This window comes from Cydia amplana, chromosome 1 (genome assembly GCF_948474715.1).
Source record: "Cydia amplana chromosome 1, ilCydAmpl1.1, whole genome shotgun sequence".
NCBI lineage: Eukaryota > Metazoa > Arthropoda > Insecta > Lepidoptera > Tortricidae > Cydia > Cydia amplana.
The window spans coordinates 22,679,382-22,751,470 of NC_086069.1; the positions used below are offsets into that span (position 1 = coordinate 22,679,382).

A 72,089-nucleotide genomic window follows, 5' to 3' on the forward strand; every position below is an offset into this window, starting at 1 on the left:
AATAAATGACGTTTGCTTTATCGTGTCTTTATCACGTCACCTTATAACCACGATAACTTTTTGCTGTCGTATATCGACCATGGAAATAGAAAAGTTGTATCTCTTGAAAGGAGTTGGTGCCACATCTTTACATATAGCTGTTAAGATTTCCTTTGACGGCTGTCGATAATCTGCTGGGAACTGAACAATGGAAAATAAATTATATTAAGGTATTGTGTTTTAGCCATTAAAATAGCTGTAGAAAAGTTACCGTAATAAGATACTAATCATTTTCTGTCTGTGGCACAACAAAGAACCTTTTGTTGAATACAAATACATTTAAGTTGCGTTGTTTGAATTTAAAACTATGTAAGAATAATAAAGTGTTAAATAAAACACCGCTAAATTGTCATGGTATCGTGAAATGTACCTACCACTAAGTAACTACATCAACTTTCTTTGACAAAACGCATTTTTCCAACAGCAAAATCTGACTCGCCTCCATTGTCACAAAAGCGTGCTGGCTATTTCACTAGCTGTAATTTAAAAAAGCGGCCAAGTGCGAGTCGGACTCGCCCATGAAGGGTTCCGTATTTAGGCGATTTATGACGTATTAAAAAAAAACTACTTGCTAGATCTCGTTCAAACCAATTTTCGGTGGAAGTTTACATGGTAATGTACATCATATATTTTTTTTAGTTTTATCATTCTCTTATTTTAGAAGTTAGGGGGGGGGACACACATTTTACCACTTTGGAAGTGTCTCTCGCGCAAACTATTCAGTTTAGAAAAAAATGATATTAGAAACCTCAATATCATTTTTGAAGACCTATCCATAGATACCCCACACGTATGGGTTTGATGAAAAAAAAAATTTTGAGTTTCAGTTCGAAGTATGGGGAACCCCAAAAATTTATTGTTTTTTTTCTATTTTTGTGTGAAAATCTTAATGCGGTTCACAGAATACATCTACTTACCAAGTTTCAACAGTATAGTTCTTATAGTTTCGGAGAAAAGTGGCTGTGACATACGGACGGACAGACAGACGGACAGACAGACGGACAGACAGACGGACAGACAGACATGACGAATCTATAAGGGTTCCGTTTTTTGCCATTTGGCTACGGAACCCTAAAAAGCGATAGTATAAGTCCGCTTCTATCCTAAACCGAGAAGTAGTTGTTTTGTTTTTGAATTTGAGACCCTTAGTTACCTACACGATAAAAGTTCAAAATGGATTGTGCAATATGTACAAAAAATTAATGCAGGGTCTTAGGAGGCCATATACTAAGAACGAATTTTGTTGAGCACTGCTTTTTTTAACCGGCAAAAAAACGGAGGAGGTTCTCAAGTCGACGCGTATATATTTTTTTTTATGTATGATCACGCATAACTTTTTACAGATTAGTTCGATTTTGATAATTATTTTACCCATATCTCGAAGTTGGTCCCATATAAATTTGGAAAAAAAAATCCAACCTTAAGGGTAGGAAAATAGGGGATGATTGATTTTTCACTCACCGATTGTAACGTATGACCACGCATAACTTTTTACAGAGTAGTCTGATTTTTTTTTCATTCATGTGTCGTGCTCTTAACAATGCGTTAAAACTAAAAATGGAAAAAAAACTTTTTACAAAAAAAATAAAACCGACTTCAAAAAGGATGAAATAAAATATTATCCTTTTCGAAGTCTATGCGTTACCAACTGATATGTTTGAAGTCGGTGCCAAGCCAAGTAATAACAATACCAGTCAAAATTTCATCCTTTTTGAAGTCGTTTTTTTTATTTTTATTACAACGTTTTCAGAAACAATATACAGATATCTCAGTTGAATTTAATAAATTGAGTGAACTAATACCCAGAGAATTTGAATAAGAATGTAATGAAATGAAAAGGATGAGTTTGCTGAGGGAATTTGTTTTTAAATCACAGTGACCCTGCTACGAAGCTAAAGGCTTCAAATCCCAGTGTACCTCACGTGTTATCTATAAATCTATATCATGTATATCGTCATCTAGTGAGCTTATGATGATACTAGATGTTTTGTCACGCCCAACATGACTACTTATTAATATTTTAGTATTTACGCAGATATAATCACATTAAATTCACCCTAAAAAACGACTTGCAGCAAAACTATTTGATTATTGCATGTTGTCTGCCAACCTTGACGCATAAACATAATATGTATATTGTATGTATCTTTATAGGTATGAAAAAAGCACGAAAAGGCTACCTAGGAAAACAAATTATGTTTTACCTAAATAACATTTTTTCTGACGCGGAGCGGAGCAAAGAGATTGCTCAAGCAAAACTAGCTACTGTTGAATAACACACCAGAGAGTAACTACCTACTCGGCTAGTCAGAAAAATAACAAATAGTAAACACCAGGAAATAAAAACCGGCCAAGTGCGAGTCGGACTCGCGTTTCAAGGGTTCCGTACAACATACAATTTTAAATCATTAGTTTTGGATGTCAGTTTCGTGGGTCATTTTTTGCCTAATTTAATGAATAATTTCTAAACTGTTTATCGTAAAATTATAAGAATATATATTTGTGGTTCTCACAATGAGCTCTTTTATTTGATAAATATAGTTTGCAGAACTTTGTATTTTAGTTTTCTCATTTACCCCCCTATGTTTAAAATTCATTAGTTGACGTTACATTACATGTCCGTCTTTGTGTCACAGACTTACATAAATATGTGTACCAAATTTAACTTAATTGGTCCAGTAGTTACGGAGCAAATAGGCTGTGACTGTGACAGACGGACAGACAGACGCATGAGTGATCCTATATGGGTTCCGTTTTTTTTTTCTTTTTGAGGTACATAACCCCTGAAGTATGTTAATAGCGTGCCCGTATGGTATCCAACTGTTGGATTATATATAACATTCAAGTAAACAATTTAATATTTATATCTAAAATTACAAATTAAAATTATAAATTAAAAAAAAAGACAACGCTTCAAGTCGTTCCCGGCGCAAAGGTGCCCATGATGCTCGCAGCATTGCCACGCTGGATCACCAGGGACAGCCTTTGCACGAGGAACGACTCGGAGCGGGGGCCTTCCCCTTTCTGTCTGAGTCGACGTCCTAAGTCGCGTGCGTCCTGAAGCGTTTCGCGTCGGCTCCCCAGCAACCCGCCGTTTCAACTGCGAAAGGGACGATTATGTAGGCAGGGGAGAGGGGATCATATTTACGACGCTTCACATGCGCTTGTGTTTCCGCTGCCGCTCCGGCCACGCGTGAGGTACGGCTGACATGGGAGGCGGCGAAGGTGCTGACGCACGTAGCGTCCCATACCAAACACCGCCCCCTTTCCCAAGGTACCAAAGTCAGGCCATCAGGCCGTTTACCGTCGGTACGACTAAGACCTGGTGGCTCAAGTACCGATGGCACACCAGCTGATCTAAGGGCCCGCTGTTTTCCTAATGAAGCTTTCGTAGCTCTACGGCGTATCTACTAGTAGCAAATAGTAGTGTACAGTAATGGTAAAGGTATAGTATTTAGCCGTACATATCAGAGAAAAACCTCCATAAAAAGGAGTCCATGTAACGGGGTCCCTTTGTTTCCCATAAAGTTTTAAGTGATCATGTATTGTTTATCATTCAATCATTAGTCATAAAACTGAAACCGTGAACTTATCAGGATTTTCGTAAGGTTATCCTATAGTTACGTTAGGTTACGTTTGTTTTATGGCAATCCTGAAAAGTGACGCATTTCTGAACCAAATAAATTAAGACTAACGAAAATGCGGGCAAACAATATACTATCACTTAAAACTTTTTGGGAAAAATAAGGACCCCTATGTTGCCTAAGTAGTTAGCTAGTTAGTACCTTTAAAACTCTTGCTCATTTTGTTTTTGTCAATATTTATAATAAATATAGTGAGATGTATCGCGTTTCAAATTGTACGTACAAGGTGCCTACAGGTATCTTGTGAGATAACTAAATTGTGATGTAGAAAAAGCAATAAATCTTAACCAAATTGAGTGTTGTATCATCTAGAGTGTACTTACGTTTAATGAAATCAATAGGTAACTTAGTCGAGCAGAAAAGCTACTTACGCGGCGCATACGAACAAACAAAGTGTACGTGAAGCAGGGTATTTGTGAACTCAGTCGCAAAATCTACTTAACACTTCATAACTTGCGACTAAGGGCTTGTTTAAACATTGATTAGTGTTAAGTACGAGTTCATACGTCGCACTTAACACTAATCAATGTGTAAATGAGGCCTAATAAATGTAATCTTTTCAAGCGTTTATTGTCCACCGTTGTCTATAGCATGTTAACATGTGTACGTATTTAGCAGAGTTTCTACTAATTACAGGATATTTTTTTTTTTACTTTCTTAATACAGCTTTTCCTGATCCTAAAACATTTTTTCTTATTCTTTTGTTATAAGAGGATTAGTTAGATTACTTACCTACCTATCTTTTTTTTTGTTCCTAGATAAGATATATGTATAGCCATAAGATATGCAGACGACATCACTGTAATACTAGCTAACAGTATAGAAGAACTACAACAACTATTGGACCGCTTAAATACTAAGGTAAAACACTACAACCTTAAAATAAACGTAAATAAGACCAAGCTGATTTGCTGATGGTAATAAGCAAAACAAACAAACTGCTAATAGATAGTAAACAAATAGAAAGAGTTTCAAAAATACAGGTACCGGGGCTGCTGGCTGAGTAAAAACTGGGATCCAGAACAGGAAATCAGGGTGAGAGTAGAAATAGCCCGAATGTATACGAAACGATATTGTATACGAATAAAGACATTCAGTTAAAACTATTTAAGATAGTTAAATGCTATGCACTATCTATACTTTATTATGGTGTTGAAACATGGACCTTGAAATTTTTGGACTTTGTATGGATGGCTGGCCGTCTTGGACTACCTGCCCCATACAAAAAAAATAAATATTTTTTTCGCGTCAAAAAATATTTTCTTCTACTTTTGCCTAATCAGAACATGATAATCTAAAAATGGGAAATATATCAACCAGATCCCCACTATTTTTGTTACATTCTATATGTATGCCAAATTTCATGCTTATATTTTGGGATGAGACGGTACCTATTTAGGGTCGCACCCCGTAGCTACTAAATTATTTATTATATTCGTAGTTCAAAGACTTTTAGTGTAAGTAACATTTCGCAAGAATATAAAATATTCCGAAGTCAACTCCAGACCGCTGTTTCTAAATGTCGTATTTTTAGTGGCGAATGCAGATCGTAAACTATTTTCGTAAGAGCATCCCCCAAGACATTCCGCTATCCCCTTGCAAATGCTCGCGGGCCATGTCGCATTGCGGGAGGGGGATCTCCGGTGCAATCCACAAGCTGCAACGGACCTACACCGCATGTTTACAGTCGGTACGAAATTTTTCCCGTCCCGTAGGAAATAATATCTTTTGAACCAGTCATGAGTAGGTTTCTATGCTTCAACATACATTAACTACTTAACTAAAAATACACGTTTTGCTGATTATTTTTGGACTGCATATTATATACGTATCCCTACTAAATGACTTAATTTAGTAGGGATGCACAGGCGGGTATCGGAAACTTTTGTTGGACTGTTCAGTGACTGGTAAAAAAATGGCAAACAGTACCTACATATGCACAGAGCGGTTGAAAGTTGAAACGCTTATAAATGCTTTTCTGGAGCCTTCCAAGTGTAATTTAAACCTTAAACCTTAAATATTTGACTGCCCAGCGGTTGATCTTAAAGTACACGCTAACTTTCTTAATATTATTTTAACTGCCAGCCAGACTCGCTGGCTTCCGTATATTATACCTTCTTGGTAATAGGGGAGCTCTAAGCCGACTTATAAATTGCTTTTGGTAATTTAATATATCGTAACGTCGGAACTGTAGGGGTTCACCGCGCTGTAAAACATTTTAGCAAAGATTTTCCGAGAATCTGAAAAATGGCTTAAAGTACTTCGTGGTCTTCTAGCTGTTATGATACGAATACGTGTAGCTCTGTATCTTACATCTTTTAAAAATGTGGTGTCGGAGTAAACGAAATGTACTTAGTTGAATTATAACACGGTAATATTTAAAATCTTGTCATTTCATCCAGGGAGGGAGAAAATGGGCGAAAACCAGGTTTTTACGCTGCCGCAGTATTCTATTGAGAACATACTTATTCAGAAGACAGTGAAAGGAAAGTAGATATTATTAATTTAGCGCCAAAAATAAAACTTAAATATATCCAGGTTTAAAATATCCCAGATGATAAAATTACATTACACTGAAAACACGTGAAAAACACTAGAAATTAATTAATTTATATAAATTGATTTAAGAAAAAACCACTTCTGTCAGCGTCAATTTACTCTTAATATCTGGGTGACCGAGCTTCGCTCGGAAAACATATAAAAACTCGAAAATCCGCGTTTTCCCAGAGATAAGACCTAGCTAGATCGATTTTGCGCCCCCAAAACCCCCGTATAGCAAATTTCATCGAAATCGTTAGAGCCGTTTTCGAGATCCCCGAAATATATATATATATATATATATATAAATAAATAAACAAGAATTGCTCGTTTAAAGGTATTACATCAGAAGGTATCATCGAAATCGTTAGAGCCGTTTTCGAGATCCCCGAAATATATATATATGTATATATATATATATATATATATAAATAAATAAATAAACAAGAATTGCTCGTTTAAAGGTATTAGATAGATGTAATGTTGATCACTATTTGTAAATAGAATTTTTTTGTAATTTCCAGTTTGTTTGTGACAAACTTTCTCATGGGTTAATTTCTGATTCGCGTGTTTATTCGCCGTAAAATGCTTTAATATTGTTTAAAATTCAAGTACGGTCATAAAATGCGTTTCATAATCAAACGACTCCACGTCACATTAAGTTACAGTAGGTCAGTGAAAAAGTCAAGCACTTTAAGCGCCTGGGAGCTTAGCCAAGATGGCAAACGATTGTCATCATGGCTAGATCCCATCTGGTCACACATGTGTCTATCTAAACTTTAAACTTGATAGCAAATCTATCAATTACTTTCTAAATTATGATAAGGCGCATTAAGTGCACTACAACACATTCTCAAAAGCCGGCACTGTAAGTGTCCATCAGCAATTAAATGTTTTGACTTTTAAAAGACCGCAGCATGATGTCGGGGTGTTGAATTTTCCACCGAACAGGTCTAATGGCAGGCCGAGTTGAGGCGCAGGTGGTGTTTATAGCACAACTTGCCCCAAGCGAGCGTCGAACTAAGTCCAACTAATAAATCACGGCTTTACACTGATACTATTCTTTCCCAAAGCTTACATGTTAATAAAGGCAAAGTTTCGTGGTGGACTAATCACGGCTTACTCATGATAGATTGTTCAAATTTTCTGATAAAACTGTCATACCATACCAAAATAACGCAAGTTGGCTGCAAATATTGAATTTGAACAAAAGTACTCGTAACGTGAAAATGTGGACGCTGCTGCCGAATATATGGGAACGCAATAATAATTTTGCGATCCGTAAACGAATCACAAGGGTTTCTTCATTATACTATATTCATAAAAATTCATAATATGAAATATATTTTTAAATGGAACCTGCATATAGGTGAGCATACATAATAGTTAGGTATTTATTTGTAAGTTCACATATCTGAAAAATGTTAACGATTGTTACTTATAGTAGTTAGTATTTTCTGTGGCATATGAGGTTTACTTAACTGCTTATCACTTTTTGCTAAACAGTTTCTGAACGTTGGACGTTAGGTAAAACGTCGCTCTTGAAAGTCTTTCTTCTCGAGTAGGTATGTTTTGTAAGATTGAATAATTTTACGGTTACTTGTTTCTTGTTTTTAGTCACTCGCGCGACATGATGATTTGAATTCGATGTTTTGTAAGTTGTTTATAAAATTATTGACCTGTAGGACCGATACCTCATTAAAAGTAGCATTAAAAGCGTAAGCAATATTTTTTTAACTAAATATTATCGAAATTCCCAACGTAAATACAAATTGCTATAATTCTTTAAATGACAACGACAACCGAACAAATAGTAAGTACTTACCTCAAAAAGAGCAAAAGATTTATAGATAACTAATAAAACACAGTATCCTTTTTAGTTATCTGCATCTGCATTTGGCTCAATTCAGAAACTTTCATCATTACCTGAGTAATATTTATTGTAAACTCAAGTTAACAATAGCCACTCTTTGTGGCTATTGTTAACTTGAGACAAACTTGAAATTGTCGCTAGTTTACTGTTAACAGACTTTTTTATTTACTTACCCTTATTATAAGATTTTGAAGTAGGCAATGAGTTTTATATAACCTTAAATAAGTATTTGATATTTCTGTTTTTTTCTTCGTTTTCAAAGTGAAAAGCAGAGTATATAACTCGGGCATAAATGCCCATTTTATTCTCGATATATTGCCTCTGATGAAGTGGGGTTCTTTATGCCCTTGTTTTATAATCTACTATACTTAAATGATAGGGCATTATATGGGTAATGAAATATCATTACATTTTTTTTGATTTAGAAAAAAAACAGCATAATAAATTAGGATCATACCTACGTCTAAAATATGAAATACATTAACTTATATATATTTATATTGTATTATTTAATTTGGAACATATTTCTACTTAACAACATGTACCTTAGAAACTAAACTTAACCTAGAAGAGAATAATGACAGTGCATTTCATTTGATGAAATACATAAATTCGGGTTGGCACAACTACTAATTCTTAACAACAGCGGAAATAGAGATTTTTGTCAGTCAGAACACGATTTTGGTATGATAAATTTGAATTTAGTAGAAAACTGTATTAGTTACATTGTCTACCTAGTTTCTTTGTGACGTTTATCTTAGCACTGTTGGAAGAAGTAATGTGACCAACGGGACGATCCTGGCTGCTGAGCTACTGGACATGACGGTTGGACTAGCATCTGAAAAAAAACCTTATTAAATAAGTTTGTTTCATTTTAACACGCTCTATGCACCAACGGGTCGAAGGAATCGATGCAAAGTATGCTTAATTAATTACGGATTACACTCTTGAATTATCGTAATTACAATTTAATTCCGTCAAACCTCTATCACTGTCTTTGACTTGCGTCGACTTAACTAAGTAGTGTGATTAATCTAAAGTACGAACGCTAACTAAGCACGAACAATTTCAATGACATTGACAGCCGAGCATGGGCGGGACAGCAATATAATTACGCGAGTGCGATAGAGATAGGGTCAGGCGAGTGAATGTAAAAAAATCTTCGTGCTTAGCGTTCGTACTTTAATCCATGAATAATTGAATTTTCATGAATATTAAACTAAAATATTATAGATGTCAATGTCGAGTTACTTATTTGATTTCTATTACATAGGTACCTACGCGTGTAAATCCCCTTTGGAAAGTTTAGAGTTAAGTTTTTTATCTGAACCTATTCTTAATTTAGAAGTTTATAGAAGTAGAGACAATAATGAATACGCAAATAATCAGAAACTGGCAACTAAATACTTATTAAGCACTTCATGCGGTTACCTATTAGATCCACACTTGCGAACGGAGTCCGATGTCGGATCCGAGCAAAGGGCGTTTTCTTTTTCATGTAAAAAATTGCCTCGAATTGTCAAAAATGATCAATGTTTGATACTTTTGCACTTGAACATTTTTTTTACATTTTAAATATTGTTGAAGATGTTCTGATATTTCGTGAAACGGAAAACGAGCTTTGCAAGAGTCATCGGACTCGACGTCGACTTCCGATCGCAAGTGCCTGGCGGCCGTGTGGATCTAATAAGCCCTTTACGTCACAGCCAAGGTGTTGATAGACGTCTTTCGTGAATTTATCCCGACAAAATAAATGAATTTGCAATTTCAAGCACACAAAAGGCTTCACGCCTAACCGCTACGATATTTCAAGCGCATATCGCCCGCTCGCTGAACAAACAGCCCGCGAATCGTGACCGGTATACAAATTCAACAGCCACTAGTGAAAACGCTCGACGAAAAAAAATACTAAACAATTTCTCGTTTTAGTTTTTATCTGGGCAACGAAAAAAATCTACGGAGTACGCACTTGTTAACATACTCTATTTATTGTTTAAGCGTTATTGCACATTAATAAAAAGTTATTGTTTTATTTTGTCGATACCGGTAGTTGTGTAATAGGTATTCTACGAGTGCAATGGTTGTAAGAGTCTCAGCAAGCTCGGCCAAATTTCACCTTCCCATACAAACGCGAGTTTCGTTCTCATTTTAAAACTACGTGTTTGATTGAACTTTGCACATACAAACATGAGGTTTATCTAGTCCGTTTATTTGTAAGATCGGGTATCATCAGACCCGATCCCAGGCGAGAGAACGATGATGTATTTTTCTTTTATAACATTTAAACTTTATCGAAAATTTATGAACTCAAAATATAATACCTATGCTACAACAAAGGATTTTCAGTTAAAACCATCGATATCCACTTGTAAAAAAAATGTTAGTAATTTAAGTGTGTTCTCGGTTTTAATAAATCAAATAACAAAAGATAAAATTAATATAAATATTGCGATATTCTTAATGATTATAGATTTTTAAATCTGAATATAAATAAATATCGAAATTTCGGAACGCATGACTTTTTATCTCTCTATAGTTTTGTCGACTTCGACATGGTCATTACTAACAAAGTGTATCATTGAAGCTTGGTTCGCTGCATTGTGCATAAATATTTTAAACATGTAACGTGCACAGTGAAACCAGAATATTGCCCACTATCTGCTCCAAATCGTAATTGAATCTGTATCTTATGGCATTCTGAGCCGCAAGCCACTCAGAGATAAGCTTTATTGCATCGGAAGTGTGTAATAGTGGCAACGACACTAGAAACAACTACTGTTATAGCGCACAAAGTGTTGTGTTTCATGTGACTGTATCGACTTTCGGTAAAGACAAACGGGAAGCGGTTTTACCGCGTGTGTAAAGTCAACAGAAAAGAAACGAAATAAGGTTTGATCAGGCGTTAAATAAAACTAAATATTAAAATTTAAAAACATAAATTGAACTAAGCTTAAAAGTCAGCATCAAATAGTTGGTGTCATCCAATTACTTATTCCTATACAGTAGCAAAGGAGTGTCACCAAACCACAATGATAACTGTATTGGTTAAAATAAAAATGCCAAAGTAAATGCAAGAAATATCTTCCACACGATTTCTCAGACCCCCTACCGTCGATCACATATTTTATGCAGAAATTAGTCCTTTTCAACTCCTGATCACCGATTAAATTTCATCGTGTATAGGTAATTAAATAAGTGTCGCAAATTAATAATTACCTACAAACACGTGTAAATTTTATAATGGAAGATATTTTTATTACTTACATCAGTCACATATCAATGTAAAATCAGTACAAATTGAAATTTAACAGTCAGATGCAGATAAATAATAGCATACAGTATACGCATATCTATATAAATAGATAAATAAATATAAGCTAACTTTCAGTACAGAAGCTTGTTTGCAGGATTCCGTATCTTGCTGTACGTACATGCACAGGAATACCTAATCGACCAAGGACAATATAGAGCACTTTAGCTGTATCATAGTATACTTGATATTTGACTCCCAACGGCATTCTCATCGAAGCGGAGTTCTCAATTCAAATTGACAAGGATCTAAGTGGTCTAACATGTTGCATGGGCCGTTGTCATGAAGAATTTGCCCAAAGGGTCTGGCCGGCTGCTCATGGTAAAACTGCAACTAGCTGCATGAAAATTGTTCTTACCATGTGTTTATTCATCTTTTCATGAAATATTTGAAAAACATAATTTAGTAAAAATATATTTACCGACATATGCATTTTGTATTTGATTAAAATATTCTTAGTTTCAACGAATATACCTAAATGTTTTTATTTGTCTACTTATCGATACTTTGTGATTAGTTTTTTTTAATCCTATGATATCATACGTAAGATACTAACATTTTCAGCCAGAGGCAGTTTTACTAGGGGAAACCTGCCAGATATTAACGCCTGAAATTCTGTTAACATTTTGCAATCAGGTATTTATGAAAGTTCGATATAATAAACTGTATGTACATACCAAATTTTTGTCTAGGTATATGATTGTTTGTTCCATTATTCGATTAATGTATGAATGGGGATGATAGAAAATGTACTGTATCCTCTCATTGAGGGCAAATAATGTATAAAAGGATATACTGACTAGGTTTAGGCTGCCGATGCACGGAGTAGATCTTAGCTTGCCGCACTTCGGGGCCACTGGTCGTGGTCGTCCGTATCCGTTCTTCTTCTGCGCTTTTCTCAACGCTCCTCAAATATATGGAGTATATGATGGCAGTACATCGGACCTGCATTATAAATCTTTTTTATTTATTTATTTTGTTTTATTGATTCATAAAATTTACAAAAAATATAATATTGCTTACAACAGAAAATATATTTTAAATCATCACAGCAAAATTTAGTCCTTCTTTTGTTGTAAGATTGGTTTTTCTTCAGAGCAATAAAGATTAAATTGATAATAATGCTCAAAGAGCGCTTGTAAGTCTTAAAGGGCTTATAAAATAACTTTTTTAGCCCAGTCAAATGGAAATTTCAGTATTGTGTATTCGGGTAATTTAAAAAGGAAAACACTAAGAAAGTTGCGGATAATTCCGAAAAGGTACTCTTATTACAACGGGATATGAGTCACATATACGATTTTCGGGATAACCCAATTTTCGAAATTACCCAAATAGGTACATCTATTATTATTTTTAGTAGTAACCCACGCTTGGTCTTTATGATATTTTGAATTAGACTAGTGTATGTAAGCCGTTTTCACCCGTTGTGTAATTCAGGTAAATCCGAATGCTGAAAACCGTACGATAATTCCGCAAAAGGGACTCTCATTATGATGTAATTTTGGCTGGCTTTCATCTGATTTTCGGAATAATCCTACTTACGAAATTACCCGAATGCATCTTAAGATAAACTAAATTCTAAGACTGTTGGTGAAGTACATGTACAATAAGTACATATGCAAATTACATCAGGGTAGGGTTTAGGCAATATAAGTTAGCTCCATTATCCTTAACTTTCGGAACAAATTACAAAAAAAATGCGAGTGTATGTTAATTACCCACATTTACTGTTTCACTTCCCATCGTAGACTCTTCCACGTTTGGTGAATTACACCCCTAAGCTTCCATCCACGTCAATGCGCTTGATTAGGAGTGAATCAAGTCTCCGAACGTAGCGGTATGCGTCAGGCTAAGTGTAAGGCCTGAGTGGACGCTCGAGTTGGGCGTGCAGCGGGGCGGGGCGTGCGGCGTGCATGTTAAACAAATGCAAGCGTATAGGAGCGGCCGTAGTGTACGCTGTTCAAATTACTTGTGAGCCCGACGCCACGCTGCACGCCCCGCCGAACGATTACGACTCGTAATAGACGCGTTTTGTTAGAGAGTGAACCTTCTGTACCCAGTACTATTTATTCTGTGCCTATACACCATATTGTATGTCAGGGTCCGCATATTGGCTCACCTTTATTCGCTCGTTGACAAAGTGATGCCGCTGTACTACGAACTGTATGGTACTGTAGGCGGTCATAAGTTTGCCGTTGTCGGAAACGTCCACGCGGTGCCACACGTGCTGCGACAGCGCCTGTCAAATGGAAAAAAGACGGATTAATCTAGGAAATTAGAGTCCGTCTAGGTTAACTCTGCACAGACTCTGACAGAACACAATGTAAATTGTCATTATATGTATACATAAAATTTTCATAGAAATAAGACATTTATGAAGACATTACCGCACTTCGTCATTGGTGTCATGATGTCACACAGAGGTCTGTTGGTCCAACTCTTAGTACAACCATTAAGTTCTACATGCCTCTTGGAAACATTCGAACTGAGATTTAAGATTTAAGTGACGGAGCTTAATTAAGACTGGTTAGATCATTTTCCCAAAATCGTAATTTACCTGTAGCATAATTTCTATTCGCATTTTTTCCTATTCTTAATTTACACCAGACGCATTAATTCCTAACATGATTTTTCCATTCGCACATTTTCCCATTAGACAATTTAACCACTCACAAATATTTCTTACGGCGTTTATTCTATAATGAAAAAATCGATTACCCCACCCCACTTTCTTTTCAAAAAACATTTAGAAAGTTCACAACTTAGCTAGACGGAGCCCCGCTTCGCGGGGCTCCTATTTCTGGGCAGTTTGCCCTTCGGACATCTGAAGCTACCTAACGAACCTAACCTACCTAACCTATTAATTTAGTGTAACGTCCATGAAAACATTACACTTCGGGGAAAAAAGTGTAAGTGTAAGTGTAAGGCTCCGTCTAGCTAAGTTGTAAACTAAATGTTTTTTTGAAAAGAAACAGTGCGGTGGGACCATGGTAATATTATCGCCTAAGAAATAAAAAGAATGCGAATAAAACGACTTAGAAAGTATTAATTATGAGAAAAATTTAACCTAGGAATTAATGCGTCTGGTGTAAATTAAGAATAAGAATATTAAAAGAATTAATAAAAAAAGAAATTATGCTACAGGTAAATTATGATTTTGGGAAAATGATCTAACCAGTCTAAATTAATAGATTAAATATAAGAGTGTAAAAAAAATATAGTGTATGATTTTCTTTTTACAAAAACAGTCTACTGACCATGTTTCGGAAATGGTTGATAAATAAATGGTTGTGTGGTTTTTGGTTAACTAAAGTTACACGGGATCAAAGATGGCCTGAATCGCTTTGACAATAGAATAGTACTACTGTGCTTCTATTAGTTTTGCTCGACTTGCCGTTGGCACTGCCGTACCACAGATATATATTTTTTAAAAAGTATACCTGCTCCAATAATCATAAAATTCACAGGTATACGTATCATTAATAAGTTAATATAACAAAGATAGCTGTATATATAGATTGTTATATGATACATGTTACATAAAAAACTCTTTATTAACTTACTTTCTCTGATTAAGAGTATTAATTTCAGAATGTATTTTGTGCCCAGACGACGTTTATGTTACTCTCAACAATTCAATTACAGCGTAGACAATACCTGTAATAAATCTTGCCTAGGTTTAGCACCTGATCAGATTAGCGGGCCCTTTATCTAATGACGAAGTCAATCAATGGGGAGAAAGGCTTGTCGAGACCACTTTCAAGGCGTACCTACTCATTCATGTCATGTCGGGACAGGTACATAATTAATGACGTCGTCTGGCGCAGGTAAATTGGTCATTTATAACAAACAAAGCTATCCTTGCGGGACATTTTTGAGTAGGTAAAAGTAGGTAGGTACATTGTTGTCGAGGCAGCAAGTGTGAGGCAATCGTTTGCTAAGAACTATTTTAAAACTTTACAATATAATACAATACAAATCTTACAATCTAAAATACAATACAATACAATACAAATCCAAAAAATACTAATGCCTTAACCTAAACTAACAACTAACAAAACAGAAACTATTCACAAAATTCGTTCCGAGTCCCTCCAGATGCAAAGGAGCCCATCACGCTCGCCGCGTTGCCACATTGAACCGCGATGGATAACCTTTGCATAAGGAACGACCCGGAGCGAGGATCATGACCACCCTATCTCAAACGCCTGCCCACTTCCCCAATGAAAGACTTGGCCTCGGCACACCAACAGCCAGCGGTACTAGCTAGCGGTAGCGGCAAGGCAGCGGTTTTAAAACGACCTAGGAAAGATTTGTGTCTCAGTATATATAACTTTTATATATGTAATAAGTAGATGTAGTTTATTTCGCTTAAATATAGCAACTTCGTGCAAGCTAAAAAGCAATATTCTTGCAATTTATAGCTCTGCATTCAGGTTGAAGTATTTACTCGTAATAGTTTGAAAGGCTGTTAGCGGATATTTCAGTAATGGGCTTTATTCATAAAAGTGCATTAGACATGTGAAATAGAAACTGATAGATATTGATTTTGTAAGCTCGCTCAATATGTACAAAGCGTTTTTGATTATACCTACAAGAGAAGAGGTGTAAAATCTGCTTGACAGCTGCACTAGATGTCAGTACTGTACGGCCTCGTACATTATGCTGTAACTTCGGTTGTCAAAACTTCATATTTCTCAATTCAGTTACCACAAACTGACCTACCACAAATAATAGAACCGTACCGTAGGCCACAATCACAAACTCATTCAATTGCTTACTGTGGTACTATCAAAAAATACTAGTTCGGACTGACGTAGGTACATATTCGTAAGTATATGTTTACCTTTTCTCCAGCGCTACTTACCGGTTCACTGTTGATGAAAAAAGAGAGGTTGGCTGCAGGCATTGCGTTTTTACTGAAGCACTCTGCTTTGAGCGTCATGCCGGCACGGTACCTCTGCTTCATGCCAATGAGCTGTGGATCAGCCTGCGGTAGATCTGTTGGCAATTTAGATTTAGGTAGATATTTATTCTCATAATATAAAATTACATTATAAATTATGCTGGACTAATCTACATGAATTTATATTATGATCGTCATTCATATTTACATAATATTATTTAATAGATACAAATTAAAAAATGTCTTAAAAATAATCAATCTAATGTCAACAATGTTATCCATTAATGTCAAAACAAAATACGGGAATAACTAAGTACGAGTATATCTTAATGATCGTTATGTTTTAAATAAAAACTAAGTACACATTACGTTATACATAAATCGATAAATGAGAACATTTACACGATTCAATTTACAATTTTGCCGGCTGACTTAACTCATAGTGACGACGACAACAGTACTCACCAACGACGTACATGTGCGTATGAACCTGCGCGGTCTGGAAGGACGGCGCGTCGGCCGACACCTCGCACGTGTAGCGTCCGCCCGCCGTGCGGGTCGCTGCCGTGATCACCAGCTGCTTCGCGTCCGTCTCGTCCCGCTGCGCAGAAATAGATGTGATTTTCAATAAGCTTTCACGTAGAAGTCTAAATGTCCAAGAGAGAAAAGAACATTTCCATAGAAAATGATCACGTAAATATCATGTAAACTGGTAGGTAGTCGGTGTGTATGAATGACATTCGGAGGAGTCAGCAAAAAAATCGAATTGCTCTTCTACACGATGGCCCAGCGCTGGGCCAGAGAGATGGCCATGCGATGGTTGGAACGCAACTACACGATGGCGACATTCAGTTGTGATCTATCCGGTTTCCAAGATGGACGTGGAAGCATTAGCCGTTGCAGCAATTTATCTATACGCCACGTACCAATATTTTCTTCAAGTAATTAAAAAAATGGCGTAGAAGCTGCAGGAGTTTTTTGATAAGATAAGATAAGATAAAAGATAGTTTATTCAAGTAGGCATAATTACAATGCGCTTATGAACGTCAAATAAAGCTAGGTAGACCGGCTCCAACCCTACACCTCTGCCCCGAGAAGATTTAAATCCCCCCTCAATTGGAGGAGGGTATCCCAATATGGGACCGGCAACAAACTCGGCGGGACACATCTTTTCAAAAAGAAATTACATCTTATAATTAACATGCATTACGAAAAAATAAGGAAAAAGAAATACAATTTAAATTACTATAGAATTCATGCAATTATACACATAAGGTGTAATAGAAATTAGATTTAAAAATATATACATATGTACATGGAATCATACAAATACGTAGCTCTTTCAGAAAACATATCAAATTCTTACAAAAGGTAAAGAAAATATAGTTATTAAAATGAATGGGAAAACATAATTATATAAATCTGATTGATTCTTATGAATTAAGTACCAACATAAAATATTTGATGTGCTTTCTTAACTGAGCTGTGTCACCTATAACTCTATACATAATACAATGTTTTTAATTGCTACTAGTTTTTATTAGTTTCTGGTTTGGACCATGCATGTTTGTCTGTCAAGTAGTCCTCAACTCTGTAATAAGCCTTCAACATCAATGACTTTTTTAAGTAATTCTTAAGAGCTGGAAAGGGTAATCTTAAAGCATCCTCAGGTAACTTGTTATAAAAATGAATGCATTGCCCAACGAATGACTTTTGTACTTTACGGACACGAAACTTTCTGATAGCAAGCTTATTTTTATTTCTAGTGTTAAAGTTATGGACATCAGAATTCTTAGTGAAGCAGTCTAGATTCTTAATAACATAAATAATACTATCATATATGTATTGAGAAGCTACAGTTAAAATATTAATTTCTTTGAAAAGTTCTCTTAATGATTCACGCGCTCTTAAGTTATATATAGAACGAATGGCTCTCTTTTGTAAGACAAATATAGTCTGTATGTCAGCTGCTTTGCCCCAAACCAGAATACCATATGACATTACACTATGAAAATAACTATAATAAACAAGGCGAGCTGTTTCAACATTAGTCAATTGTCTAATTCTCCTCACGGCGTAAGCGGCCGAACTTAATTTGTTAGCCAGTGTTCCTATATGAGGACTCCATTGTAGATTTTTGTCCAATGTTAAACCAAGAAACAGTGCTTGATCTACCATCTCTAAGCATTCATTATTCAAAAGTATTTTAGTATCGACTGGTTTAACATTCGGCAAAGAAAATCTAATACATTTGGTTTTCTTAGCATTAAGAAGCAAATTATTCATAGTAAACCAGTTAAGTACATCAACGAGTGTGCTGTTAATTACACTGTAATCGGTAGATTTCCGATCAACCTTAAAAAGTAATGATGTGTCATCAGCAAAAAGAACTATTTCACAAAGATTTTCTACTATACATGGCAAATCATTTATATAAACCAAAAACAGGAATGGACTCAAAATAGAACCTCGTGGCACTCCTAATTGGACTACAGCTCCGCTAGACTAGGTTTTGTTTACAACAACTGTTTGTGTTCTATTGCTAAGGTAAGAAGACATAAAGTTTAGGGCATTTTCTGACATGATACATACTTCCCGTAAAAAAAGGAATGTTAGATTTTTTTAAAGAATTAAATTAATTAAATATCTTTTTTAATTTCATGTTACCATACAATTTGCTTAAATTATTTTAGATCATATTATAATTTTGTTACTAACTTACCAACATAGCTGTGCAAATTGTGCAGTGTAGGTACCTACTTACTATGTATAGTTAGATATGTATCTAATATTCATTTATTTAACTATTTTTCTACTCCAGCACTTAAATGTGTCAATTAAATGACTGACAGTGATATCTAAAGCAATGTCATTTGAATGATTTGTCTATAGGCTCATAAGATGACTGCTAGCAGTCATCTTATGAGTATAATACAACTGCTTTATTTTTTTTAAAGATACAAGTTCCGATCATCTTGATTGAAAGAGGTATGTTTTCATTTACAATAATAACTCTTTTTTTTTTTAAATAATAACTCATTTTTTTTTAAATAATAACTCTTTTTTTTTAATAATAACTCTTTTTTTTTTTTTTGCTGCAGCTGTCATAGAAAAAGTAATGTATGCAACAGCTCATAATTGGTTCTTATTATATCACTGTTGCATAAACTACTATAGTATGTATTGCTATATTTATTTATTTAAATTGTAAATGTACTGTCTGCGTAAATTGCCTATTCCTTCATTACTTCCATAATGAGGCCACGTACTCATCATTTTTAATTAAAAAAAACCGTAAATTAATACTAAGCGCAAACATCCACACTCGACCGCGTTCGAGCGCGCCCGCTACCTTTGATGTGTGCCGAAAAACCGACACCGCGGCCATCCCATCAGCAGCGGTGTCGTCTAACACTCCCCCTTTCTGGGGGTGTGAGGAGGCCATTTCTGGGCTGTGCCCATTTTGGCGGCTTCTGTCGCGGACTGTGACGACAGCCCGGTCTGTTGGGCCAGCGTTTAAGTTGCTGGCCATTCTTCTTCTTTCTTCTTCTTCCTGTGCTTGTTATTTGTTGGCTATCATGGCTTTGTGGTCATGTTGGCCAATCTGCGGCTTGGTGGTGTCCTAGGGGTCTGATTGGGGCACGAGCTCCCGTGGTTGGGCTCGTGTCCGGCGGGCGTCAGGGGGGCGACCATCCCATCGCCATTCGCCGCGCCATAAGCCAACCGACACCACTACCCCCTCTACATGTTGGCCCATCATATTGGACCACTAGATTGGGCCAACGTGTAGAGGAACCATAATAATACTACTACTTTTAATTTTAGAAATTTTAATTGGCTTCTTAACATTGTTACCCACTTCAATTCCACCCAACACTTCAATTTATTCTCAAAACAATGCACATTGTACTTAATTCATTGTGCTCAGGATGTAAATGTATCTTTCTCAAGAGCGAGTGGAACTTCTCGTAATATACACAAAGCAAATTTGAACAATGCATCTAACATTATCAATTAGCCGGAGTTACGGCTCTCGCATCTCCGGCATACGAAACTATGTAACATTTGTAACAATAACAAACTGTTAAATTGAGTTCCTGGTGTCTCTTAACATCTCTTCTAACATAAATAATACCTATTTTTAACTAAGACTGGGATATTGGAGAACTATATAAATGTGTAAACTAAAGTATATTGGGTGGAGCGAAAAACTATTTTTATTTTATTTTGTTCAATCCCGTAACATGAATCAAGTTAAATTAAATGTAAAAAAAAGCCTCAAATTAAAAGTTACGTACTGAGATTTTTTATGGGAAATTTGCATTGAGTTAAAAAAAATGGAAAATGTGTCAATGATAATATTTAACACTTTCACAGATTTATTGAAATACAAAATTTCAAATCCATACAACACGCTAGAACAGGATATGACAGTACAGTCAAGTGTAAAAATATGGGCGCACACAACTTACTCAAAAATATGTCCCATAGTCCTTAATTCGCTGACATAAGAGCTATGGGGCATATTTGTGAGTAAGGTGTATTCGGCTATTTCCGAATGAACGATAGTGGCGGATAATTCCGAAAGCTGACTCTTACTACAACGGAATATGAGTGATTTTACAATGATTTTCGGGATTACCTGATTTCCGGAATTACCCGAATAAACCTTATGATGAGTATTTTTACACGTTTTTTGACGGTACATAGTGTCTACTAACGATCACTGAGTTTAGTCTTGGACGAACATGGCGAAACAATAACGGCGCGATTCGGGAAATGAATTAGAGATTCACTAAATATGAAATAGTAAAGATATGTGACGTTCTACGGCAAAAGGTATCTTATGGCGGCTGGCGCTTATGCTATTATTAACGCCGCTCCAATATTCATCCGGGGAAATGGTACCTTTTGCCGTGGAACGTCACATATCTTTACTATTTCATATCTAGTGAATCTCTAAATCATTTCCCGAATCGCGCCGTAAGCCGTAAGGGTCCTTAGATGACAATGAAACCCAAAAATGAGTAGGTAATTGTAATGAAACCCTAAAAATGAGTCTGATTTTTAATGGTCTTGCGGATTGCTATCTCAACCTTCAGTCAAAGTCGTTTTTTTATACCACGTCAGTAACAAACAAAACAAGCAATAAAAACAATACCCAAATTAAGAGTAAAATAAAAAACTCATTGAGTATTGAAATACTGTTTTTTTACGGAGATAAATTTTTTCAATCAATCAATCAATCAATCAATATCATTTATTTATTTTAGATATTGACTTATTTGTGGGACACATTTTCTTTTATTTCAGAGCGATTATTTCCGGAAATATTCACTTTATCAAAAAATGGTTGTTCATTTTGAAAGACATCAACGGTAGGACATCATTGGTTTAAAGCAAATTTTTTTTTTCAGAAAAATACATTTTGAATGGGAAAATGTGCCCTAATAAATTATTTTTGAAGTTTCTATTTTACCGTTCTGTTGCCATGAACGATTTATGTACATGCCAAATTGCAGCTTTCTAGCACCAACGATCGTGGAGCAAAGCCACGGACGGACAGACAGACGGACATGTCGAAACTATAAGGTTAAGGTAGCCACGGAACCCTAAAAAGGGTTAGGTTGTATGGGTGCTTAATACTTTTGGCCGAAAGTTTATATAAAATAAAGTAATTGACCAATAAATATAGCAGACAAAGATTCAGAGTAAGACAGCGGAAAGATAAAAGCGGAAAATAGTGTTATCTGAAAGCTAAGTGAGTAATAGCCTCGCTAGCCAGAAACCTCTTGTATGGATTAAACGATTTCCTGTCCGGATATCGTTTGATGCTTGCAATTTTTCAGGCCTTCTTACATTTGGCCTTATTACTTATAGGTACAGAATAAATAATACATTTTCGGAAAGTTCTTTGTTAAATCTTAAATAAAACTGATTCCTGCGAGCTTTCAATAGGTACACCATAAAAAAAAAAAAACGGGTTGCACTCCGGGAGTGCCGGGAGAAGTGAAAACTCAATAACATTGTAACAGTTTTTCGATCAGGTCACGTGTCCGTCTTACGTCTTACAAATCTTACGGTCAGGTGACCTGTCGCGAGTTTAAAAATTTTTCCCCATCACAAAAAGTGCACAGCGACGCTAAAGAAGTTTTCACTTCAAAAATCACAAATCATACCAATCGGTGTTTCCTGATGTAAGTACGTAATGTTTGCTTTTGGCTTGCAAGGGTTGACGTAGCGTTGGTGACTAGCAGTAAGATGTCCGTCGTGCGTGCGAGATTGTAACAATTATAACCGAAAGTTCAGGGCCATAATGTCCATACTGCAGACTGCATTACTGCATGAAACTTCGAATTCAATACCTATCAATTATGTCTTGATAAAAATAAATAAATAAAATGACTATTTTTATATTCTTAATGTAGTGCTTCGTAATGCAGTCGGCATCAATCAATGCGGTATAGCAATACCTATTCAATGTTGATGCTCGATATATATAATAGTTCTAGACATTTCCTTCAGCAATGCAGGCCAGCAACGCTGTAGCAGTAACTCTGGTGCTGTCTAAATCCGAATGTAAGTTTTCACTCATACTACAGTAAAACCTGGATAATTGCAATCTCAAGGGACCAGCAATTTTTTACGTACTTATCAGAATTGGTCTCATTGTCCATAACTTTGACACTTAAAATTAACGATTTTTTTTCCATAAGTTTGATAATCTAAAATTTATGACTTGAAAACAGCATGTCGTTCTTAATAATAAGTGCACATTTTTCTAAGGTCCATGAAATAAATTCAGGATATAAGTAATCAATGAAAGTAAGAAGTTTCATATCCCTGTCGTGAGAGAGGTACCTACTACGTATTAATTAACAATAACTATTTTTTAAGAACTGCAACTAAACTAACGTAACCGAAAACCGACCGTAAGGGTCGTTTACCCGTTTCCTAATTAAATGGGTCCATATAAAAAAAATTAACGACTTTATTTTCAATTAAATTTTTATTTAATCGTGGAAAGCGGAATTTTAAGAAAACTGCCTACCTATTCTTTTTAAGCAGTACCTACCTTCATTCTTTATTACAGTTATTAAGTGTAGTACCTATGTATAATACCTATGTCTAATCTAAGCTACATTGTATATATACTAACTACAAAAAACCAAGCAAACGGGGATCGAGGGCAATACCAAATTTGCCAATGTTGACAGCACTTTACAAAACTTTATAAAATCTTAATCTTGAAATCGGTAGGTACCTATAAAATCCTAATGTATGCAAATGTTATCTAACTTATCTATCATATATATATATATACATATTTCCAACTCATAGTACGAGTAACACGCATAGAGACAAAGCCACATTCTGAGTGAAATAACCAGGTTAATTATAATACATAACGGCCTCTCTCATTTCCATACTGCGAACAATGGTCTCGGTACCTATGTTAATCCGTTGTTTGAAATAAGAAACTTTGCAAGGGTCCTTTAAATTATTTATGTAGCCTTAAATAATCAAACCAAAGTGAAAAACGAAAATGTGTTTGGGTCAACAGTAATTTGAAAACTCTTCACAAGTTAAAAGTGGATTCTATAGAAAAATTCCTAAGAGTCATTTTAATTGGGTCAGGCAGCACTCCCTGGTGACACGGTGCGCATTCGTTATCCTTTATTAGCTTTGTTACGTAACATTCTTAGATTAAGTAGACAGATATGTAATAACTTACTAATTCCCAATTATTGTTATAAATATCGTATTAGTCGAGAGTGGAAGCCCTAAACGACGGCGTTGCATGTACAAGAGATTTCCTTTGGCAGTATTGGTACTTAGGATCCCAGGATGGATTTAAGAAGTGGAGCCACTGAGATTTTTAATGTAATTTTTAGGGGGGGGGGACTCTCAACTTTATCTTGATATCTACATCATTTTAGTTACTAGGCCAAGTTTGGTATCGTTTTCGTATATCAGGGATGCCGAATTCATTTATGATATCATAATGACACCATTCCGAAGTAAGAACACATAAAATATGAAAAAAAAAACTTTTTAATTAATTCCTCTTCACGCTTAAACTGCTGAACCAATTTAGTTGAAATTTGGTATAGAGATGGTTTGAGTCCCAGGTATGTTCTTCATATAGGAAACTTTTAATCTCAAAAATAATCCCATAAGGGAGCAAAGGGAGGCGGACATTTGTATGGGGATTCAATAACCGCTGAACCGATTTAGATTAAATTTGGTATAGAGATAGTTTGAGTCCCGGGGAAGAACATAAAATAGTTTTTATTCTAAAAAAACATCCCTTAAAAATGAAAGGTGAGGTGTAGGATTGTATGGGGAATCAATAAACGCTGGACCGATTTAGATGAAATCTATGTCCACATCTTTGATTTAGTTGAAAATAGTAAAAACTACTAAACTTGACTTAGAACTAGTGTCCGACCGAAGGTTCGGTTTCGGTTTCGGCCAGTTTCGGCCAAAAAATCATGTTTCGGCCGTAGTTTCGGTTTCGGCCAAAAAACGGCCGAACCTTTCGGCCGGGCCGAAACATACGCAATGGTACTTAATTCTAACTATGTGACAAAGACCAAACGTTGTGGATCAAGTAGGACAACAATATTAATACATATACTGATTTATGTATACAGAAATTAATCGGTTTATTATTAAACACAATTTCACTAATGATGGGGCCACTGAACGGTCGACGCAGTCTTAGGAGGCTGTCAATACCTAAAACGCGCACTCTGTCTAATTGTATCGTAGTAAATGAGATAGCACTGTCGCATGTTACTGGGTCTGGGCAAGGGAATAATAAGAAAACTCATCATCTTCCTCGCGGTATCCCAGCATTTTGGCCACGGCTCATGGGAGCATGGGGTCCACTTCACAACTAATCCCAAGAATTGGCGTCGGCAATAGTTTTTACGAAAGCCATCAGACTGACCTTCCAATCCAGAGGGTAAACTAGGCTTTATCGGGCTAGTCCGGCTTCCTCAATGGTAAATATCAAATGATATTTCGTACATAAGTTCCGAAAAACTCATTGGTATACGAGCCGGGGTTTGTAGTGTTTGTACCTGCGACCTTTGGATTGAAAGTCTCACGCTCTTACTCACCGCTAGGCCACCAGCGCTTAAGGGAATAATAAGAAAACTATTGAAATAAAAATAAATGTGGATTATTTGTGTAATATTATTCGTTAGCGGTTTAGGTATAAGTAAATGTTTTGACAAATTGATTTTAATTTCAGACACATAAGTCAAGAAATAAAGACATTAGAACCGTTTAATGGTGATTTTAAGACCAATCTTTGCAATTATTTTCTATCGAGCCGATGTCGTTCAATCATGTATCGAGTGCGGCCACGGTCTTAAAATATAATAAATATTAACATAAATATTTTTTTTGCTTTACTAAATCAAATAGTTTTTCTTAAAAGGGGCGGTTTTCATCGATTTTTGACAAGTTTTGAATCGTATCTCCTACTTTTGCACTAGATGGATTTTTATAAGACAAACGGCTATCGGTTCTTCAATCTTTATCTACATTATTGTCTACCGGATTTTGAAAGAAATTGATACTATTTTATGATTTTTTTAAACATTGTCTAAAAGAACACTTTTTTCGTATCTAGATTGCTGTGAAGGTTACTTATACGAAATCTACATATTTGGGTTCGTCTTTGACGTGTCGTACAACGTCGTTTTAATTTTAAACGAATTAACACAAAAGTTATGGCCAGAAAACCAGGTTTTTGGCCTTAAATTATTGTCCAACTTTGATGCCAAATATCTCGAAGACAATGAACTTTGAAGTAAATATGGAATACTACTTATATTGCTTAAAGCCGTTGCTGTTAATATGATAAGCTACAAAAAACATAAGAAAACCTGTGATTCAGATCGAAGGTCATTGGTGTGGCGGAGCCCCTTAAGTAACATCAATTTCAAAGACATTGGGTGCTGACAGCCCCTTAATATGAGTTTAAAAGCGGTGTTATGACATTTTTTCAACGATTTTAAGAAGTCTTCAAAAGTTTCGGTTTCGGTTTCGGTTTCGGCCGAAACTAGAACCAAAGCCGAATATTCGGTTTCGGTTTCGGTTTCGGCAAAAAAACATGTTTCGGTCGGACACTACTTAGAACCTAAACTTAAAGAATTATTAACCTCAGACGTCGCAGACGGTTATAAACCCCCACCCACCTGCATCAAAAATCTGGGTGGCTCTACTTCTTAAATCCATCCTTGGGTCCTAAGGACCAATCCTGCCAAAGGAAATCTCTTGTTCATGCAACGCCGTCGTTGACTTTGGTCTCTGAGCACACTCGACTATCAGATAGGTACCTACCTTAAATAATTTTATATAAGCAAAAAGATTAATCTAATAAAACCACACAATTAAGACCTAGGAAAACAACAGTAAGAGCAGATAAAGCGAATCCGTAGCGTCATTACGCCAGAAAATTAACTCATACTTACAAAATATTCCTCCATTTTGTTAGTTGAGTTAAACTTGAAAGACGCAATAATGAATACTGTGACTGTTAGATTAGGTACTATAAAGTTATTAAGATATTATTAAACCGATGTACTTATAATATGTAGAACCAAACTTCGTACTTCGTCAATCTAAAAACCCGATACCCACCTAAGTAAATGAAAGCAACGTACCATCAAAGTTTAACATAACCTCCATAATAATTTGTGGTCTGTAGGTATCTCCGCTACCGGTTGGTAGTAATTAAGCTGTGTGGCGGCAGTGTGATAAAATTTAAGGGTCGAAAACGACATCCGCGTAAAAGCGAGTTAAAAATTTACGGTCAGAGGCCAGCCGCGTGAAATGTGGTGATATTATCAAAAACTTTTTAATGATGTGAAATATAGGTAGACGTGACGGTGCCTTAATATCGTATCTTATCATATCGTAACATCAAAATTAAGTATTAATACGTATTAGATTAATGTGGTAACAACAAAAAGTAAATGCGTTATATTTAACTTAACCTTCAGCTTACGAATTACGATTCCGGCTACCACGTGACAGGCATAGCCTAGGGTGGGGCCACAGGACAGTATGTATTGTTAATAAGGTTTTTTCTTTTAAATAAATATATTATTATTGTTATTCTTTTTCTCTTTCTCTTTTGTTATTATTATTCTTATACTATTATTAGGAGTATAAATGAATATAATAGGTATAAACTATAAAGATGGGGACTGATTTAAGACCTTATGTCACATAAAAGTAACAGTTTATCAATAAGGAGGTTAGAATTTCAATGACTCGAGTTTACAGTTTTATTATCTCTGATTAACATCGGTACACATAGGTAACACCTCATGTTTTTTCATCATACGGTAAAATTTCAGGCATCGTCCGATATTGTGTTTATACAGGCATGAAAGCATGCAGCCACGATTTAAAATTTTGTAAATAATATTTAATTAGCTATTATTGAAATTTAACTTTTAAATCTTAAATAAAATATTAAGTGCGATTACGAAAGTTAAACTTATTTATTACTTTTTTTTATTACGTTTAACTCTGGTGGTTCATATGACTTAGTGACATAATGTAAAAACATCCATTACCTCTCTAAGGACTTTTTTTGGTTATTACTCCCGCTAGACTAGCGTGACTGACAAACAGACGGACGGACGGACGGATGGAGGGACGGACAGTAAAGTGATCCTATAAGGGTTCCGTTTTTCCTTTTGAGGTATGTACGAAACCCTAAAAAAATAACCACAACCGAATACAGAACCTCCTGGGTAAAGAAGTCGGTTAAAAATTGTACAACGTGACACGTTAGTACCAAATCAGTTTTCATTAAGCTTTATAATTATGATTCATTAGGTACTGAACTAATCCTTCAGATATTAAAATCAAAAGTAGATATACTGTTAATGCAAGTGGAAGCCGTGGTAAAATTTTACATTCGATATTTTAAGCTCCACCTGAAAATGAAGTTCCCGACACATAGGTAGGTACTCCAGGAATAAATAAAGCTAATTCTTTGAAACTGCTGTATATGTCGCGCAGTTCAAGAAGAAGTAAATGGAACAGAATGAAATGAATTAATTGAATTATTATTATACCTACAAAGGAGAAATTTTACATTTAAAAACACGACGTATTGCTGTGTGAGTGGCCTACGCCTACGAGTATATACCGCTGGTGTTCAAAATTACAGTCCGAATGTTGTATTCCTGCTACGCGCTTACCACAGAATTATTGACTCAGTCTATCAAAGCGAATAAATAATAAGTACTAACGATTTAAATAAATAAATAAAGCCAATGCTTGAATGACGAATGATACTAAATTATTTTGATCGGAATCGCTATATCAGTATATGCATCAGATTATGTCAATGACTTATGTTACACCTAATTTAATACATCACAATTAGAGAGTATTCTCACTACACAGTATAAAACAAAGTCGCTTCTCGTTGTCTGTCTGTCCCTATGTATGCTTAGATCTTTAAAACTACGCAACGGATTTTGATGAGGGTTTGTGACTGGTCGTATGCCTATTACATACCTAGTATTAACCTAATGTGTTCATTACAAAACACACAAACTAGAAAGAAATACCTTGAATACTAAAATCCCTTTCAGTCGCGTATTTCATGCATGATTTCAATGAATAATGTCACAATTACAACTTGAAGTGCACGTTTCGTATTTCACCACTTGTGGTTTCATTAAATATATAACCCACTATAAATTTTTTGCTATTTAGATTAATAACTTGCGTAAAATAACCGTTACAAGTTGAAACTAACCCAAATATGTGAACTTTTGGCATTAGAATGACAGTGACATTGACAGCGTGACGTTCGGTCGTATTGAAGTCTGAACTCCTAGTACAGAGTTAATACAAACAGTCCAAAACGCCTAAGATTTTAAACTTCCCGCTATGTTTTGAGTATGTTTGCTACTAATAAACGTAAAATACTTCCACACAGGAGTGTTTTTCGGAAAGAAACTAAAAGTATCTCAAAGTAAAATAATACTTGCAGGTTCGTGCGTGTAGAGGGGCCATAAAGCGTTCCCTTTTATTATAATTTAGTCTACTCAAACTGACTACCCGACTATTGCCTGTGAATGTGTGCGTAGACGTCATTGAGAATATCTCCGTCTTTCTCTAAGACGCAAGCGTGAAAGGGATAGATCTTGGTAGCATCGAACTTTACGACTTTTGACCTCTTCCTCGGTTATGGTAGCCTGGTACTTTTGGTAAACATTTGTCTTAATAAATCACTGGTCGTCGGTTGCATATCGCTAATAGGTACGGGGCAAATGACCACTTCCTCAGTCATGGTATCCTGGTACTTTCTGATTAATGTTTGTCTCATTATGTCGCCAGTATGTCGCCAGTATGTCGCCGTTATGTCGCCATTGTGTCGCCAGTATGTCGCCAGTATGTCGCCATTGTGTCGCCGTTATGTCGCCAGTATGTCGCCGTTATGTCGCCATTATGTCGCCATTGTGTCGCCATTGTGTCGCCATTATGTCGCCAGTATGTCGCCATTATGTCGCCGTTATGTCGCCATTGTGTCGCCGTTATGTCGCCATTATGTCGCCGTTATGTCGCCATTATGTCGCCAGTCGCCAGTATGTCGCCAGTATGTCGCCAGTATGTCGCCAGTCGCCAGTATGTCGCCATTATGTCGCCAGTATGTCGCCGTTATGTCGCCGTTATGTCGCCGTTATGTCGCCATTATGTCGCCGTTATGTCGCCGTTATGTCGCCGTTATGTCGCCATTATGTCGCCATTATGTCGCCGTTATGTCGCCGTTATGTCGCCGTTATGTCGCCATTATGTCGCCAGTCGCCAGTATGTCGCCAGTATGTCGCCAGTCGCCAGTATGTCGCCATTATGTCGCCGTTATGTCGCCGTTATGTCGCCGTTATGTCACCGTTATGTCGCCAGTATGTCGCCGTTATGTCGCCAGTATGTCGCCGTTATGTCGCCAGTATGTCGCCGTTATGTCGCCAGTATGTCGCCAGTATGTCGCCAGTAAAAGAGTATAAAAGGCAGGAGCGGACCGCCGGTATTGATTCATTCTTCAACCATCGGCTAGCAGTGACTCTGGTTCTCGGGCGTTTAAATATTCGGTGAGCAAAGTTCCTCTACTACTGTTACTATGTTTGTTTTTGCCGGGAATTATCCTGGTGAATTTAAGCGTGGAAATGGTGTCTGTGTTTGGTTTTACGGGGACAATATCGTCGTAAAGCTGATCTTAGACTTTTGTGGAGATTCTTTGTTACCGTGTACGGGATTTAAATATAGTGAAGTTTCCTACGCAGTGTTTTTCTAAGTGCCGCCACGTTATGCAGGGACAATATCGTTGCATAGCAGGGACTTGGAAAGCGTGTCTGTGTTTAGTTTTACGGGGACAATATCGTCGTAAAACTGAACTTGGGCTATTGCGGGGATTCTTTGCTACTTTGTGGTGTTATAGTGAAGTTCTCTATTGATTGATTCTCTACTGAGGGAGGCGATGGCTGAGATACGCGTCGTACTCGTGAACGGGTGCTGTTTGTGGAGACGGGTCTGTTTAAGCTAACACGAATATATTTAGTAACTTTATTTTTTAATTTAATTGCAGTGAGACGCCTCATTCGGTTCTCGTATGTTTTTTTTTTCTCGTAATGTGTTAATCATACAGGATTGTGACTCTTGGAGACCCTATACATCTCTAAGGATAATTTGATAAACTATGTTATTTTTTAGTTCTGACACTTAGAGACATTTACACCTCTAAATAAGTTTAGATTTTTTTTCCATGTATCTGTTTTGTTTTTATTTTAATATTATTATTATAGTTTTTTTATGTAATTCGACATTAAGAGACCTTATACATCTCTATGTAATTGTATTACGTTAGTTTGATTTGGTAGTTGTAGTTGTATTTAATAATTGTTGATGTATAATTATTATTATTTTGCTTTTATGTAAATTCAATGTTGACGTGTAAAAGTGCCCTTGTGGCCTATTTGCTGAATAAATGTTGAAGTTGAAGTTGAAGTTGAAGTCTACACTGTGTTTTCTAAGTGCCGTCACGTTATGCAGGGACAATATCGTTGCATAACAGGAGCTTGGAAAGCGTGTCTGTGTTTGGTTTTGTGGGGACAATATCGTCATAAAACTGAACTTAGATAGCGGTGTTTAAGGGAATTTCACTTCTGTGTTTAGTTAGTTTGATTTTGTGAGTAGTTTGGTTCGTAAAATTGAACCTAGTTATTTTAGTGTTTTACTATGGGGTCTTTTGCTATATAGTTTAAAACCAGATCATTGTTTGGACTGACTGTTTGTCCGACTGGACCGCTCACCCCTTGCGGTGTTAAATGTGAGCTGTCTAGGAGTCTTTTTGCTCCAAGATGAGGGTTATCTTGGCACCTTCTCTTTACCAACATAGAAGGTGAAAAACGTCTCCCTCCTTAGCTCTCCAATGTCCAGCTGTTAGATGAATAATGGGGATGTCACGTGCGCATCATCCGGAGTAATCTGGGCCCATTTGAAATCTACAGTATTTGGAGGCTTCGTATATTAAATATATTTATTTATACCACTTATATACATAATAGGGCCCTGTCTTACCCATGTTGCCACCCTGCCTTTGTGCAACCCGCCATGGGGGGAGACAAGTCCACGAGCTGTTAGGTTGCATTCTCGGAATCGCTCGCCGAACTCTTACAGCTTCTTAGTAGGGATACACTTGCGTATATTCCAAAGTACCAGGTCGATGGTAAGTACGAACTGTGCTTTGGTTATACTAGAGTAGGGACAAGGGTAGGTTTAGGGTAAATTCACACACTAATTATTCGGAATTTAGGGTTCGTTTTAGTCTTGGTCTGTAAAACTGATGTATTTTTCTTCTTAAGGGACTTCAGCTACGGTCTCGCTATACTAAAATTGTGCGTAAACAGGTATAGGGTTTGAATTGCTTAGATCTTCCAATATTTAAATTATTTGGGGAAAATAATTAACGTAAAATCTTATCTCTATTTTTATTTATGAAGTTCTGGTTTTCTGGTGTAAAGACGAGGTACTGAGTATTACAATCATGTTTCTAAGGTATTTACACAATTAAATCTTAAATATCAAGTTGGGATTAGGAACACAGTCTATTCGGAGATAGAAAATCGACGACTAGCTGTTTTAGGGAACCTTTGGCAGGCAAGAGTAATCCAAAGGATGATTTGAGTGAAATAATGCTCATCTTGATATTTCAGTCTCATAAAATATAGTATATTTTTTAACAAATAAACTAGTACTTCGTTTATACTTCTAAAAGACTAGAAATATAGTTTATATTTTAGTTCTGGGGAATGGAAATGGGATTCGCATCCCTAGTTTTTGAAATAAAAAAGAATAGTAATTTTGATGACTGATGGATACTTTGACACTTCTCTCCATAGCCATCTAGGTACGCATAGGTTCCGAAGTGTTGGTCATAGCCCGTCTGGCTAAAGAGTAGGGTAGGAGTTCCAATTGACCTTGCTGATTGGACTAGGAGCCCCCAATCCTGCATCGAGCGTATGGGTAGCATATTTCGTATAGAAGCTGTTAGTTAATAATATTAACTTGAAATGCTAGGTGTAAATGGGCTTACCCCAGGAGTGCTACTCATATGTTATCCCGGAGGCTTAATAGATTGTAGCAGGCTTTTACCAACCCCATTTTTAAACTCATTTTATCAAATATATTTCTTTTATATTGGTATTATCATATATGCTGCATTTACCTAAATAATATCATTTGAAGTAAAATATAACGCCATTGGCATTACATTAATAAAATCTATTGACTTTAGGTACTAAATTCTAGTATTTTAATAAATTTTTCTAGTAAGTTATTCGTTAACATCATAATAAACGTGCTTCCAATTTCATAATATATTTATCCTAAAGTCCAGGTAATTGTAAATTAAATCAGAGTCCAAAATATAGCTGATATTCATTAAAGAACTTAGGGTACCGCGGTTCACTTCGAGGGGTCCTAACGCTAGACTAGACGATCATGACTAAATCACATGGCCATATTCTAAGGGTAAATCTAAAGAGGGTGTTTATATTATGGTAAGTAAGTAAGTAGGTAGTGGGAGGTTACAGGTTTTTAATAGATATTGTGATTCAAGAGGAAGGTTTATGTATAATTTGTTAACCCGTGCGAAGCCGGGCGGGTCGCTAGTAATATATAAAGAACTATCAACCACACAGTTCGTGTGTGAGAGCCTGCTCTACAAGTACCATATCTTATCTTATCTTGTACCTTTAAACGAGCAATTCTTGTTTATTTATTTATTTATATACATATTTCGGGGATCTCGGAAACGGCTCTAACGATTTCGATGAAATTTGGTATATGGGGGTTTTCGGGGGCAATTCGATCTAGCTAGGTCTTATCTCTGGGAAAACGCTCATTTTTTAGTTTTTATATGTTTTCCGAGCAAAGCTCGGTCTCCCAGATATTAAATATTAAGCGAGCGAGCTGCGTTTTGTGACCATAAGCGAGTTACGACTGTTACGAGTATATTATTTATTCCGTGAACCGAACAACAACATTATCATGATGAAGGGATACTAACTAACCTAACCCTGTTAGCATTAAGTAATACTATTAGCTAGACGAAATGTACTGCTCGATATAATAATATTTGTCTTGCCCTACACTCGGCGATTAATATAACATTAATTATCAAGTTCTTATTTAATGATTCAATTTAGTTAAACAACTTAGAGGAAAGTCCTTAAATGTGGACTAGGCTTGCAATACAGAAATAACTAAAAAAAACTACTTTGCTGGCTATGGATGAGGTCTTGGTGGCTCAGATGGCAGAGCGCTGGAGTTCAGAGTCCAGAGGCCGTGAGTTCAAGTCTCACGTTCAGTTTTAAATGTATTCTAAGCTTAATAGCATCGGTCACAGATGTTTCTGCTTGTTAAAAATTAAATTGTCAAAAAACAGTTTAGCAAAACTTATTTGACTTACAGTTTTCTTCTTTATAGCCTGATGTTTCTTTAGAAACAGAAATATTTTATTAATCGTTTTGTTTCTTGATTAAATAGTTTCAGTGCCTACACGTGAAAATAAACAGTCAATATTAATAAACAGATAACAAACGATTAATAACGTTTCCTTTTCTTACTCAAAATATTTGTTTTGTCTCAATTTGTACTTCTAAGTATATTGGCCCAGTCAACATCGGATACTCGTACAATCGATAGTATTTAAATTTATAAACACATTTTGGGCTCAATCACGAGACTTCAAACATAGGACTTTCCGGGTATAAATACGTAAATAACACAACTCACATTTGTACTTGTGGTGGCCAGTTGTATTCAAAGGTAATATATCATTCAATGTGTGATTCTCGCAGGACTTATAAAAGTCATTAACAGTCTGATTTACAAGGGCTATTAACCAGGAAACCGGGAAATATACAACGAACGCTATACTTTATTTCCGACATAACGGCTCAGCCACGACATCGCGCGGGGGCTGCAGCGGCAACGACAAGCGACAAGCGATCATATTATCTGATTTTTCCAACAACCTACTGGTGTATTTTAATTTTATTTATCTACACACATATCATTAGTGCTCTATAATGCGTTCAGAAACCGTAGGAAATGACCAGCTTTATTACAACCAATTTTACTATGAGACCTTATAATATGTGGTACTTAGTAGGAAAATCTGTACTGTAATGTTATAACGTTATACATTTTTTGTATCGTTATGAGTTTAAATTTGGAACAGCAGTCAAAACTCAAGTGGATCTCTATTCTAGTATCTATAGATATTAAATCAGTTTTATCGATACGAAACGTCAATTTAGTATGTTTTTTAATATAAACTGCACGATATTTGATTACGAGTGACATGAGACTTATTCTTTTTAGCGATGTGACCAGTCCACTTTTTTTCAATTCGAATCATTCGAATTGATTCGGCCGCTGATTCGAATTCAAAATCGAGTTGACTCGACTCGACGATTCGCGTGGTTCGCGACAAGGTCACAGGCACAGGCGCGGAGCGAGTTGAGACGGCGAGTTACGCGGCAGTTGTTGTAAAAAGAACCTTAAGGCACGGAATTAAGGTTTATTTTTGAATGGCCATACTAGCAGTGAACTCGAGTTGGGATACTTGGGATGGCGAATCAAGCGGCAGTTGTTGTAAAAAGAACCTTCGCGTCACGGAATTAAGGTTTATTTTTGAATGGTCATAGTACCAACTCGAGTTGAGACGGCGAATCGAGCGGCAGTTGTGGTAAAAAGAGCCTTCGGGCTACGGTATTAAGGTTTATTTTTGAATGGCCTTAGTAACAGTGTGATAGCGTTGACTCGGCTCGGCGAGTTGGCGAATTGGCGATTCATTCGCCGAGTTAGCTAGTGGTCGAGTTGATTCGAATTGCCAATAGTCTTGATTCGAATTAACTCATCTGTAGGCTGATTCGAATTATTCGAATCAGATAACTCGACTCGCCCATCGCTAATTCTTTTGTCTAGGAATTAAAAAAAAACTATGGATGCAGACATGCGTGAAAATTTTTTTCATTCACCGCCATTTGATGTACAGTTTATCTTTTAATTAGTTTTAAGTATGTGTTTAGATAAAGTAGTGTATGTAACTGTTAGGTACATAATTAGGCAACCACTCGTAAAACACTCGTGTGATCCTATTAAGAAACTCACTAACGTTCGTTTCTTAAACCCACACTCTTATTTTAATGCCTCATTATGTAGCAGTCATATAAACTACTATTATAGGATTTGAAATTGATCTGGATTATATCTGTCAGTGTTAAAGTGACGATTTGTTGAAGAAATGTCATTTTTGACACTGACACATTCATATCTAATCCGGACCGAATTCATATCCTTATATCCTATAATTAAAATTAGATTGATTGATTTGATCTGATAAATTACAAAATACTATAGACATAATACACTTGCCGTCACTCGATAATCTGTGGAAAACGGTGACTTGATATTTTTGAAATACGAGCAATAGAAATTGTGAATCTAGTGGACATCTCGTTCAATTCTATTAGTAGAACTTAAATGCTTAGTAGTGAAGATATATTGAATAGTAGTGGTCTTTAAACAAAATAAGTACTTAAGATGAACACCTTACGTCCGACTCAACATCGTCTCGTTGTAGTCTTTTGAACAACCCGGCGGACTTCTGTAAACTGACGGTACTGTAGGTAGGTATACTTATCTGACCATCACACAACACTCCGAACGCCCGATGGCCAAACATTCAATATTTTCTGGTGTAATCGACTGTATTTGCAAATTTGTTCCTTTTATTTCAATCAATTTGTAAAAATTGCGCAGGCCTTTTTTTATGATGCAATTATACTGGGTCGTCCGTCACATGAAAACAATGTGCCTATAGTATATATACGAGTAGCTCGGCAGCCTTAGGTACCTACTGCCGTATTCGAACTTCAAGATATTCACAAGAGACGACACGTACTAGATCCATTCTAGATACGTTATAGTTTAGATTTCAACTAGTTCTCTTTTGCAGCGCAATTCGGGCAACCAATGTCACTTTTACGATAGATCATGTTAGATATCTATTAGATGTGAATTAGATCTCTAAGTAATATCTTGTGGAAATCGTTCAAGAGTATCTCCAGAATCGCGGACATGTCAAATTTGACCGGTTAGATCTTAAACATATCGTTATCGTATCTTGGCGATGTCTAAAAGATATCTATTAGATGTATATTACAAAATCCGATTCGGACCCCTATTTTGATTCGGCAACCGCATTAGGTGAGCGATCCAATGTCATTGCACCCTTGTTTATGTGCAAGTCAGCTTGTTAACTGGGTTAATCAACTTTTTCTTGTCACACGTTACGGTCTCCTGAATCACTCTTAAAATTATAGGTTTTTCGTATTTAAATGAACCAAACTTGCATTTTATGGGAGTTATAAGACCTTTCCATAATGGGACATCTACTGAGCATGTTAGTAGAACATGGTAGGTACAGCAGTTCTTCTAACAATTTATGCTACTATTGTCTCCTCGCTGATGGGACAGAATAACAACAAGAAATAGTTGATTGACCCAACTATAAGTACCTATTCAAAACGCGACCGAGAAAGGCATTGTCTACTTTCATTTGAACTATACTTGGTCAACCAGATCTTGACAGTAGAAAAAGGCGGCAAATTTGAAAAATGTAGGCGCGAAGGGATGTCGTCCCATAGAAAATTTGAATTTCGCGCCTTTTTTTACTGACAGGATTTGGTTAACCAGCTATATTTAATTATTATATTATTATGAATAATTTCCCGTTAAATATTAAATTTCAAGACAGCCAGTATTTAAGTTATCCAGTGCGAAAGACTAATTTATCCATAAACGCGTTAATGGCCTGAATTAGCTATGAAATATTTATTCCTATTTGTACAAATGGGATAAAACATAATTTAACTAAATCAGGCCCGTAAAGTTTTATGAATAAGTGGGTTATAGGTATTTTACAATTCATGTAATGTAAAGTAGGTCCAAATGTTGTGAGTTTTCCTAACATAGCCAGCGGATAGCTATTAGTCTATTAATGCGGTTCATAAATCAAAATCCGCCAAGCTGTCTCAAGTTACGCTTCTAAACATAGCAACCATATTTCATTGGTGTGAACTAGGTAAAGTTAGTTTGGGCACTAACCTAGTCTCTTTCCAATTCAGTACACTTGCTGCGGTGTTTCTCTTACTTTTTAATTTTCTTGTTCTATTTTAACAGTGTAGTCGTTTTTCTTCAACACATTACCATAATCTGTTAATGTTTCTGACGAAACTGCATATTTTATGGCGGTTTCGATTCGCATGACGTGTCTACAAATTTATTACAATTTGACATTTTCCAAAATAACTTACAATTAGCATGCGGTAATGCGGTAATGCGGTAAAAAGATCCGGTTTTCTACCGCACCTACATAAATTCTTTTTGGAATATTTAATATTGTCTTTTTTGTGAATAAATTCACTAATATCCACGAATTTAAGAAGCCGGAAGATTCCTTATCGGGACGACTGCGCCTTTGTACCTACATTTCTTAAGAACCAATGTGTTCAAAATGTTCAAATATATCTTTTCTACAAGAACTACTGCTAATAGGGTTGTTGACACATGTTGAAATTGATAAGAAAATCTAGTTAAATAGACAGAAAATGAGAAATTTATCACAATACATTGGAAACTTAAAAAATATATGGAAATAATAAAAAAAATCAAGACCTTGAAAGTAAAAAAAAAATTGTTGAACTTCCAAATAGGAATAACATATATGTAATGGTACCAGTCGATTATTTTCTATAAGTACATCGAAACGGCTTCTAAAGTTACATGGTTACGTCACGATGTATTGCCATTTTGTTCGAAGAGTTTCGTCAGTAAAGTGCTGTTGCCAGACTTTGACCATAGTTTATTGTGACTTTTGTATTGCTTTTAAGACAATCCTATACAGACAATTGATCCTCAAAACAAACCTGATCGCCTGATAATATTTATAAAAACCGGCCAAGTGCGAGTCGGACTCGCGCACGGAGAGTTCCGCACCATCAACAAAAAATAGAGCAAAAAAAATCATATTTGTGGTATGGGAGCCCCCTTAAATATTTATTTTATTTTATTTTTAGTATTTGTTGTTATAGCGGCAACAGAGATACATCATTTGTGAAAATTTCAACTGTCTAGCTATCGCGGTTCATGAGATACAGCCTGGTGACAGACGGACGGACGGACGGACAGCGAAGTCTTAGTAATAGGGTCCCGTTTTTTACCCTTTGGGTACGGAACCCTAAAAATTATCAAATTCCGTATTGTGTTTACTACCATATTTGGTTTTCCTTCATAAAGGTATACGTGACTTAACGTAATTTTTGGTAAGGGTTATGAGGATATGAATATTGCAAGATAACTCAGTTCACTCTCGCTCCCTCAGTCTGCTCCCATATTTCGTGTCCTACGGGACACGAGATATGTCAAAAGTTACGACTTTTGACATAATTATTGTTAGAAAAAGGGACAAGGGACCTCTTGTTTATTAATTTATGAAATTTTAGCTTTTTGTGATTATTAAAATAACTATTTCTTATTGTTTCAGAAACAGTGCATCGCAAACATATTGTTTATAGTGAATACGTGGCTTCGTTTTTAGGGTTCCGTAGGCAAATGGCAAAAAACGGAACCCTTATGGATTCGTCATGTCTGTCTGTCTGTCTGTCTGTCGGTCCGTCCGTATGTCACAGCCACTTTTTTCCGAAACTATAAGAACTATACTGTTGAAACTTGGTAAGTAGATGTATTCTGTGAACCGCATTAAGATTTTTACACAAAAATAGAAAAAAAAACAATAAATTTTGGGGGTTCCCCATACTTAGAACTGAAACTCAAACATTTTTTTTTCATCAAACCCATACGTGTGGGGTATCTATGGATAGGTCTTCAAAAATGATATTGAGGTTTCTAATATCATTTTTTTCTAAACTGAATAGTTTGCGCGAGAGACACCTCCAAAGTGGTAAAATATGTGTCCCCCCCCCCTGTAACTTCTAAAATAAGAGAATGATAAAACTAAAAAAAATATATGATGTACATTACCATGCAAACTTCCACCGAAAATTGGTTTGAACGAGATCTAGTAAGTAGTTTTTAGGGTTCCGTACCCAAAGGGTAAAAACGGGACTCTATTACTAAGACTCCGCTGTCCGTCCGTCCGTCCGTCTGTCACCAGGCTGTATCTCACGAACCGTGATAGCTAGTGTAAGGGTAAAAACACCAGAGCACCATTTATAACAATATTTATTAGGGAATCACAATAATAATCAGAGTTTTGGACTTAGGTAATACGCGACGCCGTCTAGGCGCAAAAACCGATCTCTAGATGACAGACGTCATAATGCTGCTCAATTCCCGGTTCTCGTAGTGATGTCAAGACCGCTGTTTGACGATGCCGCCTTTTAGCTCGGCCATCGCCTGACCCGACCAGCGCCCCGCAGGTCACTGTCATCAGTGCAGCCACTGAAGTCTGCCACAGCCAACGCAGTCGCAGCAAGCTGGGTCTTCACCAGGTGGATGTAGCCTCCACCAGTTCAATATTCTGCGAATTGAACAAGCACCTTTTACGCTCAGCCGATATACAAGCCTTGGTCCTTTTGAATAATTCGACTCGAGTTCCGTTGAAACGGTCTATTTCGTTATTGTCAACTTACACCAAGATATTTAGTTCTATTTCAGTCGAATTGGAGTAAGGGCTTAAGCCGACTGAACCAAATGTAAGAAAGCATGACCAGGCTAGGTACCAAATAATCCGTGGTATGAGAGGTGTTAGGATATGCAAGTCTGCTCAGCACTTGCTTGAAATACACAAAAGGCTTAATTCACGTGCATATGACACCAAGAGGATATAAATACCAATTAATTAATTATGCAAAATAATAAAATATTGCGATGAGCGTGACATCTAGCGGCAGGTAGATAAACCACCCCCTTTTTTTGTAACACCATCTAACATTAATTATTTTCTTGTGAATAACGTCATATAACTTTGAAGGATTTATTAGATTTTGATAAATTTCTAGCATGTATACCCATGCAGCTAACCCAAACCTTCCATTGAGCGGTGCGTTCATACTTACCGCTTAACTTAACAATGACTATTTGTGTCGTTTTAAAAGCAAAGACTTGGAACAAACTCACAATTGGCTTCTCCGTTGTAGGATGTAAGACTCCCTCGCATGCACGCACAAAAATGCGTACAACTCGTGAGAGGCTAACATGGGACACGTCTCATGCATGTGCGGAGCTGCCTAGGCTAGGACACCACTGCCCTTGTAGGCGCAACGACCGTAGAAGTCGGCCCTTCACGATAAGGTTGTCACGGAGCCCGGTGCACGCACTCGCTCCAACTGGGTATTTCGAACAGGCACTCCCTCCAACTCTACTGGATCCGGTACTTCGCCAGCGATCCCTAGAAGGTATAAGTGCAAGCAACCCTTTCAAGGTAACCTTGAGATCATCAGTCTTAAGGTCATTAAAATATCCTTTTGTAAACAAGGTCTCAAGCCAACCTCTCAAGGTCAACAACAAATAGTACGATACGATATAGATAAAACATTCATCGGTAGTAGAAATAATGGTCCTCTTAAGGATAATATCATATCACATGCAATGGTCCGCCTCTTAAAGCCTGCACTGCAGATACCAGGAACATACTAGCCTGTTAAAGATAGTCTTGTATCACATGCAATGGTCCGCCTCTTAAGGCCTGCACTGCAGATATACCAGTAACAAAATTAGCCTATTAAGGATAATCTAAGCTCACATGCAACGGTCCGCCTTTTAAGGCCTGCATTGCAGCAAATACCAGTAACAACCATCCTCTTAAGGATAGTCTTATATCACATGCAATGGTCCACCTCTTAAGGCCTACACTGCAAATACCAGTAACAACCATCCTCTTAAGGAAAGTCTTATATCACATGCAATGGTCCGCCTCTTAAGGCCTACACTGCAAACACCAGTAACAACCATCCTCTTAAAGATAGTCTTATATGACATGCAATGGTCCGCCTCTTAAAGCCTACACTGCAAATACCAGTAAACAACCATCCTCTTAAGGAATGCAATGGTCCGCCTCTTAAAGCCTACACTGCAAATACCAGTAAACAACCATCCTCTTAAGGATAGTCTTATATCACATGCAATGGTCCGCTTCTTAAAGCCTACACTGCAAATACCAGTAAACAACCATCCTTTTAAGGATAGTCTTATATCACATGCAATGGTCCGCCTCTTAAAGCCTACACTGCAAATACCAGTAACAACCATCCTCTTAAGGAAAGTCTTATATCACATGCAATGGTCCGCCTCTTAAGGCCTACACTGCAAATACCTGTAACAACCATCCTCTGAAGGATAGTCTTATATCACATGCAATGGTCCGCTTCTTAAAGCCTACACTGCAAATATCAGCAACAACCACCCTCTCAAGGATAGTGACAAGCAACAGGCCGCTCCTTAAAGCCTCTGTTGCGATTACCGGCGCCAGGAAGTAGCCTATTAAGGATAGCATCCCTTGCCAAGACTAAAGTAACAGCCCTTCTTAAAGAGCACATAATAATTAAAGCTCTATAGCAGACATTGAAGAGAGTAAGTAATATAAATAAAATAATCACTCAGTTCTCAATCCGAGTGTCTAATAAAATTAATCAAGCACAATGTGTTTATTTTAGTCGGCAAACCCGTTAACAAAACACATAAGTATGACAACAGTAACCCAGTTCTAAATCTGGGATAAAACAAAATCACAACTCGATTCCAAACTCGAGAGTAAGTAATATAAATAAAATAATCACTCAGTTCTCAATCCGAGTGTCTAATAAAATTAATCAAGCACAACGTGTTTATTTTAGTCGCCAAACCTGTTAACAAAACACATAAGTATGACAACAGTAACCCAGTTCTAAATCTGGGATAAACAAAATCACAACTCGATTCCAAACTCGAGAGTAAGTAATATAAATAAAATAATCACTCAGTTCTCAATCCGAGTGTCTAATAAAATTAATCAAGCACAATGTGTTTATTTTAGTCGGCAAACCTGTTAACAAAACACATAAGTATGACAACAGTAACCCAGTTCTAAATCTGGGATAAAACAAAATCACAACTCGATTCCAAACTCGAGAGTAAGTAATATAAATAGAATAATCACTCAGTCTAATAAAATTATATCTCAGTTCCTAATCTGAGAATATACTCGTAGTCAGTTCTTAATCTGAAAACGGTACCTGAAATAACAGCATTTTCCCTTAACATGGAAAATATAAAATAATAAGCAGTTGCTACTATGCAACCAATTGTAAATGATCATGTGGAACTTGGCTTGCCTCTTCCGTGCCCCTAAATAAAGGCAACACTCTTACCACCATTGAACTATAGTAGAGCCTGAACAGAAGTTCATGTTATTGAGGTTCCACTTTTACCCAGGTTCGCCTTATCGAGGTTTCACAAATTGTATTTTTCAACCATCATGAAGTGTATATTGATAATGACCAATCAGTCAAATCATGGCACATATGCTTAAACCATAAAGCTTCCAATCCCAAGACACACATGGTTTGTGCATTTTATGTGTAGATAACTCAACACATCATCATCCAGGTTAACTTATACCTGCACAAAACTAAATAATTTTGTTAAATGCCATGCAAGCACACATTGTAAGATAAATGAGTTCATAACATAATAAACCACAATTTATGCATTTTTCAAAACAATGAAATACATACTTAGTGAACCCACAAAATTTGTGAAACATATTATTATTTATAACTTCTGATTTATGAAACCCAGAAGTAATAAAAGTGTACTGTTTATTAATGCAAACGGTACCATAACACACTACAAGTTCAGACGAAAACCGTCAATAACTTCAAACAGTAGCTCATGACATGATATTCTTCGGTCAATGTTCATTAGCAGTGAATGGGTTAAAATAGTTATTTGGAAAGCTTTAACCAAGCTATTTACCTTCGTTTAATATTCACCCATAAAACACTTATCGGACTGGAACGTTTAGAGTCCAGTCGCACTTGTATGTAAAAGACATGTATCATGTAGACCGTCAATATCCATATTGACTCCTGAAAGTATTTACCTCGCTTACCATTAGCAACAACCTGCTTTACCAGTATCATACTCAGCTCAGTAAATATCTTGTTAAATATGTCCATCTCTTTGACAAGATTTTAACCTTGGAAATTCATCAAACTTCATCAGTAATAAAGTTTTGTTATAATGAAATGCATCTGAAACATACTGTTAGAACACAAATGATTATCATTGTCAATAACTCAAACACTTGACAATGTCATGCCAATAAAACTTTCATTAGTTTGGTAAGTCTGTTTAAATATATGTCTTTGGTTCATTTTATAACATGACATTTTGTGAAAAATATTTGCAATGCAAACTTAAACCAACATCCCAATGAACAAAACAACAACCACAACATACTATAAGCTGTATGCAATTAATTTGTATAAACATTCATAAGATTTTTCATACATAGAACCAATCAATAATATGTACAGACAGAAATTTTCTCAACATCTCAAATGATTTACTGCCTTATTTATCAGTATGTCTGCAGCTTAGTGTTAATTGCAAAGATGCAGGAGGTTATATGTGAAATGAACTGGCTTTTAAAATATTCAGTCCGAGGAGGCTCCGGAAACATGGAGCGACTACTTGTGTCACAGACAATACTAACCAGCTACAAATAACTGTCACCTTTCACTTGTTCACAAAGCGCACTTTACTAACCACACACAGTCAATGTAACACATACTGACCGTTAGTATACATGTACAACATGAACAAACATTTTATTTCTAAATAAATACCTCATTTTCCATGACTTCGGAGAATAGCCACTTATCAACATATTTTCTCCATATATGAATTATGAGCACTAGGACATAATATACCTGGCATCCATAACCAATTAACTTTGAAATATTACCCATGTCCATTAGGGTTCATTATAGAGGCCCGACCCGATAGCCACTCTAGTGTCTTCAATGACGGTATGGTCGTTCAATTCAAGAATCATTGCTGTCAAATATCTGGAAATTACACAAACCAAAAACACACCAACAAAGCATTATGTCAGTTGCAATAAGCATGTGTAATATCATACACACACACATATGAAACAACAAGTAATTTCTCCTTATTGTTGTTGTAACCAATATTCCAGTGTTTTTGAAAACTTGTAATCTATTTTAATTTGACTGAAAGGATAAAGTAATAAATAGCACTCATTGTTAATCATGAAAGCATAATACCACCATTCATATAGCATCAATCAAGGCTAAATTTACATTACCAAACTTGTTTTATAATATGCTTTTTACTTGAATGTAAATTTCACCACAACACAAACTTTAGAAAATGTTCATAGCATTTTGTTAATATGTGATGTAGACATACTTAATCACATTATGTTATGTATCTGAAAGCACATGGATTACAAAAATAACACAACATATAAGTGAGGCAGTGAATATTTACCACTATGGCCCCGGAGCATTGTTAGGTGTTGGATGAACACAGACTTCTTACCTGAGTTAACTTTTACCTGAGTTACTCTGTAATCCCAAGGATTTATTTTATTCATACCAATATCAAAATTCAGTTGTACCTAATGGTATCTGTCAGCTTATGTCTTGTGATCTTCTGCTGTGAATATTGTAATACATACATGCCAGCAGCTTTATTACACTGACAATATGTTTTATTTTTGACAGTCATGATCATTGATGTACATAAACTGAAATAGGTATCTGAAATCAAACACAAAACACACAAAACACACGGCAAAGGTACAATACGCCAGCCAATAGCCGGCACAGGTTAGTTTTGTAGGCTATTCTTGTAGGTATGATTTTGACACCAATCTTGGACTTTGTATATTTAAGTCCCTAACTGATGAGTGGTGTTGGTGCATTTACTCATTACAATCAGATTAACGATCAGAACAATGAAACAAGGAAGGACTACGCGCGGTAAATTTCGTAATGTCAATTTCGACAAATTATATCGTAGTAGGCGGGAATCCACTATCGCACTTCTGAAGCTGTAAGGGTAAAAACACCAGAGCACCATTTATAACAATATTTATTAGGGAATCACAATAATAATCAGAGTTTTGGACTTAGGTAATACGCGACGCCGTCTAGGCGCAAAAACCGATCTCTAGATGACAGACGTCATAATGCTGCTCAATTCCCGGTTCTCGTAGTGATGTCAAGACCGCTGTTTGACGATGCCGCCTTTTACTAGACAGTTGAAATTTTCACAGATGATGTATTTCTGTTGCCGCTCTAACAACAAATACTAAAAACAGAATAAAATAAAGATTTAAGTGGGGCTCCCATACAACAAACGTGGCGGGGTCAGTACTTGGATGGGCGACCGTTTTTTTGCTTTAATTGCTCTATTTTTTGTTGATGGTGCGGAACCCTCCGTGCGCGAGTCCGACTCGCACTTGGCGGCTTTTTTTAATAAGAAAGAACTCTACAGAAGTAATTAAGCGTGCAGTTTTTATCAGGCTCTTTAATTGTTAATAATAATGGAATTATCTAATGTTAGCCCGGTCAATACTAATAATTTACTTCATAATTTGTCCGCAAAAAGTGTCCGATTTGAAACCACAAGTTTGCTTCTGCGAAGTTCTTTCTAATGCTAAAAAAAACGAAGTATAGGTAAACTGCCCAACGATTGGAGTTTGACCACTGAGGCTTTAGATTCGGAGTCATTGATTGGAGAGAGGCGACACATTATACTTACTTTTACCTATTTACATGAGATTATACTGACTAAAATACAAGACTCGTTAGCTAATAGTTATTTACGATACATGTGCGAAAAATAGGAATATCGCAACTAAAGTGTGGCGAATTTTAAAACACGAACGAAGGGAATGTTTTAAATCGATACGAGGTACGAATTACATTTACCTATTCGCACGTGTATCGTACAAAGTTTTAATATGTCCATATAATATGGTCCTTTAAATTTTCGACGTATAAGATGTGTATAGTTACGTAATGTGCTTATTATAGCACCTGGTGTCGTAATGTAGCACCAGATGTACTGTAAGACTATAAAATACATTTTACTCCAGCAAACTAACCTCAACTTCAATCCCAGGAATTCTAAAAACTTTCAAAGGCGGCGCATCGCGCGGCTGGTACCGGCAGAACTCGCGATCCCCACGGTACCACTTCACCGAGTACAGCACTTCATGTTCTAGGTCGTATAGACACTGCATCCGTACTTTGGAGCCCCTCTCCGCGGCGTCCGGCACGATCACGTGAACGTTGCGTAGGCATAAGGATCCTGTAAACAAAGCCGTTATTTGTTTGTCAATACGTAGGCACCGAAGAATTTCTAGAAATAATAATCAGATAATTTAATCAACTTCGTTGCATACATTCACTAAGTTTAAAAGCCATAAAAATTGTTACCTACCATTTAATTTAAAGCTTTTTCCTTATTTAGTTAGGATTAAATGAAAGGGATCAAGCATATATTCTTTGTTGTCTTACGTATACCTAACCTTATAAATAGATAATGAGGTCAATATGTATGTATGTAGTTACTAGCCTTTAGTTCAAGGATATTTTTATTTATAAGTTTTATACACAGTTTCCTTGATAACTATCTAAAGTAAAATAAAGAAACAACGTATATGTCTATGGCTCGTAAGTTTTTGAAGGATGAAATGGGAACATTATTACGGTAGGCTTAATTGTGTTTAAACTTTATAAATGCCAAGGGCGTCAGGTCAGGAGAAGGACAAGTGGAGGTATTTTGAATTAGCCAAGTTCGATGAATACTTTGCCTGAAGATTAATTAGCTTCTTATTCCCCGAACGACACCAGTAGCTGCGCGTGATTGTCAAAAACTTTCCGTGCCGACTTGGAACCCAGCAATAATGTGCTCTCCGTCTAATAAATAATAGCTCTGTATTTTCTTGTCAAAATGTTAGAAGTTTTGCCGGGTGTTTGTCCTAATTAAAACTTTACGTTAACAATTATATAGCAGCATAGTTAACGATAATTTTTGTGTAAAGGTTCCGTCACACAGGCGCGTTATCTGGTGAGGGTTTTAAATGTTTTCTACTCCCGTGCTTTTATTTAAATATTTTGAATATATTGGTAATCATGAAATACAAGCCTTTTTTATTGCCTTATCCGTTGTATGACCTGACACAAAGTTTTGGATGTGTCACAAATTTGTGATAATCTAATCTAATCTATCTAATTTATCTATCTAATACCTTTAAGCGAGCAATTCTTGTATATTTATTTATTTATTTATATGTATATATATTTCGGGGATCTCGGGAACGGCTCTAACGATTTCGATGAAATTTGCTATATGGGGGGTTTCGAGGGCGAAAAATCGAACTAACTAGGTTTTATCTCTGGGAAAACGCGCATTTTCGAGTTTTTATATGTTTTCCTAGCAAAGCTCGATCTCCCAGATATTTTTCTATTAACTGGTGTATATAGTTGGTAAAACCAATTTGTCAGTAAATAGGAACAAAAAAACTATGCTCATCCTTTTCTTTTGGGTGCTAGTACTAGTGTAAGACAAAGATAGTATATTTCTCTCTGTCTATGTTTGAAATGATGCAGTCATTTGACACACTATATTATGATATAGTATGACATATATCAAATTAAAAACATATTTCACTCCGCAATTGCATACTCGTAAGCTTGGAGGATACAACTAAACGGAGTAGCCATTAACAGGCTTTCCCCTCTGTCGAAAATAGGCGGCCAACGGTCATACACAATGTATGGACTGACGTTTATCTGACATGGCTATTTTTACGTTACGCATACATTTGACGTTCCCCTCCCCCGCAAAAATCGGCAGACTGTTTTGTACAGAAAATTACAGACATGGCGTCTCCGTTTGATTATATCCTCCAAGCTCGTAAGTGACAAGACGAATAACAAGGCGCCTCTCGGTAGTGTGCGAAAAAAAAAAATCTGAAAGTCACGGAAAAGGTTAGCAAAATATGATTTATAAAAGGAATGATAATACGATTAACTTTAAATTATCATTTGCCTACATAATTAAATAACTCTGGCCAGCAAAAACTCGCGTACAATTGATCAAAACAATGTTAAGCTGGGGCTTAATGCTTTAAACTTTGCTCATTATAACGTACGAGTTGGTTGAAAGCCGATCCTTTTAAAAAAGTCGTCGAGAACTCCTTGAGAATTTCGTATCTGCGTGTGTATTACCACAATGTAATTAGGAGTATGAGAGCTTATTTATCTGAAATGTCTAGAGATAATAAACTCTGGATTTTGTATACTCAAATTATCTCAAATGTACCTACACTGTACTGGTTAGCGTAGGTTGTACGTTGAACGTACTGGTGCGGCGAAATTATAATATGTTACCAATTTAAGAGAGAGGCAGAAAACTAGTAAAGCTTTTTGATCATAAATTGCATAAATAGAGATCCTAGACACGTTACGATGAAGGTATGTCCACAAGAAGCCCACATTTGTCCTTTTAGCTATTAACGTAACATATTACATTAGTTTATATGAATAAAAGCCGACCCTCTTCGGTTTGCTACATCTCTGAAATTTCCGTAGGTATTAAGTATGTAGATTTTTCATGCAGGCATCCTACGTTTGAATATATTTTGATGAGAACAATAATGTTTTTTGGACATACCCATGCTAACTAAAGAATTGAATAAACTTTCTATAAAATATGGATGGTGTTTATGCTTATGAAAGATTTATACGCAACACAAAAACTAGGGGTAAAATGAGAGGATACTAGTTGGCCAATCGATGGATCGGTTTAGTATCTGATATTATAAAAACACAGCATAAGTCGTAGATTTTTACGGCACTAGAAACGCATAATGTTTGGAAAATGGGTACCTAAATTGTAATTTATTTTTATTTTATTTTATCGTAATAGGTATGCTCAAACTGAGCTGACCTGACGACGCAGTCGAACGATAGGTAACTAAAAGAACTTCACCAAACATATACACGTCGAGTTTAGGCTCATTGAATAGGTCTCTAGAAGAATTACAGTTAAGGGTGCGTCACATATTTTTTTTACTTCTCTTCATTCTGATCAACCGCAATACCTCAAACATCGCGCGATCGTGTCAGAAAAGTCTAATCCACCTGAAGGGGTCTCGACCTATACATCTGGATGTTAAAACTACTCAATAATGTATTTACATTTATGTGAATAAATAAACAGATTTGATATTTTTTTGCCAAACAAATCTGACATAAATTCATAAATGTAATTTTACCGGAAATTCCTTGATATATTTGATGGAATTAAATTAAAGCTTGGATAAATATTGCTTTTTGAGCCGGCCTTATCGTTCTTCCAAGAATAATATTTCGGGATGTAGTATGAATTCAATATACGCGATATAATCCGTTTCAATAGTTTTATTTTATGAATAATATTTCGCTCAAGGACTTTTGCAGACAACACTAACATAAGCTGACCTGAACTTTAATTAGTTCTTCCTTTATACGCTATGATAAGAAATTTTAAATGTCAGTATATTGTGCCACTTCTGTAAATAATTCTTCTTGCACCATTTCATGCCATTTCATGCCCGAAGGAACATATAAAAAAAAATATCTTTATTTCAGAAAATTAAAAATTCCATACAATATTGTTAGTAATGATTTCATGTCAAAAGTACAAATAGAAATAAACAAATGTCCTAAAATAAAAATAAAAATATTAAAATACGGCGATAACTTATCAATTAATAACTTTGACCCAAGTGCACAGGATGGAACTATCTGGTCTGTCAGCGATTACCTTCAGTATCCTGTTGTCGCTGCGCCGGATGCGGTTATGCATATATACATTACATACATTGTTGTGTATACTCACATGTACAGATATGCCGTGCACACATATGCAATTAATTAGACACTCAAACGACTTTCGTACTATGTACCTATGTATTAGTACTTACTTGACGTGGTTAAAATCTTTCGGGTTCCTCACGGGCACCGTCACGGTGCCCGCGAGGAACCCGAAAGATTTTAAACACTCATTCCTGAGATCATAGCGATGGCTAAGAGCCTGCTAAATCTATTTTTGAAACACTGATTTAAGTCCCGTTGTACAATTTAATAATCTCTTTTTGAAAATTATAGAGAATTTTGTACCTACTCGTATCAAACAAAATAAATTCATTTCAAAAAATTTAGCAGGTTTACTCCACTCTTAACCAGCGATAAGGTGGATAATAAATGTTAGATAAACTTCTTGGTCGAATCATGGTTTTTAATTTTTTCCATGCATAATAAATATACTTGGTCAACCAGATCTTGACAGTAGAAAAAGGCGGCAAATTTGAAAAATGTAGGCGCGAAGGGATATCGTCCTATAGAAAATTTGAATTTCGCGCCTTCTTTTACTGACATGATTTGGTTGACCATCTATAAGTAATATTGCTTCTACAGTATATAATACCTGCCTTAGGACGAACTGGCAACTTTTGTTATTGCTCTATTTGTATCTATTTTTATTTTTACAATACACAAGAGCAATGGTTATGATTTTTTTCATTTGCGCATAGATTATTCAAAGCACGGACTTTAGCCTCGTCTTCGAAATAAAAACCGGTACCTTAAAGCAAAATGTTGGTTTCATTGTGAACGAATAAGAAATTATGCCGTCTCTCTCGCACAACACGATTATCGACTATTAGCTGAATCGTCCATTGTTAACATACAAATAAATCTTGATTTACTCAATAAATAGAGATTTTTTTTTTTTCTGAAAAATCTTTTTAAGTTTTTGTACATAGACTTAACATATTGTATTTTGGCTTAAAATACTGGATTTAAGAATAAATTAATATGTATAATGAAAATAGTTTTGTATTTCTAAACAAAAAAATCATGAATAATGAAATTCGTCATTAAGGGCTTGGTCCGCTTGGACCTTGGACCGAAGCAACCGTTGAAGATGCCAAGACTCGGAACCGGTTTTTTCTTCATACAAAAAATACCGATATTATTACGTTATTTTTCGTTCTTTGGCTTATTATTTCATGTTTAATGGGACAATCTGATAATACGAAGTTGTTACCTAAGTATATACATGTCTACGTAAAGACCATAAAAATAATTAAAAATATTGGACTATTTTGGGTTTTACAAAAAAACCGGTTCCGAGCCCTGGAAGGGAAGATGCAACCCGGATATTCCAAGATTGTAATAATTTTGAATAATTTAAAATTTTGCGATGAAAGTATTGTTAAATTTCATTCCTAACTTTCAATAGTCCACTAGAACTGGCTGTTGTTTGTTTGTTCGTGTTGTTTAAGTAGGATAGTACAGTAACTTACGTAAAAAAGTTACTCATGTCACTAATAAAGTAAAAAAATAATAATTAGGAAGGGTGCATTACATTTTTTATAAATACTTTTTATATATATTATAGTTTGATATATCGTTATTTCGAATAACGTAATGAATGGCATACTACCGTAATAGCTAATTAACTACACGGGCTTTTTCTAAAATAAATATCGAAAACCCGATTCTTTCAAATCTGGACATTCTTGGGCTCATTCTACTCAGAATCGACAGCACTCTCCATCCTACCATGTCCAAAAAGATGTCCCAAAATGTCCATTCCATTACGTCACGTTTTTAGTATGAGAAAATTGTTAACTTGTATGTAACGTGACGTAGTGGAATGTACAAATTCATACAAAATTTTGGGACAATTTTTTTTATCATCAGGATTGAATATGCTAGTGATTCTGAGTTGAAAGAACCCAAAAACACCAGGATCTGTGAGAATCGGGTTTTCAATATTTATTTTAGAAAACGCCTCACATAATGTTATTATTAGTATAATGGTCATAAGGCTTATTTACACTTCGTCTAATATACATTGCCATAATTATTACATACTCTAAAGCATATTATTTGTTATAACAAGTGATATCGCATAATTATTTGTGTGGCATAATAGTTGCAGGACATAAATGGGTTAGGTTAAGTTGGAACTGCGACTCCGCACAAACGAATAAATACCTAGTAAAAGGAGGGTTAGGTTAGGTTAGAACTTTGACCCTCCGTAGAATGAAATACCTAGCAAAAAAGTGGTTTAGATTAGGTTTGAACTGCTGCCCCCGCAGAATCGAAAACCATGAAAAAATTGGTTAGGTTAGGTTAGAACTGCGACCCCCCCCCCCTAGAATAAAATATGTAGCAAAAGAAGTAATATGTAAATTTTTATGTTATTATTAAATGAAATATGACAAAAAAATACTATATATGTATTTATACTTGATAAAATTGTATAAAGTATTACGTTATACAAAAATATAATATAACAAATGTCATTATAGCACATGTGTATATATTATTTAAAAATTATAATACAATAGGCATTATATCAATGACAGTTTAGATGAAATCACAATATAACAAAGGAAATGTGTAATAAAAATTACATTATAACATATAATAATATATCAAATGGCGTTATAACAAATGTATGATAGTTTTTATAATTATATTAAGCATTACACACCCAATTAGGAAATATCAACGTGTGACAAAAAATGTATAAGTCCTAAAGATAAGGCTAAGTTTTTATTTTATGAAGTGAATACTATATTTTTTTTTAAAAACCGGCCAAGTGCGAGTCGGACTTGCGTTCCAAGGTACATTAAGTCCGACTGACGCTTGACTGCACATTTCTAATAGGTTATCATCTATAGGTAAAGAACTATTTTGTGTATTTTTTTTTTAATTTTAGTCCCAGTAGTTTAGTTTTTTGGCTATTTTCGTAAATATTATTAAAAATATATAAAAAAAAACAACGGGTTGCACTCCGGGAGTGCCGACAGAAGTGAAAACTCAATGACTAGTCTAAAATGTCTGCAGCACTATGTATAATTGACCCATCCTCCTTTCTATTGAAAAACTTTAGTTCCGAAATTGCTGGTCGCTGGTTGCTGGTGAGCTTGTTTAAAATTTTAAATTCAAATTTGTAGCGGTAATTGTTTAAAATTCGAGTAGAAATTGTAAAGTTACCTTGCAGACCTCGCATCTAAATATATTTGATCATGATATTTTGAGTTTTATTCACCAGTACTCTAGTAGTTCACTTTTATTAGCGATTTCATCAAGATGTAGCTTTATTGAATTATGTCATTGAGTTTTTCTTTATTGATTTAAATGCCATCTAAACAAGTGGCCATCTAAACCTTACGGTCACGTGATCGCCTTACGCTGTTTCGAGGTTATCATTTTTTCCCCACCTCAAAAAGTGCCCAGCGCCGCTAAAGAAGTTTTCACTTCAAAAATTGCAATTCTCAAAATGAGCTCTTGCATTTGATATACAGGCTGCTTCCTGTAACAGGAGCAATAAATTAAACTAAAGGCTGTACTCCTCAAACAGACCAACAATTGTTCAGCAACTTTTAAAAATTATGAATCCTTTAGACTTCCTCTTTTTCATACAAAATAAATATTGCCTTCAATGTACGCTGACATCAATGTGTTTGACGTTGCTTGTCACGCTTTAAACATAACAAAATTTGCAATACATTGCGTCTTAGAATAAACTTAAAAGTGTAATAAAAATCAAAACATGAGTTATTTTCGAAAGTTGCTGAACAAATGTTGGTCAGTTTGAGGAGTATAGCCTACAGTTTAATTTATTGCTCCTGTTACAGGAAGCACTCTGTATAACACGATATACATAGTTTGAAAAACTTTATTTTTTAACTTTCTCCTTTACCCCCCAAAAGTGCCCCCCATAAATAAAATTCATTTGTTTACATTACATATTCATCTTTGGGTCACTAATGTACATATTTCTGTCACAGTAGTTTCCAAGAAAATAGGCTGTAACAGACGGACAGACAGACACACGAGTGATCCTATAAGGGTTTCGTTTTTTTCCTTTTGGGGTACGGAACCCTAAAAATACCTTATGGGCCGAACCGGGCGAAGCGCTGGTGGCCTAGCGGTAAGAGCGTGCGACTTGCAATCCGGAGGTCGCGGGTTCGAACCCCGGCTCGTACCAATGAGTTTTTCGGAACTTATGTACGAAATATCATTTGATATTTACCAGTCGCTTTTCGGTGAAGGAAAACATCGTGAGGAAACCGGACTAATCCCAATACGGGCCTAGTTTACCCTCTGGGTTGGAAGGTCAGATGGCAGTCGCTTTCGTAAAAACTAGTGCCCACGCCAATTACTGGGATTAGTTGCCAAGCGGACCCCAGGCTCCTATGAGCCGTGGCAAAATGCCGGGACAACGCGAGGAAGATGATGATGGGCCGAACCGGGCGAATAAAAAAAATCAAAAATATAAGGCTCAATAAATATTTTCCACGACAGTTAATTTGAATATCGGGTCGGTTTACCCAATTCGTTTTTTCCAATAAACATATATTATCTTCTTATTAAAAGGACGCAAGTGCCGGAAACATACGACCTTTTGCTGGCTTTTTTATATTATATGAAAGTATGGAACCCTACTTATGCTTAGGTCGACACGCAATAGGCTGGTTTTATTAGTCATGTATAAAAACAATCTTACCTTGAACAGTTAATGTATAGAGAAGTATCCATAAAACTTTCTTAAATTTACAAATCATTTCCTAACAATAAACTGAACACTGACGCACTTAACACGAAATCTCTATTTACAACGATACCCGCTGGATGTACACTGAAATAATAATAATAATAATAATAGATATGCGAAAGTCAAACTTTTCGTAGCACAAAATACGCACAGAGTTCGTAGCGATGTGGACGTAGACGCGTCCGTCCGTAGCGCGCCTACGAGCCGACTGCGCGGAGCGCCCGCCAGGGTAAGAAGGACCTTTCTCCCGTCAGGATTAAAATGAAATGTTCCGCTTTTCCCTATTTGTCTTGCTCAGCCAGGGATTATACCTTATTTTCACGGGAAAATATATAACATAGTCCGTAACAATAGGCTCTACAAATATAAATGTACGTTGAAAGATATTCGAAGGTTTTCATAGCGTTTCCAGCAATAAATGTAACGTATATTTTTATATACGACTATAAAGTGTGATAATTCGTTGATAAGTGTTGTTGTTAGAATGACACAACATTTAACAGACGTTTGCTAAGTACGTATTATGTATATTCTACTAAAGCCCCATTTAGGCGGATCAAGAACTTGCATGCGATTTTCTTTACAATAGACTCTGTAGTAGTAAAATATATTATGTTTCGAATATTGCATGCAAGCTCTTAATCCGTCTAAATGGGCTTAAATTAGCTTTTATAAAGTATGCATGTCAATAAAAAAAACTTCAGCGAAAACTGATACTTTCACGAAAACAAACTGTTTCCGGAAGGTTTTAAGTTAGAACTGCGACTGCCAACAATACCTACGATATTTTGATACTTTTATTTAACTTTTGTTGGGATGACGCGCCATACAACATACAAAAAGGGCTTTGGGGGAATTTGCCTTTTTCGTTTCAGGGTGATCCAATCCTAACAAAAAAATGTACGCGTGATCAAAAAGTGTCATTAAAATAAAAGTGATTGCATATATAGGGTGGATTTTATTTTTGGGTCAGTGAGGGCAGCTATCAGATCCCGTGCTGCTACGAGAAAACGGTCTTAGAAAACCATCCCTCGATTTCAAATTAATGAAGATTGGCTTTTACAGATTTTGGAAAAAACATACAGGGTGCGAGAAAAATATCATTTTTGACAAACTTTTTTTATGATGCCAATCGATCCCATTCCTATTGAGGCTCAAAAGCTTGTATGCAACTAAAAAAAAATTCCGGCTAGAAAAGCCACAAATCGAGGAAAACTTTTATTTAACTATTTTTGTATGCCAATCGATTCCATTCCTATCCAGTATCAATAGTTCCTTTGGGATCAACTTACGGTAATGTACTAAAAAGCCACAAATTAAAGAAAACTTTTTCCATACATTTACTATGGAGAAAAAGTGAAATTTAATTCACAGTTTTCTATCTGGCCAATCAGTCCTGTTACATTTAAGAACCATAATACTATATGAAGACATTGCTGTAGGACTGATGGGCGAGGTAGAAAATTGTGAATAAAATTTCACATTTTCTCCATAGTAAATGTATGGAGAACATTTTTATTAATTTGTGGCTTTTTAGTATATTACCGTAAGGAAACAATTGATACTGGATAGGAATGGAATCGATTGGCATACAAAAATAGCATGTGAAAAATTAAAGTTTTCATTTTCATACAAATTGTATGGGAAAAGTTTTCCTCGATTTGTGGCTTTTGTAGCCGGAATTTTTTTTTGCTTCCATACAAGCTTTTGATCCTCAATAGGAATGGGATCGATTGGCATAAAAAGTTTGTCATAAATGACCTTTTTCTCGCATCCTGTATGTTTTTTGCAAAATCTGTAAAAGCCAATCTTCATTAATTTGAAATCGAGGGAAGGTCTTCTAAGACCGTTTTCTCGTAGCAGCACGGGATCTGGTAGCTGCCCTCACTGACCCAAAAAGAAAGTCCACCCTGTATTAACTACAGAGGCTTAACTTCATAACTTTTACGTAGTTGCCTTGGTTTTATTACTACTGTGAAGCAGTGAACACCACGGGACATAAAGAATGAGCGCGATTTGTCATATGCGCGTATAATCCGTTATAATTACTTTCCTTAATGTCTGCGCATCACGAGAAGTACGCACGTGTCCCCCGGCGCGCACTCGACACGCGATTCACAAAACAAGCGTCATCGGCATTAGGCTATTATAGTAATGAATGATGGAGTCACAATCGAAATGTCACCGAAAAAAAAAGCGGCCAAGTGCGAGTCGGACTCGCCCATGAAGGGTTCCGTATTTAGGGGATTTATGACGTATTAAAAAAAACTACTTACTAGATCTCGTTCATACCAATTTTGGGTGGAAGTTTGCATGGTAATGTACATCATATATTTTTTTTAGTTTTATCATTCTCTTATTTTAGAAGTTACAGGGGGGGACACACACATTTTACCACTTTGGAAGTGTCTCTCGCGCAAACTATTCAGTTTAGAAATAAAAAAAAGCCGCCAAGTGCGAGTCGGACTCGCCCATGAAGGGTTCCGTATTTAGGCGATTTATGACGTATTAAAAAAAAACTACTTACTAGATCTCGTTCAAACCAATATTTGATATATAATATATTTTTCATATATTTTTTTTAGTGTTATCATTCTCTTATTTTAGAAGTTACAGGGGGGGGGCACACATTTTACCACTTTGGAAGTGAAAACATGATATTAGAAACCTCAATATCATTTTTGAAGACCTATCCATAGATACCCCACACGTATTTGACGGGTTTGATGAAAAAAATTTTTTTGAGTTTCAGTTGTAAGTTGTAATTTATTATTTTTTTTCTATTTTTGTGTGAAAATCTTAATGCGGTTCACAGAATACATCTACTTACCAAGTTTCAACACTATAGTTCTTATAGTTTCGGAGAAAAGTGGCTGTGACATACGGACGGACAGACAGACGGACAGACAGACATGACGAATCTATAAGGGTTCCGTTTTTTGCCATTTGGCTACGGAACCCTAAAAAATTATATTAGAAACCTCAATATCATTTTTGAAGACCTATCCATAGAAACTCCACACGTATGGGTTTCATGAAAAAAAAAAAATTGAGTTTCAGTTCTAAGTATGAGGAACCCCCAAAATTTATTGTTTTCTTTCTATTTTTGTGTGAAAATCTTAATGCGGTTCACAGAATACGACATCTACTTACCAAGTTTCAACAGTATAGTTCTTATAGTTTCGGAAAAAGTGGCTGTGACATACGGACGGATGGACAGACAGACGAATCCATGACGAATCCATAAGGGTTCCGTTTCTTGCCATTTGGCTACGGAAACCTAAAAAGTACCCCTAGTGTAAATTTCATTCGATAGCGTAATGTGACGTATGCGTTTGGTGTCATTTTATTGTGGATTTTCAGTTTCCAAAACGTCCCGCTTGGCGCGCTGTTCAATATTTCACGCTATCGAATGAAATTTACACTAGGGGTTCAGACTAACTGTCAACATTAAGAACTAAAGTACTCCATTTAAACTTATCCATGCACAGCAACAATTCATACTCACACCAGCTCGGAAAGGCTCTTTTGATTCTTAAGACATTTGTCACAATCGCTTTTTATTCACAAGAATGAAAGAATTAAGTTTTAAAAATCGACCATATCGTTACGCACTATCGTTATTTCAACGTTTGAAATCGACTGATTAATAGGTTGCATTAATTTCAGATTGAGCAATCTTGACATCTTTCGTTTTGAGAGTTTTACCTTTCACCTACTACCAAAGCCCAGATGGGATCAAGAATAGAGTGTGCTTACTGTTTTATCCCGATTAAGGGGTCATTTCGGTTGAAGTTAGAAACTGATTAAAACGCGCAAACTATAAACACTACAAAGTTGACGCAAATTATATGTTGGGCCGTGGGGCTTAGTCAATTTGTGTAAAAATGTCCTATATGTACCTATTTATACCAGTATACCTATATACTTACTAGGTACTTACATTATGTTACAGAGCCCGTACCATGAGTCACTGACAGTGTCAAAACTGACATTTACGCTATCGAGAACGTAATTTACTTTCTATACGGTGTACCCTTATTTTACCGTCAAATTTATTACCGAATTTTGTTTTAAAGAAAATTATTCATAGAATAATCGAGTCCCACATTTTTGTTGCAATTAATTTTGTTTCTTCGATTATTCATTTTAAAGAAACATACTAAGTATGTAACTTTATTAAAATTCAGAATATTTATTAAAAGATTTTTAAATAAAATAAAATACTAACTGTAGAATTATTATTCATGGAGTATTATTTGTACGACACTACAGTTCACAGAATATTGATTTCAACTAGTATTACTTCACTAAATTACCTTTCACCTAGTATTCATTTAAATAAAACACACTTCAAATACACATAAACGCACTTAGACTTAAAAGTCTAACTAACCAAAATCCGAATCGGAGCACCCCACTATCCACGTGGTCTTGTCTGTCCTACCCCTAGAGTGTATGTAAAAAGCCGGAGGCGCGGAGGGGAAGCAGCCCTCGCCCGCCGTAGCAAAGTGCAGAGCACAATGTGAGCAGTAGCGGCTGAGGCTGCAGCAATCCGAAGCTGCGGAGGCGAGCATTTGTGCCTGCGCTTTGATACGCAAGGGCGAAGGGGCTGCTTTGCCCGTAGCGCCGGAGCAGACGCGGACCACGGCTCGATAAAGAATATAATTCCAACAATAACAACTCCGCAACATTTACATTCATTTGCGTCAACATTTCATATGATTTTACCCGCAATGTTTTTGTTAACGTTGCAATGACTTTCGGCCTAACAAAATTATGTATGAAGAATACTTTAATAATATTATTCTATGAAATTAATGTTCGACTAAATAACTGTTCTGTATTTTAAATTTTGGAAAACCATATTTATAAGAAGCAACTTATATACATATCGACGATTCTGTGAAATGAAATTACATGGATAAATTATCCTCAAAACGAAACAATTTTTTAATTTTTTCTGTGAAATGTAACTAAACCGAACTAAAATTTTTTGAATTAAATATTCTGTGTAATGATTATTTTGCTATATCAAATTACTTGAAAATTTTTCTGTGAAACAAAATTCTAGAGAAAAATTGGCGACAAAACAAAGGTAAACCTTTCTATACATCTCGTTTGCACTAATATGCAAGAAATTACGTTCTCGACGGCGTTTATGTCAGTGACAAACTGATGGTAGCCGTATAGCTTTGATGAGGAACGTTGTATTACGTCATGGTAATTTCAAAAGTACTCAAGTAATAATTTCCGTCGTTCAAACTAAGTTGCTTCCGAGTATATTTCTGGTTGACACGAGCAAAGCAGAATAAACTTGGTAACCACAATCAACTCACTTCGAGTTTGGAGGCATAACACCAAATTTAATGGTGAAATGCTGATGACATGAGGCAAAATTTTGGATGAATGAGAGATTCAATGAAGGGTGCGGTAGTTACGGCACTTTGTAGTTGGTCCCTTTTTGTGGTTCTTGTAGACAAAACGGAAAAAACTTAGCCGTTATAGATTATTCAAAACCTAAAAATTGAGAATACATATAACTGATCCGTAGCAGGTGCGGCTTAGCTACAAGAAACTGCGTTCAGATATTAAAAATCTATTATTTATTTGGTATTGGTACGAGTAAGATAGTAGGCACACCGCTTGTCTCTCGCAACAGTATATAAACATACGAGCTAGATACCCGGATGAGTGATGTCACAATGAGATGTAAATAAATAAATAAAGATAAGTAAGACTAGATACAGCACGAGTAGATGACATCTGGCAGTAAATTATCCTAATTCACCCCAGAGGGCTTGAAAAAATTAAGCCACGTAAAGAACATTAGCATTCAGCACACGACTCTTGAGTAAGTATTCTGTGTGATTTTGCTCAGAAGTCCCGGAACAAATTCCTTTTCATTTGGAGGAAAGCTTTTTCTTTCTTGACAATGTGTTTTTTATGTACGATTTACTTTTTTATCTAAAGAATCTTTACAGAGTCTTTGCAGTAATAGTAGTAGCAGTACTGATAGTTCCGCTACTCGATGCTAGATGTAGACACTGAAATTAATAGTCTGAACTGATGTATGAAGTGAGCACTCTATGTATTTTTTTCTCTATGATTAAGGTAAACGTACTGGTGCTCGACGCGGTACCAGTACATGTCATCTTGAAACTTAAGTCATTGTCAATAGAGGTGACAGCAGGGTGTTGAGGGTGTCATTTATTGGGCATTAGCCTGTCCAGCACTAGTATCGTTATATTTACAGTCAGAAAAAGTAAGGGCAAATCGCCTAGCGTGGTACGGACATGTACAGCTTAGGGATAAAAGTCATGTGACGAGAAAGGTATTACGAATGAATGTGGAGGGAGGTACGAGAAAAGGGAAACCGTGGAAAAGGTGGATGGACTGTGTGAGAGATGATATGAAACGAACGCAAGTGAATGATGAGATGACGGGCGACAGAGAGGTATGGAAGAAAAAGACATGCTGCGCAGAGCCCAAGTAAATGGGACAAGGGGACAAGCAAATGATAATGATATTTACAGTCAGCATCAAATAGATGGTGACGGCCAAAGTGGTCAAATTAAGTAGGTTAGTTAAAAACGTAATATTATTATATAAATTAGTTTTAATCCCAAAACTCAGCTAGCTTCTTCTTAATTGGTTGCAGGAGGTCTTTGGAGGTTTATTATAAATACTGGAAGGCACTTTAGTTTGTCAATACATTATTTATTATTTAATTTATAAACTTTATAAACACAACATTACATGACGGCGTTTGGAAGTAGAGTAATTGACATTCTCAAGTTTGAATTAAACATCATTCAAACTTGAGCTTCTGTATTCAAATTAAATGTGTCAAGCCAGTGTCGATTGCATATACACCCTCTACATACCAACACACCCCCTCAATCGACTCTGCTTGAAGCATTAATTTACAGCGCTATTCTTTAGTTAAGACAATATTCCAATAAATAATTTCATATAAGTACAATAACCAGAAAAAAAAACATAACACATCCTGTATATTTCCCTCATATTACATCACCCTGTATATTTCCAACATATTACATCACCCTGTATATTTCCAACATATTACATACATGTAATCCCCATTCAACAAATACATTACAGTAAATTCTCATTCAACAAGATAAGTACTCAAATATTCCTCCACTCGATACGTCACCACAAATTATCTATAATAAACGTTTTATTCTTCCACTCTTTAATAAATCCTTTATTCTCCTGCTCGACTCATCAACAATATTCCTCTTCTATATTTCCTTTATACTCCCACTCGATTCTTCCATACTAATCATATTATATAAAATAAAACCTTTATTCACCGACTCAACTCTTCAACATCACTAATAATCTATACCTAATAACAATTCTAATACCAATTATAAAATATTAAAATACAGACTTAGAAACAAAAAACTCAAGGATATTTATCAGAAACGATGTAAAATGTACCTATTAAAGAGAATGTTACTCTTCTTCTTTTTTTTTTTTTTTTTTGTGATGGATGAGGTTAAATAATGATTCAGTTACACTTTCTACACTTACACCCCCTTAAGTGAATCATTATTAAGCACCCCCTCAATTTTGAATACATTTTGTTTCTAGAATCCTTGATCCTCAAGTTTTCTTTCAATAAGTACATATTTCTGTATTATAATATAAAAGTTTACACACCCTATAAAAAACTTACATACTACGATATAATATAAAAGAAAAACCCCGACATTTATTCGAAATAATTATTAACGTTCACTTTAGCCCGCACTTATACTACATTGTCTACACTCAATAGCTCACATTATCACTAAAACACTAATCTTCGTTGACATTTTTCAAATTTTACAGCTGGTAAACTTTTCGTTAGTATATCAGCCAGCTGTGATCCAGTTGGACAGTATTTTACTGTAATCTGATTCTCGTCGATTTTCTCCTTTAGATAATAGTACGAGGGGTATTCAAAATATTCTCGGTATGAGAATGAAAACAAACAAGTACGAAAAGTTTGATATTTTTATTTTTCAATATACTCCCCCCCTATGTTCATACACTTAAAAGATCGATCAATTATTTTTTTTAATCCCTCGTAAAAATATTTTTTATCTTTCGTGTAAAAATGCTCCTCCACTGCCGCCTTCAATGCTTCATCGTCAGAAAATTTATTTCCACGCAGATCCTTTTTAAGATTGGGGAGCAAAAAGAAGTCGCTGGGGGCTAAGTCCGGACTATACGGTGGGTGAGTAACAGTTTTAAACCCACGTTCAACAATAGCTGCCTTGGCAATATGAGCAGTATGGACGGGGGCGTTGTCATGCAGAAGCAGAATACCTTTGGTTAACTTTCCTCGCCTCTTTTCTTTAATTACATCCTTTAATTGACGTAGAATGTTAGCGTAGTACTGTCCTGTGATATTTACACCTTTTTCTTTATAATCGATTAGTAATACTCCTTCACAATCCCAAAATATCGTGGCCATGACCTTGCCAGCTGAAGGGATGACCTTCAACTTCTTGGGATGAGCTGAACCCTTAATGTGCCACTGCATGGACTCTTGTTTACTCTCTGGGTCATAATGATGAACCCAGGTTTCATCTCCAGTAACTATTCTTTGCAGCACCTCATCAGGATTTTCACCGCACAGGTCAATAAAATCGGAACAACAAGCTACACGCATGTCTTTTTGAAGCCGAGTCAGCATTCGCGGAACCCATCTTGCACTTACTTTTGACATATTAAGATGGTCATGTATAATATCATGTACGGTACCAATAGAGAGATTGGTTACTTGTGCTATAGATTTTACCTTCACTCGACCATCTTCCAATATAAGTTTTTCCACTTTATCAATATTTTCTTGTGAAGTAGCTACTACAGGCCGGCCAGGTCTAGGGTCATCTTCAATACTCTCCCTTCCGCGTTTAAACTCGCTTGACCACTTTTGAATGGTAGATAAAGAAGGAGCAGACTCACGGTAAACACAATCCATTTCCTCTTTTATGGTTTTTTGATTTTTACCCTGTTTTGTCAAGAATTTTATCACGCATCGATGTTCTAATTTAGTTAACATTGTCAATTCGCACAGGATGTTCATGTTTGTTCAGCAATTGCAGAAAAACAAAAGACTATCTCGGTTCGAATTATACTTTTTTTTAATGTCAATGAATAAACCTTAGCGGCCAGTAACGAAAGAAATTTTAGAAGAGGTCGTAAGATATCAATACCGAGAATATTTTGAACGCCCCTCGTATTTTACGTCTATATGTTTGCTTCTTTTTCCCATGATTCCTTTCTTCATAAGCCAAATCGCAGACTGATTATCCACTCTCATCTCAACTTCGAGTTTTTCTTTGGTTATCTCATAGATCAGATCCCTTACGAACAGTAGTTCCTTACAACATTCTGCTGCTGCTATAAATTCTGCTTCTGTACTGCTTAATGCGACTACTGATTGTTTTCTTGAGCTCCATGCCACTGGTCCACCATTCAGCCAAATCACAAAACCAGAAGTGCTGCGTCTAGTGTCTGGATCTCCCGCAAAATCCGAATCACAATAACCCCTGAGAACTTTATCATCTTTACTAAAGTGAATCCCTTTTTCTGCTGAACCTTTAAGGAATCGCAAAATTGTTTTAGCATTGTTTAAATCATTTAAATTTGGAGAATTTTGATGCCTCGAACAATAACCTACGTGAAAACTAATGTCTGGTCGCGTTTTATTCGAGAGATATAACAATGACCCTATCATCTCGCGGTAAAGCTCATGAGACTTTGTATCAACTTTAACAGATGGATGTTCTTCTATCATAATTGTTGGGCATTTACATTCTTTTGCATTTTCAAGATTAAATTTTTTAATGATTTTCTCACTATATGTCTTCTGAAAAATTTTAATCCCCTTCTTATCTTGGTTTATATCCAAACCTATATAATTAGTTACTTCATCTAAAATTCTTAGTTCGAAGGATTTTTGAATTGTATCTATTATATGCAATAGATCTTCTTCTCTTTCTCCGAGTACTAATCCGTCATCGACATATACTGCAAGGATAATTTTCCTTTCACCTTCCATGACAAAGATGCATTGATCAAGTTTCATTTGTTTAAAACCCATCTTTGTTAAGAACTCTGTAAACTTGATATTCCACATTAGTGGAGCTTGTTTTAAACCATACAAGCTCTTGTTTAGTTTGCATACTTTGCCTTCTTTGTCATTGTAGCCTTTAGGCACCTTCATATATATACATTCCTTCAAGTCTCCATGTAAAAAGGCCGTTTTCACATCAAACTGCTTCATCTTTAGACCTTTCGCTGCCGCAATTGATAATAGAATTCTTAAAGAAGTAGTATTGACTACCGGACTATATGTCTCATCATAATCTATTTTGTACTTTTGTTGAAAGCCCCTTGCAACTAGTCTGGCTTTATACCTACCATCAGACTTGACAGTAAAAATCCACTTGCTAGTAACTAATTTCCTTCCTTTTGCTTCTTGTTCATCCACAAATGACCACGTCTTATTTTCTTCAAGTGATTTAATTTCTTCTTCTATAGCTTGTTTCCATTTGTCCTTTTCTTTTGATTCTATTGCCTCCTCGTAGGTCAACATCGATGCTTCAGTGTCATAATTCATTAAATAATCTTTATATCTATCGGGTAGTCTACGTTCTCTGGCAGGCTGAACTCTTCTATTTTCATTATTATCACTATCATTATTTCGATTACGATTACTTTCAACTCGATTTTCAACTAGTTCAGTATCAACAGGTTCTTCATTTCCATCATAGTATTCTTCATTACTTTCTTCTTCTTCTACTTCTCGGTTTGTTTCACTTTCATTTATTTCAACTTCATTTGTTTCATTGTTATTTGTTTCATTGCCATTTGTTTCGAATTCATTTGTTTCTACTTCATTTGTTTCATCTTCATTTGTTCCACCTTCAATTGTTCCACCTTCAATTGTTTCACCTTCAATTGTTTCACCTTCATTTGTTTCGTCTTCATTTGTTTCGTCTTCACTTGTTTCACTACTCAATCTTCTCAAATGAATATCGCCTTCTCGAACACTCTCCATATTTCTACTACTCATTCTTTTTCTTAACATTTCACCTTCTCGACCTTCATTATTGTTGACTCTACCACCTTGATTTTCTTCCTGTCTATTAACTTCTTTATTTCGTGTTGTGCCTTCCCTAACCGTCTCTTCATTCTCTTCGAATATCTTCCAAAGACCTCTAATGCTTTCATCATTTTCTTCATTTAGATATATACCTTGCTCGTCTTCATTTATTCTTACATCCCTGGCTCTTACAATTGTTTTCGTTTCATCCACCCATATTTTGTAACCATTTCTGATATAGCCAATCAGAATTCCTTTATTACATCTAACTTCTAACTTTCGTACACCTGAGTTTATTTTATAATAGGCTGTTGAACCAAATCTTCTTATATGCGATACATTTGGTTTGAAGCCAAACCACATCTCAGCTGGAGTTTTGTCTTTACCTTCGGTGGGGCTTCTATTTATTAGGAAGCTGGCAGTTGTAAGTGCTTCGCCCCATAGATAGTTTGGAACACGGCCATCGAATATTAATGCTCTAGTTCTTTCTAACAGGGTTCTATTCAGTCTCTCCGCTTTTCCATTCAGTTGCGGCGTGTAGGGTATTGTTAGATCTAGAATTATTCCTTTAGAGTTGCACCAAGACATTAGATTATTGTTCGAGTATTCGCGTCCATTATCGCATCTTATTTTTTTCACTTTTGAATTGAAATGATTTTCCGCTAAAGTCACAAACTGTTTTATTTTGTCAAAGGCTTCACTTTTAAAAGTAATTAAATAAACGACACAAAAATGTGTAAAGTCATCTAGGAAAGTAATAAAATATTTTTTGTTATCCCAAGTGGGAGTTTCTATTGGACCGCAAACATCCGTATGAATTATTTCCAAAGGGAATTTAGCTTGAATTCTATTGTTTTTGAAAGGTTTTCTAGTCATTTTCGCTTTGACACATATTTCGCAAAAATGTTCTTGATTTGCCCCCCCAATTTTAATACCGTTTACCAATTTAGCTAGACGCGGCACATCCGATACGTGACCGAGCCGGCGATGCCAGATATCGACATTCTCGGAGAACAATACCTCTCGAACGATATTTGCAGAAAATTCTGTTTCATAGAGACCGTTTCTAGTTTTATAACCAGTAAGAATAATATTATTATGTTTCTTTACAGATACCTTATTTCCAGCGAAGAGTACAGATGCACCGTGATCAGTGATTGAACTTACAGATATCAGGTTTCTAGAAATTGCAGGAACATATAGTACATCTTCCAGTTCAAAACCATTTGTGTTGACTGTACCTATTGCTTGAGCGACGAGGTTCTCTGCATTGGCACATCTTATATCTACATTTATATTTTCTGTGGAATTTATGATATCATTATTGTAAAACATGTGGGAAGAAGCACCTGAATCAATTATAGCTCTAGTACTAGTCGTGTGTTTTATTTGTTCACTCACCAGGCTGAACGTACGGCAAAACCTTTCAATGTGTCCCTTCCTATTACATTTCCTGCATATTTTTGTAGAAAAACATTCACTGGAAATGTGTCCACTTTTATTGCAAATGGTGCACTTTTTATTAAAGCAGAATCTCGCAATATGACCTGGTTGATTACAGTTAAAGCACTTCTTTTCATTACTTTTCATGGCCTCTTCTGTTTGTGGAAGTATTTCTGAAGGACTACTATCAAATAGCTTAAGTTCTTTTTGAATACGTTCAATGAGAGTATGTATGGTTTGATCAGATTTTGGAATTACCTCCCATACAGTTCTAAAGAAATTTAAATTAGCTGGTAAGATTGTTAAAATCTTTTGTATAAGCATGTCATCATTTATTTTATTTGTGGTAGACTGTAGTTCGAAACACATATTTTGAAGTTTGCTAATATCCTGAAGTATATCTCCGCTGAATTTATAGTTGTAGAATTCAATTACCTTTAGGTGGCTGTCTTTTTCCACTTTGTAATTAAAGACAACATCTAACTTATCAAAGATATCCTTTGTAGTTGAGCAATTAATAACATAATGTAAGATATTCTCATCTATTGATTTTAAAATAAAATATTTAGCCTTTGCGGCTTTACCTTTATCTTCGCTGTCTTCTCCAACTCCCTTGGCGTCCAGAAATAATTTTGCTAATTTACGCCACGTAGGATAGGAGGAATTTAAATTCAATTTATTTAGGCAGTCCGAATTCTCCATCATTTAAAATTACGTACGGTTTACTGAAACGTCAAACTGGTTGCTAGCCTTATTTTGTAAACAACTCCGTTGCTAGGCTTATCTTCTGAAATATTTGTGTACGAAAGCTGAATCGTTTTATCTGAAACACTAAAATCACTTATTTTACTTTATCTTGTGGGCTCCATAACCTCTTAATTGGTTGCAGGAGGTCTTTGGAGGTTTATTATAAATACTGGAAGGCACTTTAGTTTGTCAATACATTATTTATTATTTAATTTATAAACTTTATAAACACAACATTACATGACGGCGTTTGGAAGTAGAGTAATTGACATTCTCAAGTTTGAATTAAACATCATTCAAACTTGAGCTTCTGTATTCAAATTAAATGTGTCAAGCCAGTGTCGATTGCATATACACCCTCTACATACCAACACTTCTAATAGAAAGTAATCGCCCAACTTCTTTACCAATCACCTGAAATAAGTTGTAAGTAGTAAGAGATAGTTCACCTAATGTTAGAGTGGAGTTTAGTCTGTCAATGCTAAACTTGAGATACATGCAAGTAGGTACAAAAGCGATAAACCAGCGGAGAATGGGCTAAGTGCTTTATAGGGCACGTGTATTCTATGGTGTATTCATATAAAATCACTGAAATTCTGCGAAGTCTTGAAGTTCACGCGCCGCAAACATCCATTTTCCTTATTTTCCCGAGCGGTTATTGTTCATGTGAAGCTGAATATGTGAACATGTTTGCCCTATAGTCCAATGAAACCGTTAAAATAAGGGGTAGTGCCTTGCTTTAAATAAGGGTGAGCAGGTTTTTTGGTATGTAAAAGTGACAAAATGCTCTTATTCTCTAAATTCAAGTTTCTGAAATCGAAAGCCCACCGGACATTGTCATATACTTAGAAAACCATGAAATTCAGGATCTTTTTTGATTTTTTCAATTTTCCCTACTAAAAAATCCCAGTTGATACTACAGGTGCCAATTTGGTGGTAACTAGTGGGAAATCACCCAATTAATAAGACACAACCGTTAATAAGTATTTAAAATGTATGTGAAACGAAATTGTGTCCTCGTAACTATGGACAGAGTGATTGCTACTATGGGGCTGACGCCGCACTTTGGTATTATTATTCGTATAGCTCCTAAACAACTTTGCGGCCCACTATAAAATTTTGCGTAGAGTATAAACATAATATAGGCTTTCGAAATAACAAGCAAAATTTTTTTTTCAAAAAATGCGAACTTTGTAAAAAAGTAAAAAAAAAAATATTTTTCACCTCAGCAGCTCGAACAAGGGTACTTTCATTCTTAAAAACAGTGAGCAAAATGCGATTTTGCTCACCGAGTGAGACAAAATGACATTCAAGTGACCTTTATAGTCAAATGTCATTTCAACATGCGGGGTCTAATAAAAGTTCGAAATACTTGGGTTCTATTAATAATCTTTGTCCCTTTCACACTGTTAGCAAAAAGAAACAGACAAAAAAAAAGTTAAAACGACATTCAACGGTATATTCACGGTTTATAATAGACCCCCGAAAAACTTCAGACCGCATCGTTCCAAACCACGTACGAGTATGAATTCTTAATAATTAATTAATAAAAATAAAGTTTAAGATTTGATAAAAACTGATAAAATACTATATTTTAGGTATTTCATTGTACAATTAAAATAATGAACTCAAAAAATACACAGATCATCACGCAAAATTTATTTTTTTACTTTTAAGAATTTCCACCATAGAGGACAAATAGTACGAATCCGCAATTCGGACCGTATCTTACAAAGATTTTTTTTACAAAAAAAGTTGTCGATTGAAGTGTCAGTTAATGTTTGTTATTTCTATATTATTTTACTAGAATTTATTATTACGTTTTGTTTTTGTGTTCCATTGCGGTAATTAAACTTAATTGTTTGTATATCTTAAGAAAACATGAGTGCAGGTATTAAGTGATGAAGAAGGATTACATTTTTCAAGTTGTCTAATAGGTATATTCTCACTGCTCAGGTGAAAAATGTTGTGTACTACACGAGATCAAAGTTATTTACATCTCGTGCGCTTCTGAGTCCCTTACTACGCTCAAGATTCTAAATTAGACTCGAATATAACCGAAATCGGAAACCTCAACCATTTTTACACGACTGCCCAAAAAAAAGAGTGTGTTGTTTTCAGCGTTCATGTTTGTATATGTATGTGAGTTTCTTTATTCCACGATAACTTCAGAATGCCTTAACCGATTTAGATGTATGATATATCATTAGAATCCTTACGTCATCCCGGGTGACATAGGCTATGTGACGTCATTACAAAATCAATATGGCGGACTTAATACGCCAAATTACGCAACCTTAAGAAAAAAATATCTTGCAAACCTATCGAGTAGGGTATCAAAATGTAGAGCTTTGAAAGGCGAGTAATAATATATATGCAACATGTTGGTTTAAGTCTAATTTTGAGAAAGTAAGAATTTTCAAAATATGTTAAGAAAAGCAAATCCCATGAAACCAAATATTATTATTGAATCGGATATTAAAAGGAAGGTTTTGACCGCCGATCATAAAAAAACATATATATAGTACATATTACATTATACTACTTAAAGTTTGAAACACATGTTTTAAAAGCCGTTATGTTAAAAAATACCTATGTTCCAAATTGCGCTAATGGAATCGAAATGTGTACAAATAACTTATATTTATTAATCAATACGATTGTAGAGTCCGTCTAAGCTAACTCTGTACCGACTTTGATAGAAAAAAGTGTGAAAGTGTCATTAATAACGTATTTTTTTGTAAAATCTACATTTTTTTCAAAGGCCAAAGGCCGAGCTGCATACCCTACACGAAGGCCCGGAGCGTAAGACAGTACCGGTGCGCGCTTTATACAAAATCCCCAAGTATTCTAATTGCAAAAGCCGAAAGCCGAGCTCCTCGCAGGGCCGAAGGACTGGAGCGTAAGGCAGGTGCGTGATTTTTGTATCTTCCCCAAGTTTCTTAATTGCGAAGGCCGAAGGCCGAGCTCCGCGTAGGGCCGCAGGCCCTTAGTCAGGCTCAGTGCGCGCTTCCAACTTCCCCAAGCATCTTAATTCCGAAGGCCGAGCTCCGCGTAGGGCCGTAAGGCCCGGAGCGTAAGCCAGGTGCGTGCTTTTTGTAAGTTCCCTAAGTTTCTTAATTGCGAAGGCCGAAGGCCGAGCTCCGCGTAGGGCCGAAGGCCTGGAGCCAGGCTCG

The 72,089-nt window shown here is 35.9% G+C and overlaps 1 protein-coding gene across 1 annotated transcript; it reads right to left on the reverse strand.

The window, feature by feature from the left end:
• Positions 1 to 8,586: 8,586 nt before the first annotated feature.
• Positions 8,587 to 55,694, reverse strand: LOC134651693 (uncharacterized). Its single transcript, XM_063506796.1, has 7 exons — positions 55,545 to 55,694; positions 47,071 to 47,276; positions 16,776 to 16,911; positions 16,272 to 16,405; positions 13,524 to 13,643; positions 12,205 to 12,349; positions 8,587 to 8,932 (listed from the first exon to the last, which is right to left on the reverse strand). The coding sequence occupies exons 1-7, from the start codon at positions 55,600 to 55,602 to the stop codon at positions 8,847 to 8,849; spliced, it is 885 nt and encodes a 294-aa protein (XP_063362866.1). The 5' UTR covers positions 55,603 to 55,694; the 3' UTR covers positions 8,587 to 8,846.
• Between the last annotated feature and the right edge of the window lie 16,395 nt (positions 55,695 to 72,089).

Excerpts from the sequence above, each read along its gene's own strand:
- LOC134651693 (XM_063506796.1), bottom strand. The coding sequence starts at position 55,602 with ATGATTTGTAAATTTAAGAAAGTTTTATGGATACTTCTCTATACATTA. Across the intron at positions 47,277-55,544 it reads CTATACATTAACTGTTCAAG|GATCCTTATGCCTACGCAAC; the intron begins GTAAGATTGTTT and ends CTTTGTTTACAG. Across the intron at positions 16,406-16,775 it reads TACGCACATGTACGTCGTTG|ATCTACCGCAGGCTGATCCA; the intron begins GTGAGTACTGTT and ends AATTGCCAACAG.